The 72,089-nt window shown below is 35.5% G+C and overlaps 1 protein-coding gene across 2 annotated transcripts; it reads right to left on the bottom strand.

The window, feature by feature from the left end:
• Nucleotides 1–18,011: 18,011 nt before the first annotated feature.
• Enoph (enolase-phosphatase E1) lies at nt 18,012–53,999 on the bottom strand. Of its 2 annotated transcripts, none has more exons than XM_089091736.1 (7): nt 53,861–53,999; nt 50,427–50,579; nt 47,549–47,650; nt 43,918–44,108; nt 30,132–30,264; nt 24,741–24,864; nt 18,012–20,214 (listed from the first exon to the last, which is right to left on the bottom strand). In XM_089091736.1, the coding sequence occupies exons 2-7, from the start codon at nt 50,487–50,489 to the stop codon at nt 20,075–20,077; spliced, it is 753 nt and encodes a 250-aa protein (XP_088947862.1). In that variant the 5' UTR covers nt 50,490–50,579; nt 53,861–53,999; the 3' UTR covers nt 18,012–20,074. The 2 variants fall into 2 exon arrangements, 1 of the variants encoding a protein (XP_088947862.1); XR_016141972.1 differs by having other exon boundaries at nt 20,075–20,214; nt 24,741–24,854.
• Nucleotides 54,000–72,089: the final 18,090 nt, after the last annotated feature.

The raw sequence follows: 72,089 nt of genomic DNA on the forward strand, positions 1-72,089 counted from the left end.
AAAAAAAGCCGAAATAACATCGTTTTCGATATCGATATTTACCGTTCGATATCGATACCCAATATCTCCCAGCACTAGCACTAGACATGGTGGTAAAACTAGGCAAAGGAGCTAAAAGTAGTTTGAAACATATAGCCAAAGCTGGAGCGAAGCAAATGCCGTCTCTGTAATCTATCACGAGCAAAATGCCGATAATGAGCCGAGGGTATCCCACTTAGAAAAAAATTGTGCTCACCAGATAGTGAGTTCGTGTCGTGTTGGAAATGGACCACGCGTGATGCTCCGATTGGTGGAGAACGGGTGACCCTTCGTAACAAATGAAATCCGTCTATGGTCTTGAAATAATGGTTATTTAACAGAATGATGAATATTTTCTTGGCATATCTCACAAATACAGCGACCATAAGTCACGAAAAATATCGAAAGGCCGAGTCAGATCTTCTAAAGCAGTATACTTTAAGTTTTAAACCCAGATATAATCTAAATATAGGAAAAATTTCTTGCGGATTACCAGAAAGCTAAACAAAAATAATATCTAATTTACTGATTTCTTTTTCTTCTTTTTTTGACTAAAACGTTTATGATAAGCTGCCCAGGCATGCACGTAGAGGATAGGCTCTTTGGGCCCGTGTTAACAAGGGCGCCAATGATCGACCAAATTGACAAGTTCATTTTAAAAAAGAGTGAAAAACACGGAATGAGGGCCCCAGAAAAAGATCTTGGGGGCTCGGGTTCTCTGATTCTCCGATGGTATCTACAAATTTACTACTAAGTACAATATAGTTGCACGAAATCCATGAAGCATAATAGAAAGGCCACTGAGAAGGCTAAGAACGTCTTGTAAACATGGGGACCTTGCGATCAAACCTTCCTTCAGCATCGAGTCTTATAAATAAAATCTTCTCGCTCGGAGAAGTTACGTCATTTTTCCTCTGAGTATAGAAAGGCGCAATAGAACCTTTACTTTGGATAAACACCTTGATTCTGTTTGAATGTAAAGATTAAAACCATCATCGAAAATGGGAGGTAAAATGTCTTTTAAAAACTAGGGATTTGTCTTTTCGTTTTTTTCGAATTAACACCAAAAAGGGCTATTTTCAATTTAAATACCAAAAGAAAGTATTTTAAAAATCTATGGGGGGGGGGGGCAAATAACCCCCACTCCTTGATTGGCGGCACTGCCGTAGAACTTTCGTGCAAAATGTAATACCATGGACACAAGGCCGTATCCAGGGGGGGGGTACCCGGTTTGAACCCCCCCCCCCCCGAAATTTTTGACCGAGTCGAAAATTATTAAAACCTAGGTAAAAATCAGTATAATTAGTCGAAAACTGAGTCAAAAATTAGTACCCCCCCCCCAAAAAAAAAATCCTGGATCCACCCTTGCATGGACATCTCTGTCTAAAAAGCTAAATACCATAATAACTGCGGTCGTTATTTGACCGTTTCACGTATTTTGTCTCTTTTATGTTGCTTAAATGTCAACATCAATGCGGTTTAAAACTGCTACTTAAAATTACTTTAATCGTTCAGTTTTTGCTAATGTTTAATTGTTATCTATTAATTATTTTCATCAATTGCTACTACTCAGAGCCGTATCCACAATTTTTGTTTGGGGATGGAGTTTACCAAAACACTTCTGTTCGAGGGAAGGGGTACCTGAAGAATGAAGAAAAAGGGGTAAACTTCCTGTAGACTTTGTCTAATGGCTTCAAATAATTTTTTTTTTACCTGCTTTTTTAGGACCAATTTACAAGTCGAAGAATTTTAATTTTTTTAATTGGAAATGCGTTTTTTACCGCATTTTAAGACTAACTCCAAAGGTAGAACAAAATTTCACGAGGTTTAAACCCCGTGACCCCCCCCCCCTCCCGGGTATGGCCCTGCTACTACTACTAGTAACAACTCATCACGGCACCAAGGGACCTGAGGACAGTTAGCTGTTCAAGACAGGGGAATAAAATTAGGAGAGATTAAACTCAGTATCATCATGCTAAATGAGATCGATGTCTCCGGTATACGAAGCATATATGGCTTTAATTGGCTTTTAAATACAGATTATTATTATTATTATTATGAAATGAAAATCTAGTAGATACGCTAAAAAGCGAAAACTTGGCATTTGAATAACAGAAGCATTTTTAGCACCGCAGTGTTCAGAAAAATTATTCAACAACATATACAAAATTGCCCTTAAAGGAGTACCCATTTTTTCAGGCAGGATGGGGGGGGGGGGACTCATTTAGTGCCCCATTGCCACTGTAAGTAAGGTCAGACTCGCAGAAGTTATTAATTTGTACATTATATTCTGGATTTTCAGGTCGTTCCTACTAATTCGGGTTCGGAGAGGCAGCAAGTTATATCAAAATCAAAATTTCATCAATTGGTATCTCTTTTACACAGCCACATATGCAGGGGGCCTCGGTCCCCCGAAATCCTAATTTATTGAAATTTCTCTGTACTTCTATTTTAAATTATCGTTTTTTTTGCTTTAAAGTATTTGCAATAAGTATAAAGCAATAAGTATAAAGTATAAAGCAATTTGCTTTAAAGTAATTGATTATAATTTTTATTATTTTAATAATTTATTTTTATGAAAGTATGTTTCATCACTGTTCAATTTCTAATCTAATTTAACCGCAATTCAAAAATATTTGTGTTCCCCATTCATGAAATTAATTATTCAATCCAAACACATCCATTGAAAATTTAGACAACAATTTAATGTTTTTAACTATCAACTGATAAGCCAAGGCATTAATTAATCGGGTAGGTACCAGAAGCTCCCCGCCCAGACATGGGCCTCATTTTACCCATCCTGTCATAAGCAGCGCAACAGTGCGGTGGGCTATATGTGTCATTCTTTTTTTCACCAGGCCAGTTCTTATGTAACAAATTATTATAGCAACTTTGGAGGAGGCTCTTTCGATTGAAAGTTCTAGTGGCTTTTTAAGAGTCAAAAGTGATTGGATGCTATTTATTAATATAAATCGTTGAACCCACAAAACAAAAATCAATTTAATAAAAAATCACAAGTGACATTTCAATAAATCTCATATATTAAAAGTTTAGCACAACAATTTGAATCTTACAGAGTCAAAATCCATTCAAAATTACGAGCAAATGAATAGCGTGATACCCGGGGCTATTAGAATAGAGCTGGCTCAATTATGAGATTGAACATCCTGTGCTGGACATGGGGGATGGGGGAAATCGAGGGCGGATATGTACTGCAACATTAGTTGTGAATATCAGAGGCAACGCTGTAGTGTTGCCTATAGTAAAGGCCATACGGCTCCAATATTTTATTATTTATTTATTATTTTTTTTTCCATAGGAACTTCATACGGAATGGGTCGTCATAGAAACTTCAAAGGGGGCTCGTTCGATTAGAAATCGAGAGTTCTAGTGCCCCTTTTAATAGTAAAAATAAATGAAGGGCAACTAGCCCCCCCATGCCCATCCTTCCCCCCAACACAGCCAATCAAAATTTCGAGATAGCCATTTTGTTCGGCGTAATTGATGTCCAAACATAAAGTATGTTTTTAAGGAGGACACTCCCCCAAAACATTCAGAGCAAGGGTTTTAAGCTATGCCCAGGGTGCACATAAGGTTCTTATAGGAGGTTTTGTTGTAGAAACTTCAAAACAGGATCATTTGATTAGAAATTAAAGGGCTAGGGCCCTTTTTAAAATTAGAAATGGATTGTAGTATAACTAGCCCCCCCCCCCCCACGCCCATCATTTCCCCAAACACATCCAATCAAATTTTTCAGATAGCCATTTTGTTCAGCGCAGTTGATTTCCAGATAGAAAATGTATTTTTGAGGAGGACACTCCCCCACAACCCTCAGGGCAAGGGTTGTAAGTTATGCCCTGGGGGCATATAAGGTTTTTTATAGAAGGCGTTGTTGTAGAAACTTCAAAACAGGCTAATTCGATTCGAAATTAAAGGGCTAGTGCCCTTTTTAGTAGTTGAAAGTGATCGGAGGGCAACTAGACCCCGCCCCATCCTTCCCCCACGCACAGCCAATCAAAATTTTCAGATAGCCATTTTGTTCAGCGCAGTTGATTTCCCAATAGAAAATATGCTTTTGAGGAGGACACTCCCCTACAACCCTCAGGGCAAGGGTTTTAAGTTATACCCTGGGGTTATATAAGGTTTTTATAGAAGACGTTATCGTAGAAACTTCAAAACAGGCTCATTCGATTGCAAATTAAAGGGCTAGTGCCCTTTTCAATAGTCGAAAATGATTGGAGGGCAACTAGCCCCCCCACGCCCATCATTCCCCCAAACACATCCAATCAAAATGTTGAGATAGCCCGTTTGTTCAGCGTAGTTGATTTCCAAATAGAAATTATTTTTTTGAGGAGGATACTCCCCCACAACCCTCAGGGCAAGGGTTTTAAGATATGCCCTGGGGGCATATAAGGTTTATATAGAAGGCGTTGTCGTAGAAACTTCAAAACAGACTCGTTCGATTGGAAATTAAAGGGCTAGTGCCCTTTTTAATAGTCGACAGTGATTGGAGTGTAACTAGCCCCCTCCCCCACGCCCATCATTACCCCAAATACATCCATTCAAAATTTTGAGAGAGTCCGTTTGTTCAGCGTAACGTATTTCCATATATAACATATATTTTTGAGAATGTAAATCACCCGCAACCTTCAGGAAAAAGATTTTATTTTATGCCCTGGGGGTATGTAAGGTTTTTTATAGAAAGTGTTGTCTTGGAAACTTCAGAACAGTCTCATTCGATTGGAAATTTAAGGGCTAGTGCCCTTTTTAATAGTCGAAAATGATTGGAGGGCAACTAGACCCCCCACGCCCATCCTTCCCCCAAACACATCCAATCCAAATTTTCAGCTAGCCATTTTGTTCAGCGCAGTTGATTTCCAGATAGAAAATTTATTTTTGAGGAGGACACTCCTCCCACCCCACAGGGCAAGAGTTTTAAGTTATGCCCTGGGAGCATATAAGATTTTTATAGAAGACGTTATCGTAGAAACTTCAAAACAGGCTCATTCGATTGCAAATTAAAGGGCTAGTGCCCTTTTCAATAGTCGAAAATGATTGGAGGGCAACTAGCCCCCCCACGCCCATCCGTCCCCCAAACACATCCAATCAAAATTTTGAGATAGCCCTTTTGTTCAGCGTAGTTGATTTCCAGATACAAAATATCTTTTTGAGGAGGACACTCCCCCACAGCTATCAGGGTAAGGGTTTTAAGTTATGCCCTGGGGGCATATAAGGTTTTTTTTATAGAAGGCGTTGTCGTAGAAACTTCAAAACAGGCTCATTCAATTAGAAATTAAAGGGCTAGTGCCCTTTTCAATAGTCGAAAGTGATTGGAGTGTAACTAGCCCCCCTCCCCCCACGCCCATCATTTCCCGAAACACATCACATCAAACTTTTCAGATAGCCATTTTGTTCTTCGTAGTTGATTTCCAGTTAGAAAATTTATTTTTGAGGAGGACACTCCCCCACAACCCTCAGAGCAAGGGGTTTAAGTTATGCCCTGGGGGCATATAAGGTTTTTTATAGAAGGCGTTGTTGTAGAAACTTCAAAACAGGCTCATTCGATTGGAAATTAAAGGGCTAGTGCCCCTTTTTAATAGTCGAAAATGATTGGAGGGCAACTGCCCCCCCCCACGCCCATCATTCCCCCAAAGACATCCAATCAAAATTTTCAGATAGCCATTTTGTTCAGCGTAGTTGATTTACGCTGAACAGTTGAACAGTAACGCTGAACAGTAGTTGATTTACAGGCTCATTCGATTGGGAATTAAAGAGCTAAAGCCCTTTTTAATAGTCAAAAGTGATTGGAGTGTAACTAGCCCCCCCCCATGCCCATCATTTCCCCAAACACATCCAATGAAAATTTTCAGAAAGCCATTTTGTTCAGCGTAGTTGATTTCCAAATAGAAAATATATTTTTGAGGAGGACACTCCCCCACAACCCTCAGGGAAAGGGTTTTAAGTTACGTCCTTGGGACATATAAGATTTTGATAGAAGGTGCTGTTATAGAAACTTCAAAACAGGCTCTTTCGCTTGGAAATTAAAGGGCTACTGCCCTTTTTATTAGTCTAAATTGTTTGGAGTGCAACTAGCCCCCCCCCCCCCCCGACGCCCATCATTTCCCCAAACACATCCAAACAAAATTTTGAGAAAGCTATTTTGTTCAGCGTAGTTGATTTCCAGATAGAAAACATATTTTTGAGGAGGACACTCCCCCACAACCTTCAGGGCAAGGGTTTTAAGATATGACCTGGGGGCATATAAGGTTTTTATAGAAGGCGTTGTCGTAGAAACTTCAAAAAAGGCTCATTCGATTGGAAATTTAAAGGGATAGTGCCCTTTTTAATAGTCGAAAGTGATTGGAGGGACCCTAGGCCCCCCCCCACGCCCATCATTCCCCCAATCACATCCAATCAAAATTTTGAGATAGCCATTTCGTTCAGCATAGATGATTTCTAGATAGATAATATATTTTTAAGGTGGACACTCTCCCATGATACCCCGAGCAAGGGTTGAAAGTTATGCCCTGGGGGCATATAATTCTTTTATAGACGTCGTAATCGTATACACTACAATAAAAGCTCATTCGCATGGAAAATCATAGGGATAGTGCCCCTTTTAATAATCAACCGTGATTGGAGGGCAACTAGACCCCCTCTCACGTCCACCTTTCCACCCAACACATTTTGAGACAGCCATTTTATTAAACGTAGTTTTAAGTTCTGGAAATTAGGTCTTTGAGGATGACAACTCCCCCACAGCCCTCAGGGCAAGAGTTGTAATTTAAGCATTCTCCGAATCCATCCCATTATTTCTTATGGATGGGACGCTCGTATAAAATTTGGAGAGGTCTCATTTGACTGACAATTGAAAGTTCTTGTTCACTTTTTAAGAGTCAAGAGAGATAGGAGGATGACTATCCCCCCCCCCCTCCTCCACGTCCTAAATGTATCAGGTAAAAATTTTGAGATAGACATTTTGTTTAAATAGTTAAAAGTGCTGATAACAAAAAACTCCGGTATCGACACAGCCCACCAGGGCCCGGGGCTAGGCGTTGCAAGTTATGTAGGCGTTGCCCAGGGGCATAACTTATTAAAGGGGGTTTTTAACTTATGGGAAGGGGTTTTGTATGGGAAGAACACATAGGAAATCTATTATAATTATCCAATTATAAGGTTAAAATACATACTCTGAGATAGATGTAAAAATTGCTTTGGCACACAAACTCCTATTAAGGTCAATTCCAAACAGTCGTGATCCCTTTGTGTCAGCAAGTGAAATGGTCTAAACCCCCTTATTGGAGATATTTTTCAATCCATTCATTGTTGTCAATCGCTGTCCACAAGTTATGCAAGCTGTCTATTGTTCATGTTATCAAAGAGGTAATCGTAAAGACTTTGAAAAAAGCCTCATTCGATTTAAATTGAAAGTTCTAGATGTGTTTTTTAAAGTCAAGAATAATCGGACAGTAAGCGCCCCCCCCTCATGCCATAAAAACTTGAAACTTTTTGTGATCAAAAACGAACAAAAATTAATTAAAAAAAAAACTGTCCGAAAAATATGTTTTTCAAAGAAAAGTGAAGGCCATTTTAAACTTAATATCAGTATACAAAAATACATTTTAAAATTCAAACTAAACACGACCAGAAATTACTATTAAAGAAAAAATGAAACCCAAAACGAACAGAAATTAAATAAACAATCATAGCAAAAAACATACAACAAGTAATAATATAAATGAATAAATAGATCTTAAAGCGAGTAATGCTTAGATTGAATATGAAAATCAAGCTTAAAACGAAAACAAATATTTTGCTGTTAAAGTATAAATGAAACTTAAAACGAACAGAAATTACATAACAATCAATGCGAACAAACATACAATACATATTAATGTAAATGAATAAATAAATCTTAAATCGAGTTAGACTTAAATTGAATATGCAAATCAAGTTTGAATCGAATAAAAATAACTACAAACAAAAGTTTGGGTATCGCCTCACTACAGAAGCCTTAAACCTACTGCGTCATTGGCGCTTTACTGAAAATGTATTATATTATAAATGTTTTCTTTTGTACTTAATATTGAAAATAAATATTAAAATTACAGTAAAATTTTGAAATGATGAGCTTTTAGCAATTAATATCATTATCCATCAAATATTCAGTTTAACTTATTAGTTCTTTTCAAGATTAGTCAAGACAAATATAGTTTCACTACAAACAAAATTTGGATACTGCCCCATTCTTTAACTGTAAAAACCTAAAGCCTTCTGCGTCATTGGTGCTTCCCTGAAAACGAATTACTCGTATATTTAAAATTTATTATTTTCCAGTTCTTACAGCATTGAAAATGAAAATAAAAATTACAGTGAAAAAAAATCTTGAACTGATGGATCTTTCAATAATTAATATTATTATATATCTAATATTCAATTTGATTTTGTTTATACTTTCCAAGACTGTTCAAGACTCATATAATTTTGCCATTTTTTTTATCTCTGCCATTTATACTAACTAATCGTGTTAGTTTGTTATGAAAACTTTCTATGGCTTCTAGGCATTTCTATTTGAGCGGAAAACTGCACCTCAAACTTTGTGGAACATGCATTTTCTTGCATGAAACGCCAAAATATAATAAAATGTCAAGTTTCGGAGTGTTCCACTACTCGCAAGCAAGTGTCATTGGTATTTTTGAATCTGCATGGTCAATTTAGGGGGTGGAGGGTAGGCTAATTCTCGTAGCAGCCCCATTCCGTCGTGGTATGATTCACACTTTCAACACCTGGCGTCCGGACTATCATATAATCTACCAAGCATACAACTATCCCAAATCAGTATCAATAAATAAATGAAACCCAAAACGAACAAATATTAAAATAAATATTAGAGTCAAACTCAAAACGGACCATAAATTAATGTGAGTAGGGTTCAAAACCCCTATTCTTTCTAAAAGCCAGAATATAATTCGTACTTTACTGAAAAAAAATTCAAATGAGATTACTGAAAAAAAAATGTGCATTGTCAGTTTAATATACATATGCTCATATTTATTCCTTAAAATCTTAATTAATGAAATAAATGTTTTCAGTAAAGCGCCAATGACGCAGTAGGTTTTAGGCTTCTGCAGTGAGGCGATACCCAAACTCTTGTTTGTAGTTATTTTTATTCGATTCAAACTTGATTTGCATATTCAATTTAAGTTTCACTCGTTTTAAGATTTATTTATTCATTTACTTTAATATATATTGTATGTTTGTTCGCATTTATTGTTATTTAATTTCTGTTTGTTTTAAGTTTCATTTATACTTTAATAGCAAAATGTTTGTTTTCGTTTTAAGCTTGATTTTCGTATTCAATCTAAGCATTACTCGCTTTAAGATCTATTTATTCATTTCTATTATTACTTTTTGTGTGTTTTTTGCTATAATTGTTTATTTAATTTCTGTTCGATCTTGGTTTCATTTCTTCTTTAACAGTAATTTCTGGTCGTTTTGAGTTTGAATTTTAACAGATATTTGTATCTACTGATCTTAAGTTTAAAATGGCCTTTACTTTTCTTTGAAAAACTTTACTTTACTTTACTTTTCTTTGAAGTTTTTTTTTAATTAATGGCTGAAAAAAGCCGAGTGTATACGACATTCACCTTGGCCCAACCGAAAGCTTGTTTATGCTATACTACTGTGGTCTGCAGCAGCTCATTGCTAACAATTTTAGTAAAAGCCAAGCAGCAGTACTTATGTTTATTACTATTACTAACAACTCACCGCAGCACCAAGCCGCCTGAGGCCAACACAGCTACGCACGCTCCTTCTCCATCCCAGTCTATTCAAATCCTCCCTCTTTACACCCTCAAGAAGTTCCCATTTCTTTTAAATCTTTCTTTATGATATCTTCCCACCCCAACCGCGGACGACCTGTCTTCTTTTTAGCCCTAGACTACTTATATTTATGATTGTTTAATGTATGTTTATAATATATTGCGTTATGTTTTTAAATTCACCAAGTAGCGTTTTTGCTACATAGTTAATTTTCTTCACTACCACTTGAATAGCACCCCCTCTGCCCCCCCCCCCCCAATAAAAAAAACCGTAGCTACGCCCCTGGTATTAAGAACGCAAAGCGCATTAATTTGAAACTTTTAGGGCATGTTAAGTGCCAAAAGAGCGGATCTGCAACAATACCGGGAAGGGTTAAGGGTATTAAGTTTAAACTTTCAGAGAATATTAGTGGGAATGTTAAACTAAGTCAAAAGGCAAAACTTGCTAAATGCATTACATTAAAACTTTCAGGGCATGTTGAACGAAACTAAAAGACTCGAAGTACATCTTTCAACAGGGCGCGTTTGCAAAATCTCAGGAAAGGCCAAGGGGGTTAAGTTGAAACTTTCAGGACAAATTAAGGAATATTGAATTAAACAAAAAGACACTATGTACACGTAGGTGGCTGAAAAAGTGTATCTTCGATGTCTCAAGAAGGGCTAAAGGCATTAAGTTGAAATTTTCTAGGTATGTTGAGGGAGATATTGAACCAAGTCAAATTATTCGTGTTGATCCAGGTTGTCAGAAGGGCGTTTTCGCAAAATCTCAGAAACAACTGAGTGCATTAAGGTAATATTTCAGGGCATCTTGAGGGTGATGTTGAAATAAATTAAAAGACACTATTTGCACCCAGGATGTCAAAAGAGCCTATCTGCAACAAATCAGGAACTACTTTGGGTATAAAATTGAAACTTTCAAGGCCTATTGAACGAAATCAAAAGCCAATGTATGCACCCAATCTGTCAAAATGGCGTATCTGAAATATACCAGGAATGGCTAAGGGTTTCAAATTGAAATTTAGAGGTAATGTTGAACTAAATCAAAAAACACTATTTGTATCCAGTTCGTCAAAAGAGCCCATCTGCAATATCTCGGGAATAGCTAATGGTTTTTAGTTGAAATTTTCAAGGAATGTTGAGGCATGTTGAACTAAACCAAAAGACATTATATGCATCCAGATTGTAAAAATGGCATATCTACAATGTATCAGGAATGGCTAAGAGCATTAAGTTGACAGTTTCAGGGCATGTTGAGGGTGATATTGACTAAAATCAAAAGATTTATTACAAAATGGCGTAGCTGCAATATTACAGGAAAAGCTAAGGGCATTAAGTTGAAACTTGTAGGGTATGTTGAACTACATCATAAGACACTCTGCATTCAGGTTGTCAAAATGGCGCATCTGCAACATTTCAGGCACGTCTAAGGGTGTAAATTAATCTTACTGGACCCAACTGACGTTTTGAGAAAATATTGGGGGAATCAAGTACATAGTAAATTTTGTCTTGGGGGACCAAGCGGAGCTTATCAAAGACACAAAATCTCTGAAGAAAAATTTGGTAGTATTGATTTTAGTGCGAATTATTTTTTTTAATGTTATTTAAAAAATGCAGCTATTTACTTTTTCTTGAAATTCTTCTTTTTAGAAGTTTTTTTTTTTAATTGGTATATAGAAAAAACAATGGTTAAAACATGTGCAAGAGTTTTTGGCATGTCACAGATTTGCCAGTAATTGTTGCCGTCTGGGTTATTATGCAAGCATTATTTCCATTATGTCCGTGCTTATTTCTATATGTCAATTTGATAAGTGCGTTTTGATTATAATTGATTATGATTATTACAACTGTAATCAAGATTGCACACTTAAAAATTGTTCACTTCAGATGGCCGGCGTCACACAAGGTAGAGGATGGCCAAATGAATTTTATATATTTGTAAACAGAATACAATGCCAATTTACATAAAGCATTAATTGTTAGCAAAATTATATTTTTTAATGTTTCAGTTACTATTCGCCTGAGCCGCACATTATTTACAGTTCCTTACCACGAACCGATTGATACTGTTTTCAGCTTAATTTCAAACGTTTTTTCGCGCCATCCTTGTTTATCACCATGATTGTTTTTTGTCCTAAAAAAAAAAAAAAAAAAAAAAAAACAGAAAAATAAATTAAATAGATATCGTCAGCGGTTCCTAAATTGTGAATGGGAAAACTGCCCCTCCCGTATATTTTGAAGAACATCTTTTTCGTATCCTCATAAAAAAACTGAAAAAAATCCTTACCCATATTTCATGAAACAAATAAAAAAATACCCCCTATATTTTGAGGAACATCTTTTTTGTATCTTTATTTCAAAAAGAAGTACCTACCCTCTCTACATTTTTATGAATTGGCGCTCTTGGGTACCCTCCGATACAGTAAAAGACCCTGATTCCAAATACTATTTTTTACCAATATAGCTCTTTTGTAAAGTTATTTGATAAGGGGGGGGGAAGGGTCGAAAATTAAATTTCTCGAATTCAGTCATTGGTATTAAAAACTTTCCAGGGTTACGAACGTGAGAGAAATCCTTTTATTTCGACATGATTTTGATGTAGATGATAGGCCCTAGTAACAAAACTGTATGTAAAAAGATTGACCCTTTTCAATAGTCAGCTATTAGGGTGGAAGCCAGTGTATTTTTTTTTAGCGGGGATGTCCCTAAGGGGCTAAAACCTCTTAAAGTGAATTTTTAGGCCCTGGTTTTCAAATCTTTCAAACAGTTCGTGGTAACGAACCGTAAGTAAGGAGCGACCCAGCTCAATAGTAACTGAAACTCTTAAAAACAGAATTTTTATACCAATAGATACATCAAAAGGATCAGATTTTGATGCTGATTTCAAATATATAAGTTTCATCAAGTTTAGTCTACCCATCAAAAGTTAAGTGCCTGAGAAAATTTGGCTGATTTTCGAAAAAAGGGGCAAAGACCCCCTAAAAGTTATAGAACCTTAATGAAAATCACACGATCGTATTCAGTGTATCAGAGAACCCCACTGTAGAGGTTTCAAGCTCCTATCTACAAAAATGTGGAATTTTGCATTTTTTGCCAGAAGAAAGATCACGGATGCGTATCGACCCAGTAGGTATCGACCCAGTAGTCCTAGAATATCGTGGGAGGGCTCATTAGAACGGAAATTAAAAGTTTTAGTGCCCTCTTTAAGTGAAAAAATGGAGGGCAACAAGACCCCCTCCCACGCTCATTTTCTCCCCAAAGTCACCCGATCAAAATTTTGAGATAGCCAATTTTGTTCAGCATGGTCGAAAATAAGCATGGGCACTGTTCTGTTTTTCTGAAGAAAGAGGAAAAAAATAGACAGGGCTTGAATGAAACAGAACAGGTCAACAAAAAAACAGAAGACCTGTTTCTGTTCAGTTTTTTGGTAAAATCAGAAAACAGCTGTTTTTGTTCAAAAAACAGCTGTTTAAATAGCTGTTTTTTGAACACCTAAAGCTTAAAGAAGAAAAAAATTGTAAATCATACGTTTTGGTTTATTATCGGTACTATTGCAGCAGTTTTTCGCCAAAAAAAACCAGTGTTTCAATAAAGGGGCGAAAAATTGTTTATGCAAACAACATTGCCATCCTTTTTTTATAGTTATTTTCTTCCATTTTCCCGTTCCTTTTTTCCGAAAATGCGCTTTTATGTTTATACAGAATCTCGTCGAATTTCCCAGAAATGTATACTAATTATTTGTCTGGAGTCTCCCCTCCAGACCATGCTTTCTCCTTCCCCCATCCTGATGTTTGGAAGCCATCTGAAATATTGTACGAAAGAAGAAAAATGCACGGGAAAATGACACTTCTTACCACCAAGTCACAAATTTCCGTTGCCTCGAAGGCTTAAAACATCTTTTTAAGATTAATTATTTCCTAGCCAATTTGTGTGTGAGACAAAATTCATGGTTTAAGGGTACTTTGTATATTTTTACAGTGCTTTGCGCTAGAAAATAATGTTCTAGGCCCTCCACTGAATTCATTCTTAAGTAAATATGTAAAATGAAATTTCTCAAATTCTGAATTTCAAAGAAACTTAGACCCTTTGCTACACAATACTTTCTTTAAGCATTCTCTTCTTTTAATAGGTTTTAAAAGGGATGCAATATAAAAACAATTGCACTTTTTGATGACTTATTTCGAAAATTTCTTTCGCTTTGCGGCAGAAAATACTTTCTCCAACCCATACACTTGCTTCATTATAGAAAGTGTTACAAACTTTATTATCAAACTTTTGTTTTAAGAATACGAGTGGGCATGCTTTTGATTATTTAGGCACGTTTTCATGGTCCTAAAAACTACGGTTTCCTAAAAACTTAGACAATTTGCGGCACAGTATTATAATATACAGTATTATAAGGTTATTTTCATTTATTATTTTTGAAGTGTATTGTGAATTAACTACGGCCCAGTAGGGCTTTTAGTGTTAAATTATCATATCATATCATATTAATTTTTACGGGAATTTACTTGTCTATAATAGGTATTTAAGAGACAGATACAAGAAATACTAAACTGCTTAGTGGCATTTTTTTTTAATTTATTGCGCTGTATGGCAAAAATTACCGTGTTCACCGGAAGATGTGTTATTCTACAGAATGAGAAAAGTGCATCAGCAGTTTATAAGACTTTGGCCATCTAGGCCAGAATCATCTACTTAGGCCACTGTTTCAACTCTAGGCTTTTCCCTGAAAGGATTTCCATTGATTATATTTAGAGATGGTAGAAAAAGTATATTTGGCATCTTGAAAAAGTATATGTTGTTATATTGATGCAATAAAACGTGCCAGCAAAAATATACATTTCTACTGGACAAGACTTCAATACATTTACATTCCTCTCTGACTAAACGTTTAAAAAAATTTGCAATTAATAATCGGTATTTATCATGTATAGGCTAGTATGGTAATCATAGCAAGTCACTGTTGTCTAGCAGCATAAATTCCATGAAAACCGTTGAATTAAAGGTTTCCCGGTTAAAGGTGCAGATTACTTTCCATGTAATGTGGGACACAAAGGCCCTACCAGTAGATCCAGAATATATAGTAATAAGTGATTTTTTTACTCCTGCTTCACCTAGACAGTATCTATGCAACTTTTCTGCTCAATTGACTGAATAATATACACTAAAAAATAAGTTGCTTTAGTGAAACAAAACTGCACCTTTACTGTTCTCCCATTTACACACCTACCTACTCTCATCTGACTCCTAAACTTCAAAACTTCAAACTTCATCTGACGCCCTTTCCTAAACTTCAAATAAATCCAGCTCCGTTTAATCAAAAAAAAAAAAAAAAATCACACTTTCTAATGATGCAAGTTTCATTAAAACTTAATATCTCTATCTCCGGCACAAAACAGGGGAAGTTAAATGGTTTTTCTAATATTTCCTGTATAGTAGGTGTCGGATTTTACTTTCTGTAATTTATTCAGATCTCTTATCCAAGCTCTACAAGCTACGAGAAGAACTCCCAATCAATTCTAAATAGTTTGGCCACATAAACCAACAAAGTTTTGAATTGGACAAGATTCCGTGAATTTACTTGATAAAAAAAACACCATTGGAAATGAAGCAGGCTTTTTAATATGGAGGCATAGAAAGTTAGTTTCTTTTTTTCTCTTTCGAAAAAGGGACAAGCCGGTAAGGTTTCCTTAATAGGCGTGTGCAAAGGCTTGAAAACTACGTTGTCTTATCCAAGCTCTACAAGCAATGGCAAGATCACCCAATCAATTCTAAATAATTTGGTTATGCAAACTAAAAAAAATTATAATAGAAGAGACAAGGTATCGAACCCCCTTAACCATGTTACCAATCATTTTTTTTTAATTTATTGTTTTAGTCCTTTCTTTAAAATATTTTTGGTCCTTTTGTCTCAGTTGATCAAAATATTATTATTGTGTTTGATCTTTGTTCCCGCAGTTCCTTAAACTGTTCACTCTCGGATCCGCTTAGCATCTAGAGAACCTGTTCAAGCATTTAAGATTTTCATTTAGGGTACATATATTAAGTGGATTCGAACTAGTTCATTACTAAAAAGAGTGGAATTGATCATCTCGTCTTTTGCCCTCTTTCTGAAAATTATCCATTAGCAACTAAGCATGGGCACCCATAAGCTGAATTCCAGGGGGGGGGCTTGCCTGGTCCAGTTGGCAATTTTAATGCTATATAATAGAAATCTCAAAACAAAAATATAAAAAATAAGGCAGCATAATTCAGCCAGGAGGGGGCTGGTGCCCCCTCTTGCCCCCCTTATAGGCGCCCATGCAACTAAGGTCATGTAGCTCCCTCCCACTTCGTTCATTCTGAAGTGAGTAACCTAGCATCTAGGTTCAGAAAAACATAAACAACGGTAAAGATAGCCTGAGCAGAAAATACATACTGCTTTCTATATCTGAATGAAAATGTACGTTAAAGCTAAAAGATGGCGTGATATCCGCATCGGATATCCAAAATTTTGACTCCATATGCTCTTTTTCTATCCTACGCGACCAATTTGAGCGCAAAGTCCTTAAATTCTGTTCTCTAATTCTTCCTCCCGATCACTGCTCTTATACGACACGGTTGCGATGATTCAGGAGGCATTATGAAAATGTTTTTTTTTTTTTTAAAGTTAGACTTGCCACACATCCCCTAAACAGGCTCTATCGATTGTTCCAATTTATTTTCTAGTATCCTATTTGCATTTCAAACTTTTTAGTAGTTTAAATTTCTTTTAATTGTGTCATATCCTCTTTTCTCCCTTGTACCAAAAATTATAAATGGAGCTTTTGATATCAAGTTCTTTTTTCTGTCTATTTCTGTCTAAACTAACCGGTCTCTATATATGGAGAAAAAAGATGTCAGTGCCGGTCGGTTTTCCATTTAGCGAGCCAATGTGCTTCATATTCTAGAGTAAGCTTGCCGATTATGGGATGGGAGACACTTTTATAAGTTGTAATCACCTCTCTCAAGAGCATGAAAGTGCAACAAAGGGCAGTCTCGATAATAGTAATGCCTCTACCACTCGATGACAGAGAAACACTACATGGTTTAAAACCGAGATCTGAGAAACAAACGGAGCTAAATAATGAAACAGTCCTTCATAGTCTGCCACCAGATATTCCTAAAAACCACCACTCGGTTGCTCAAGTTAAAATAGTGTTGATTTTGTAACAGTACCCAAATTTGGTTTGTTATAGATTCTGCTGAATAAATAGTACTACTTCTAATTCTTCTTTTTAAGAGAACTTTCAACATATTCCGCTTTGTTATTGAAAGTAACGAGTCGACTTCAGATTTATTAAAGCTTACCGAAATCTTTGAATTCCAATATAACTACATTCTTCTCGAAAACCACAAAAAAAACAACTTCCGAATGTGGGTCAATGCGGTCCTCGCAGCGCAGGTGTCGATCTACTGATGCACTGCACTCGGCCGGGAGTGCTACACGTGGTTAGTGAAAAATCGTCCAACATTTCCTATGTTTTCCCCATGATTCCTCTAAACAACCCATTCAAAACTGGTCGCAGTTTTAGCTTTTCTTACAGGGAAATGCCACTAATCCTCGCCCAAACCAAACAATAGCTACCACCAAGACTCGACCACACGCCTCTTCGCTTACAAAAGTTGAAAAATATGCGTATAGTTTTTTGAATAAATGAAACATAATGACAATTAAACACAAATCAACTTTACCTCAACATATTAATAACTTCTATTTTTTGTAATAATAAATTTTACCAAATGACTCGTTTATATTTATTATTACGTTATATTTTATTGATTTATATCATAGTTAATACAATTAATTAACTCAACAAATTTAATTTATTGATTAGTTATACACAAAATAAACAGAGTAGAACAGCAGGTCTGAAAATTATAATCCAGAGATGAAAATGCGACATATATTTACTATCTCAAAATATGGACAAAGTTTGATAATCAAGTATAGTCAATCTTGGATCATATTCACAAGATACAGTCAATATTGACAAGTAAGGCCCGTATCCAGGGATGATCAGGGGTTTTGCCACCCCCCCCCCCTCGTAAGGTTTGTCCGACTCGTAAAAACGCACAAAATGAATATAAACACATTTTTGATACGTTTTTAAACTTTTTTAGTACCCCCCCCCCACTCCCCCGAAAAAAAATCCTAGATACGGCCCTGCTGGCAGGATATAGTCATTGGATCATAAATGGAACCAGATCATTCGATAGGATATACCATCCCACGCTCCTTTTCCTGCATCAATAGTCAACAACATAGTGGGTGGATTAATGTTTCAAAAGAAGTTAGAGGGGGTCAGATTCCAACATGAAATTGTTACAATTTGACAATTTACAAAGTAAAAAGGAATAAATCTTTTGAAATAAATGATTTTTGCTAAAAGAAACTACCCACACAGATTCTGCTTGGCCAGGCTGTTTCTCAGCCCAGACCTTTCTTGTCTCCGTTTCGTTAATTTAGCTCCAGATGTGAAATAAACTTTTGTCCCCTACAATCTTCCTCTCGCGCGATTGATCTGATTTACATTTGCTGTGTTTTTTAATATTTCATACTGATATAGGAAAGTTTCTTTTGTATATATTTTTTTTTTATCTCCACTGTAAACCCCTTTAGTGGGTCGATTTTTCTCTTATCAGTGATTGCTTTTGATTTGGATTATTTTTTTCTTTCCTTTATCCTTTTCTTTTGTGTTACTCTACTATTTACACATATTGTACAGTGGGTTACAAATAAACTATCAAAAAAAGATTACTAATACAACCCGATATATCCCTATTTTTATTACCTGTGTAGGCTTGTCCATGTTTTTCAATTGTTTGCTTCTTTTCCTTCCTTTTTACACTCAATGATCCATTGATTTTTTTTTTAACTAATCTGATAAAATGTCGGTTTTACAAAAAATTCAATGGGTGAATGATTCATTTTGTCTATTTAACGCATCCTTTTTCCCTATTTAATTTTATTGTTGTTGTTAAGCTTTTCTTGATGTTTCTGTCCGTTATTTTGTTTTTCTTTACACTGAAATACAAATTTGGCTCATATGGGCTTGTAACTGTGATTTTTTGAAATAATTATCTGATCCTGTTTCTTAAAATTAAGGAGGGGATCACCAAAACGTGGAATCACCTAACAGTTCAAACTGACAAATTATATGTTTAATGTTTTAGCCTTAGCAAAAATGTAAAAAAGTTTATTTACCTTAAATCCATATAACTTTGGTTCGAGTCCATTCATCATTTTCGACCCCCCTTTTTCTTTATAGAGAATAATAACATAGTTTCAGAATAATAATAGCAAGTGTTCTTTGAGATCTAAAATTAAAGTACCTCTTCCTAAAGTCGTAACCCAAAGTCATTTAAAATTGGCACAGCAGCTTCCTAATTCGGCATCACAATTCAATAAATATTAAAGGGCTTTATATTATCTCCCTGTATATAAGAAGCTAGGGAATTCTTTATGCCCTATGGAAGAGGTACCAATTTCATGATTTTTTGGCTCTAGCAAGTTTTTCTTTTCCAATAGGTGGGATTTCTGGGTTATATACAAAAAATCAAGAGGAGAGGGGTTCGGGCGCGTGCCTCCGCCAGAAATAAAAAAAATTTCCCATCATTTCTAAAATCATATTTATATAATTAATTTATTTTTGCGGTTTAAAATCCTATGCCTTGAATTTTTTTTTTTTTTTTTTTTTTTTTGGCACGTGGGCTTGAGAAGCTGGATCTCAATTTTAAAGTGGAGAAGTGTGATATTTTAGCAGGCTTGAATTATTTAATTAGTCACTAAGAAAAATGACGGACTTCTAGAAAACCATAAATTTGTTAAATTCTAGAATGGAGGAGCTCTAGCTTTTCGATAACACCACAACAACCTTTCAGAAAATTCCTCAATTTAACAAGAACTTTGCAGAGGACGATGCATGTAAGTTATGTAAGACAATGCATTACTATGACATTGGGCGAAAATTATGGAAATTGTAGTATGTATTTGGAATTAAGTGTTTTATTTACCTTCGAATTAACTAATTAGAACTTAACTATGTTGGGATTATTTAAATTGGTCAGAAGTCCCCCCCCTCCCTCCTGGAGAATTCGGGCTTAAACCCGCACTAGAACCTAGTACCAAAATAATTCTTAAACCACACTATCCATTGTCTTTGCTACGAAAAGTTAACAGTTTCCACGAGGGTTCTTTATTAGAGGTAGCTAAATTAAGCTGGGTTGGTTACTAGCAACTCTTCAAACGAATGGATGATGTTGTGTCTCTCTTCGTCTTCTTTGCTTACTGGTTTATTACCTGGACGCGAAACTAGTCGAACCTGGAACCCAGCAGAAGATGCAGCGTCTGCTTCTGAAAAGAAAATACTAGCTCAGAACGAAAGGCATATATATTTCGCAATCTCGAGAAATGATGAAAACGACTAGTTTCCCTTCAAAATCTTTGCAGTTCGACACGGCAGGGATTACTCAACCCCTTCCCAACACGTAATCCTAGTGATAATACACCCGACGGCAGTTTGATGAAATGATCACCAGATACTGTATGGCTCAATCGAAGGATATCAAAAGTCCTTAATAGTAGACTTTTCTTTTGAGCAATCGTCATTTTATTTTATCGCTATAATATATAAAAAATAGAAAAATGTCAGATATCCCTAATAGTAGAACTACTTTTTTGAGTAATCGTCATTTTTTATCGGCATAATACATAATAGATACGTGCTTCTTTAGGCAAGACATTATATGAGTAACATTAAAAGTATCTTTTAGAAGCCAAGCAAGACCAGGGCCATCAAAACCCGTGTACGAATCGGAGTCATCCCTTTAATAGGCCCAAAGTCCAGCCACTTATTCCCATCGAATCACCCCCTCGCACTGAAACAACAGGACCAAGGTATTTTGACATCGTTTTATGGCAAACATTTCTGTGATATTCAAAGTAACCCGACCACTTGTACAGAGAGGGCAATCATTTTCCTTTCAGGTGAGTAGTCCTTTCACATTAAGACAAAGGTTTAGCCCGTCGTCACCAGAGAGGAAATAGATAAGCTTTCTTACACAACGCTAGCATAAGCCTTCAGAACAGAAATGCATGTTATTCAACTTAAAAGGCACAGAAGACAGAACTACTAAATAAAATGAAAATAAGAAGCAAGAATGTCCATGCCAGTCATTATTTAAATGCCCAACATGTTTATTTTAACAAATGTACAGAACAGGATATTTCAAAGACTGCTACTAATTCATCCTTTTTTACATATTCTATCTCTGTCGTTAATACCCCAAAATCAACACTGCAGCCAAAGTCATTACATTACTAGACTACAGCTGCGGAAAGAGCTAGAGATAGGAGTTGATTTAGATGTCCCTAGGGTAGAATGTACATTATTGGTCATTTTTATAGCCAATGTCTACTAAGGAAATAACAACGCGCTATTTCTTTGATCTTTGTCTTTCCAGGTATGTTTGCCTAAGAATAGAACAGAAAGAAAAAGTTTTTGAACTATTTTTGAACCGGACTTTCCTTGGCAAAGGTTGGATCTTTAAAATAATAAATATATCGCAGCACAAAGCCACGTGAGCGCAAAGATTTTTTTTTATTTCTTGGCTATATTTACTTCAAGGGTTGCCACTTGTTGAGTGCCTTGTGACAAAAGATGTGAGCCGTGGTTTGAACCGTAGCTACAGCCCTGTCACAAAGCGTAAGTTATTAGGGAAAGTCTACCAAAAAGGAAAAGCCACATGGAAATTGCTTAAAGTACTACTTATGAACGTCTATATTATTCTAAAAATTCTTTGAACAATCCAACGAGATTTTTCTATACTTGAATTTCTTTTCTATGCTTGTTCTCAGTACGTTCAGTAGAATAGACTTTTTTCTTTTACCTGGGAACGTTTACATTTTGGGCAACGGATGCGTCTTTTTTTTATCAGGGAAACTTAATAAAAAAAGGGAGTATTCGACAAGAGTAATTCAACAGGGGATTTATGGAGAGAATATACAATACGAGCTATATGGGTACTCTACTTTACAACTGTTGCTAAAATTAAACACATAAACGTGGACAAAATGCATATAATTATGACTATATAGGTATTCTATTATTCTCAATTCGTCTAAGAATTATCAATTCTTCTATAATACTTGCGTATTATAGCACCCGACTGTTGTAATTGATCTGAGTAAAACCGGTTTCTCTGTTTGCATTCGGAGATAATTAGCTTAGTCTCAGTGAGATAAACTACTATATAGGCACAATTTAGTTAAACATTTAATATATAGAGTTGGTTAGGTATTTAATATAATGCGTTCTGTGCGGCCAGATTTCCATAATTCTCTGTTGCAGTTTCCATAATTTTGTAAATAAAGTTTTATATTTTCATAATATTTTGGTATATTTCATTAGGATTAACCTAACTTCACTTCTTTGATGTGGTCGCTATCACAGGTAAGTACCTTAATTATTATAAGATGTTCACGATAAATAGGGGGAAAACTAGTGGATCTCGGTCCTCAGCCCCCCCCCCCTTGAGTGCATACTTGATATGGATATGCAGGACCGTATCCTGTTTTTTTTTGGGGGGGGGGGTTTATAAAAAATGCATCAAAAATTTGTTTATATTTATTTTGTTACGTTTTACGAGTCGGATAAACATTTCGAGGGGGGATTCAAACACCCTAACCCCCCTCCCTGAATACGGCCCTGTGGAGATGTTACAAAGTTAAAGCGAAATAAACGTAAAGTCAAAATCTCAGTTTTTTTTAGCTTGAACATGAGCACAAAGACCCTCTTTCCGGTATAGATGCATAACACTACACTACCCTCTTATGCGTAAAGAGCACAAGGTTTTCATCTTCTTTTTTTTAGGTTGGCCATCGTAGAAATAGGGAAGTTAATGAATTTATTTTTCAGTTGAATAACCAATCTCATTTTGAAGCGATGTAGACACGTATCAAAAGGCTACCAAGTCTTAATCTCATCGACTGCATTCAAAATGCATGGAAGTTAGTCTACTTTCCTTGACAATGTAACGGACGCTATGTTGGAAGGCTTATCCCACCCCCTCTTAAATAAAAAAGATAATCGTTGAAAAACAGAAAGAGCTCTGGAAATGGAATTTTGTTCAGATTTTCCCGCATTTTCCCCTCCCTCTCCCTAAATAGGACTAAGCAGCCCTCTACAGTGTTGGATCACTGGAGCAGGCTTATTCTCGAATGAACTGTTTGTCAGGAAGTAGCCAGAGGATTGGGGTTTCAAAAGCCAAAAAATTACACATGTTATTCGGACAAACAGAACTTAGAAAAGCGCTTTGTTTAGGGTGTGCATTCATTTGAAACTGTCTTCTTAAGGGGAATATCCCGTCGAAGTCGCCTGGTAATTCCTGAATGCTGCCGTTTAACAGGTGCACTACATAGTGTTGGCCACAGTTTATAGAATTATCAGTATGATCATACCCTATCTCACCCATTATAAAAACCCGGACCAAGGTGCGAGTGCTCCGGAGAACGTTTTTGCAGATATAAACATAAGCGGCATTAGATCTTTTCATGGGTAGACAAGTCAGATTTCTCTTGGACATGAAACAAGTGGAAACCCGCTATTACGAATAATGCATTTTGTAGCCATTTCTCATTGATTGACGGAAACAGACTAACCCGCTATTGTAGAAATAAGTGGGAGGAGCTTTTTGTTCGTACCGAGAATGAAGACCAGAAATGATCTGCGATAAACTTACTGGATAATTCTATAAACTGTGGTGTTGGCCGATAATTTGATTAAGCGATATACCGATATTTTTACTTTTGATAATCGATATATCGATTTTGATATTTCTGATCAGTTTTTTGCTCAAATTAACTTTAGGTTTTGCCAAAATTCAAAAACAAAATTGTAATTAGAGAGTATTTTGCACAATTTTCTCCGAATTTTGAATAAATACAAACACACTTCCATAACATGAATGAATATCACAAAAACCCTAATTTGGAATTACTTTGGATCAATATAACGAAAAATGCATATAATTATGACTATATAGGTAATCTATTATTCTCAATTCCTCTAAGAATTATATAAGGTTTTTTTCTGCGACAATCTAGAATCCCAACCTCAATTACAGGGTTCATCAGAGAAAACCATTAGTTCGTGTTACTAATATAATCGTGATCCTCATTCTTACCCTTGTGACACACATATCGGATATGATACTGCTAGAACTGTCATTTTTACACTCAAATATCCTATTGCATATGGAGCTGATAATGACAGTGATCAACAGATATGACGACTGTATAAAAAAAGGTTCGCCATGCATGAGTGATGATGAGCACTGGAACCATTCTGGCTTTATTTTTTAGGAACAGTATTAGAAATAACAGGTTCTGAGGTCTTTGTATGCATGTAGGTAAAGAAACTTCTTGACTACTACAGTCCTTGCGTCGGCTTGACACTATATTGCTACAGCTGATTTCGAATTCTAGGTCCCGTATTACCGATCCAAGATCAAACCCACTCTGCCACCACAGGAATTCTGAAGATTTTCTAATCCATGATTAAACTTTGAATTTTGCCTCTTTTTTAACAATCTCAGTCAAGAATCTTACTCCTAACCAAGATTCTAATAGGAAATATGGGAATACCAAGGGGACTGGATTGGGCAATCAAGACTGTCATAGAAAACACAATTTTTCAATCTGGATTTTAAACCGAGAATCCAGATTATCAAGGAAGAAGGTTTATATTAGATATACTTTCTCTACAAAAAAAGGAGCATGGACATCACCTAAAATAGTGTTATCCAAAAATAGTGTCTTCCAAAGTCTTTGGCTCTTACTAATGACGGAAAAAACAAGACATGGAGAAAAAACAAACCTACCGGCAGGAATGTCAGTTAAGAAAAGGACCCTTTCAGGTAATGTGCCAATGGCTTGTGCGATCTGTTGATAGCTCTGGACCTCCGTTTTCATACCAATAGACGTGTCGAAATGACCTGAAAAATACTACACTTTTTTAGGATTTAATTAAGCAAACACAGAAAAGAATTTATAACTATTGCTGCTACTTTGGATACTACATGTATCACTTTCTGGTCAGTTACATTTTAGCTGTTTAATTTCCCTGAATACTTCTCTCAACGCACAAAGAATTAAAAAAAATGGCATGCCACAGGTGCTACCATCCTTCAGCTGTTCATAGAATCAAATTTGTTCAATTAAGATACTTTTTTTTTACCAAAAACTGTAAAGTAATTAAATCCAGGCTTGTTTCTCAACGGAAGCACATGGGGACATTATTTGGTTTCTCATTACGTGAGAGAAAGGGCAAATGGCAAACAAAGATACATTTAGGCTAAAACAGAGGTCTTCAGTTCTTTTACAGGCCTGTGTCTCCTTAGAATCTTAAATCACTATTTCATTCTCGGTTTAAATAGACTACAAGTTTGTTTTGCAGACATACAAATTTATTTAGGTAATTTCATAGACATTGCTTCCTAAAATCCACCCCAGAATCCCTCTCTCGTCTTCGTCTTAAATCTTTTATCGCACCTCCTGATGTGGTTTTACCTCCCATTTCTTGTAACCACAGTTCAAAACAAACGAGCTTCATCGAGTGATAAAACGCATTTAATGCCAATGCTAGTAAACCTGGTGTTAAGTTTGGAATAATGGCTATAAAGAAATGAATATCAAAATTCACATGCATTTCCGGAAAAAAAAATTCAGAAAATAAACACATTTGAGAATTATGAGTGAATATACGCGGTCATAGTTCAAATACGCGCATTTTCAGAAAGTTTAGATTTTCATAGATTCAATACATAAATTTTTACGCCCCATTTCTCGACAGAATTTCCAACCAAAGGGAGGATATAATTTGTTAATTCGCAGCATTTAACATTTTAAAATATGATTATATTTTACAGATTTTACGGAGTATCAAGGAATTTTGCCGAGGCAGAAGAAGGGTGTTTCAAACCGACAAAGCTGCGATTTCAGGCTATACAACTCCTAAATTTTTCGAGCGGACGCGTGCTTTGAGCTGCTCTTCAGGAATTTCCCCAACTTTACACTGCGTTACATCGTATTCAATTTTGGAAGGTTAAGCCCATTCTTTTGAGAAACATTTAACTACAGTCCAAACCCAAATAAACATTGCAAAAATTCCCCAAAAAAGTGTAAAAAGCAGACGCATTCTTCTGATTAAATAGTCCTTTTCGGTTAATCATTGAAAGCCAATTAATTATATTTATTTAATTATTTATTATTTACTTAATAATTAAGATAATTTCTTAAACCACATTGGCCTGACATCACATAAAGAAAGAAAAACGAGCAAAAATGGGGTTTTTATAGGCCAAATGACGATACTGAAAAAACAAAGCGAATATTTCGAGAGGACAAACGCCTCTCTTCTTCAGCGCGAAACGAAACGATGTATCAATAAAAGCCAAAAATTAAAAGAATTAAAACCAACTACCTAACAACCATAAAAGCGAGTTATTCGCCAATATCCGCGATTTGCACAAAATCCAAAAAAACATGAACTGCCATCGACGGATACTAGCGAGCAACTGATAAATGAAAGGAATCAATTCATTCACTCGAAAAAATAAAACGAACCTGCAATTAAATAAGTTGGAAAACTATGTCATTTGATTTCGGATTTTAATTAAGGCATTTCTTGCAGACACCCTTTGAGACCTAAGGGGTTGTTCATGTGTGTGATTAGATGACTGGGAAAGTGGTTCAAGGTTTATTTCAGGGATTACTAACGTATCAGCTTCTCTTTTGAGAAAACCGAAATATGACTCGTTTATTCTTAAATCACCGGAATCTCTGTTTAAAGCTAGACCTAAATGTTGGTATTTATAAATTTCAACAGCTTCTCTGTAGTGCTGGACAATACCTTTATCATGCGAAATAAGACTAGCTTGACTAAACAAAATAGTATGGTCTGGTTTTTCAAAAATGTGCTCTGCAAGGGCAGAGTCAAAATTTTCTCGTTTTTTCCGCTTTTTAAGTGTATTATTAATTGAACTAGAATGCTGGGTTAATCTATCTGTTAGTCGCTGATTTGTTCTTCCGATATACCAAAGACCACACGAACAAGGAATTCTGTAGACATCGGAGTTTTCACCTATCGGTATAGGGTCTTTACCTTGATAAATTTGGGACCTGATAGTTTTTCTGAGTCTATAATAAGTGTAAATGTTATTTTTCCTTAGATTTTTTGAAATGTGGTCTGAAATTCCTTTAATGTATGGGAGGCCAAGATAAACTGAATTTTCTCTTTGATTTGTGTTTTCTGTGCAACTATCTGATAATCTTTTAATGCGTTTTGTAATTACAGAATTTATTAAACTAATTGGATAACCATTCCCAAATAAAATATCTCTAAGGTGGTTGAGTTCTAAATCCAAGAAACGTGTTGAACAAACTTTCAAAGCTCTATCAACTAGAGAAGTGACAACTCCTCTTTTCACAGCAGGAGAATGATTGGAGGAATAACTTAAGTAACGGTCATTATGTGTGGGTTTTCTTTATACACTAAACTCGAAACATGAATCATTTCGGTGCACCAAAACATCTAAGAAAGGAAGACGCCTCTCTATCTCTGATTCCTGAGTAAATTTCAGTTTTGGATCCAAGGAGTTGAGCAAGTGAAGAAAAGAACCCAGAGACTCGTCACCATGCTCCCATAAAAAAAAAATGTCATCTTTAAAACGAACCCAAAATTCAGGTTTACAAGAACTTTGCAAAATAGCCCTTTCTTCTAGGTCTTCCATGAAAATATCAGACTGTATTGGAGAAAGGGGGGCACCCGTGGAGAGCCCATATTTCTGTCTATTAGAAATGCCTCTGTAATGGAAATAAAAAGAAGTTTTGTTACAAAGGGCTGTAAGCAAAAGAAGTGTCTGATTCGAAAGAGTAGAATTTTCTGATATAGATGGGTTAGAATTAAGTTTTTGCTCCAAAAACAGTTTTTAGGGGGTTACCTATATTTACACGAATACGTCAAGGTTTTGCCCCACCCCTAAATTTTTGCGAATTGCCACAACTAGCCTAGAACTAGCCACCCAGTAGAACTAGCCTAGTTCTGTTAGTCAGCAGACGCTTAATACACTTATTAAGGAGGCTGGGAGTGGGATCATAGAAGATGGGGGATTGTAAACCGTATTTAGTGTTTTCGACTATGATGATAATGACGATAAGCTTTGAAGCTTTCAAGCATTTCCTCTTTAGGAATGGCACACAAAGGGCCAATTTGGGTGCCATATAGCACTTTATGATGGTGTTAAACATAAAAACGACTTGGACATAAACATTAGCTTTCAAATGAGCCCTTAAATGGCTCTATATGATACTCCAGTACCCCACTTGAGGCGGAGAAAAAAACATCAGCACTTCCCTTGCAAAAGGTATTTTCCTTTTTGGCTGCACTTCTGCCGTTTAGGGTTTTTGACCGCGACAACTCCAAGGGTAGGCTACACTTGTCGTTTTCATCTGGCACCACTTTGAGGGGCTTCAGACACTTTCTCGAATTTTTTATAAATTAATTTTTGCAACAACAACATACTATTAAAATTAATCGGATTAATATTAAACCGAATCAGCTACAAATGGCAATTTTTTGTCACTAGACATTTTCTTTTGAACAAGCGAACAGTTTCCATTATGGCACGATTCGCACATAGGTCTCTGGAGAATGCTGGTGACGGGTAATCCTTTTAATTTAGGTAGTGGTCATTAACAGCCGATTAATAGTAGATTTGAAATGAGACAATTTAGTGTAAGTAGAGTCTGCTCATATTAGAATTACGGGTTGTAGTTGAGTGGGTCAAAACGTGATTGGGGTTTTAACAGGAGCAGACAAGCATGCAGGATTTTTTCTTCCTGTCAAGGAGGGGCAATCTTATTTGATAATTTAAATAAGAAGCATCTAGAAATTCGGGGATATTTAAGATTTCAGTGGTCCAGGCCCAAAGGACCCCTCCTGTGTACTGACTAGGAATATATGACTACACAAGGAAAAAATTATCTTTGGCGAAAACGCCTCAATCTCATATTTGAAATTGGCAGGATATGGACACGTGTACGCAACGTGTCCATATGGACACAACGCGTCCAAAAGGTAAAGAAGTTTCATTAAAACGGGAAAAGGTCCAGGTGGGCATCTCTGGTCTCAGCAAACCAACAACAGCCGAAATGAAACACTAACTTAATTTTTGCTCTCAATCCACGTCTTCATTTCGCTTTTTCAAGCAGGTGGTATAGTTATGTCAAAACATGGCACACCTACGCAAAGAAATGCTGGTTCATCCCTGCTAAGGGCTATGCCAATCAGTCACTGGTGCCCAATTAAATAACGAAAATGAAGTATGTAAAAGCGAATTTTACCCCTTTCCGTGTATTGTCGTTTGTAAGTTGCTCAATTGTGTCAGAAAAAAACGGAGGGACATTATTTCAGATTTAAATAAACTAAAATAAAAACAATTCATTTTTTGGGACATTGCAGACTAAAACGGAAATGATTTTTTTTCACTCAGATGTCTTAAGGCCAGGGGCGTCCCGAGGGGGGGGGGTGGTGCCCCCTCAAAATTTTGTGTCATTCGGTAAAATTTTCACCGAAGGCGAAAATTTCGGCAGAAATTTTTAAAAATAGGCCAAAATTTAGCGAGATTCTTGATTTATGCTGAAAATTCAGCATAAATCAGGTAGCGACTCGGTAAAATTTACGAAGATCGCCCCCCCCCCCCAATAAAATGAGCCTCAGGACACCCCTGCTTAAGGCACACAATTTATTGAATACAAATGAGCTAAGTCACCAATGAGAGTCTACTCTTTCCAATATCTTGCTCTTCTCCCAGAGGCATCTTGGATTTCCGCGGATTGGCATGAGCCACGACAATTCTTAGATCCCCAAAACTATATGAAAATATTGTTTCTGAATTTAAATGCTCAATTTATTGTACACATTTCTTAGCTATGGACGAGAGGGTTCCCGCCTCATCCCATTATGGCTATATCTACTAATCAGTGGTAATCAAGAATTGAACTTCTTGCACATTGTTCCCCAAGCGGATATATAAGGCAAAGAACTATTAGGACAAGTTTAGTTTTTTTTTCAATAATAATAATATCACAAGGAAACTTACTATATTAATATGCAACATCTCCATATTATTTGAACGGGATATTGTTATATAATTAACATCAGTAATTTAAAGTCACCAAAATAAAGACTCACAGCTCAAACATTCCCTCACCTTTAGCATGTCCCCTTCAGTAGAGTACTCAAATAGGAGTTTCTGTGCCCCAACACTGCCAGAAGAATAAACATAAATTTTCCTTTTTTCTTCCAATAGCCGGTCTAGAACAGGCTTCACATCCGGATAAACACTGAAATAAATTGATTATTTAAAAAAATGAGAAAAATAATAAATTACAAATTTTATTAGCAGGTCCCCCAACAAGCATTACTGTTGTCAGTAACTGTGCTTAGTGCGACAATATTTATTGTTTGAATCCAAAAAAAAAGTTAATCCAAAATGTTATTCCCATAGAATATAGTATACAAATAGTTAAGCTTACATAACACGTAACAGGGATAGAGGAGGACCTTTGGGCTGAGTCTAAGAATCTAGGAATATTTTAAGATTCCCCCTATTATTTCCTATGAATTTGATAGATGATATCCCATAGTCTTTGGGAGCTTCCCCGCAATTTTTACCAATCTATACAGGTTTTGCTTTTTTTTTACGGATTTAATTCCCTCTCACCAAAGAGGTCCAAAACATGTCTCTTAAATAATACATTATTAGTCCTAAACTTCTTTGCATTGCGGACGTACAGACAATAACAGTCTAAATTGAAGTCCCAAGCAAACAGATACTAACGCCACCAAACCATTATTTTCTGTTGGGAGAAAATTTATTGACAAAAAAAAAAAAAACAGAAAAAATAGAAAACCCGAAATAGAAATTTTCTAACTAGTCTTACGGCTTATGCAGCCATCTTAAAACTGCAAAACAAAACAAGAAAAATAGAATTCTCCAAAATAATATTGAAGAAAGAAAAAGAAAAAAAAAATCACCACTTGAAGTCCTGTTTTAGAATCCCACTTGCAACCCACGAAAATTCGGCTTGTTAAAAACTACATTGTGCTCTAGAGCGAATTTATATTTTCGTTATTTAAATTTTTCAGTAAAGTTTAATATTGATTTGCAATTATAGGCGGAGTAATAGCGCCACCTTAGTAAAGAGCGAAATGGCTTATTATTTTTCAACCGGGGCACTCGTATAGACGGAGTTTTCGTAGAAATTTTCGATTCGATTGGAAATTTGAAGTTCCAGCACCCTTTTCAAAAGTCAAAACAGACTATAGGGCAACCATACCCTTCTCATGACATTTCAGCCCCCCCCCCCTTCGAAGAAATCTGATCCAAATTTGAGTTACAGACTTTGTTCAAAATAGTCAAAAGGTCGGGAATGAAAAGACACTGTAGTAATCTTGGTTATTATGGCCATTTTCTTTCTTTTTTGTTCTTGTTCTTGATGATGCGATGAATAAAAACCATACTGTTCGAAATATAAATTGTTTTTCGTAAAGCGAAAATGAGACTCTACTCCTGTTTACGGCAATTTCTGTTCGTTTAAGGTTTGAATTGATTTGTATTCGGTTTGGATTTCATTTATCCATTTATAGTGATTTCTGTTCACCATAATTTTGAATTATTATTTGACTTTATTTCCGCTCATCTTTAGTTTAATGTAGCTCTTTACTTTGGAAAACTTTTTTTTTGGAAAAGATATTTTTTAAAACTAATAGCTTCAAATGCCCCCCTTTAAAAAAAGCTTGGTCTAGTCAGGTTCAATTTCTTTTTTTAACTACCCCCTATTTATTAGGTTTGATGCACAACCTCCTACACACATTTCCATAGTAATTCCAGTGAGCTAAATGACAGCGTCTATTGATATCTGTTGACTTACAACACCACAGGTCAAGCCAGATTACTTTATTTTGTGTTGATTTTCCTAGAATCTTTGCCTAATACAATTTCAGGTATCCGGGATCGGGTGGAATATCCACAAATTGAGAATTTAGCTAAGACCCAAAAATACCGAACATATGAAACCCATTTTTCATTCTAGTGTCCAGCCAAAAAGACTACCATAAACACTTCTCTGAAACCAAGTTTGCTGGTAAAATTTGCAAATAGTTTAGCAAATATGCATATTTACACAATGCATTATTCTTTAAGCAAAGACGCACATTCAAACGATACATTATTCTTTTTATAGATTATTAAAGACATATATTTCGAACTAAACGTTGTCAAAATGGGCTTATGCACCCTAAAAGAATCTAATTAATAGTTAATTACAAAAAGACATCAAGTCTTTAGGGGGTTTCTTGGTAGAATTCTCGCTCTTTACACTAAATTTGTCACTTTTTGTCACAATCTTTTAAAAAAGACTGCTCGAACACAAGGGCCGTTGAATCCGAACGAGAAGTAGTTGTAAAGAACCTTAAAACTTTAGCCTAAAGAGAAAGAGATAGCCCTCCCACATATATGGAATAATTTCTGTTCGTTTTAAGTTTTAATGTTGCTCCTTACTATCGATCAAAAAAAAAAATTCTAAAATTTAATTTCTGAGAGTTTTTCACATCATTCCAAGCAACCCCCTTCCATCCCCCATGTAAAATTAGTTCTAAAGCCGACCATTCCACAGAAAATTCTCCTCCTCGAAAATCCCCCCACCTGCAGAAAATTCCCCCGAAAAAAAAAACTCCGTACATTTCCCGATAACAAACACTAGGCCTATATGTGAACAATTGGCAAATTGCGTAAATTACAGCCCTTTCCCCAAGGGCCGTGGGGAAACTTGTAATCCCCAAAGGCATAACTATTGGACCTTTGAACTATGCTGAACCAAATGGGTATCTAAAAAGTTTGATCGGATGTCTTTGGAGGAAAAGGGGAGCAGGAGTATTTGCCCTCCAATATTTTTGGTCACTTAAAAAGTACACTAGAAATTTTATTTCCGTTTGAATGCGCCCCCTCCCAATCCTCTAAGACCTTTGGTTTGATACGATCACTAATTAAAAAAACATGCATCCGTGATCTTTCTTATGGCCCCCAAAAAAATCCCCATTTTTATATATAGGAACGTGAAACCTTTAAAGTAGAGTTCTCTGATATGTGAAATCTGGTGGTGTGATTTTCACAAAATCGTTTGACTTTTTGGGGGAATTCTCCCCCCCCCATTTTGAAAATCAGGCAAGTTTTCTCAGGCTCATTGTTTTTATGGGTAACATTGAACTAAATGAATTTTATATATTTGAATGAGCATAAAAAAATTCTTTTGATGTATAATTTGTTATGAAAATTTAGTTTTTTAGATTTTCGGTCACTACTGGGCCGAGTCGCTCCTTACTTGCAGTATGTTGCCACGAACTATTTGAGGATGCTATCCAGCCCTTTGTATAAGTCAGCGCCAAAAAGAACACTAAAAATTCGTGTTACTCTAGAAACAATTCCTAGACTGAAAGTTTGCTTACAATACAATCGTATTGAATAAAAAAGACCGTTTTTACTTCGAAAGAAAAGCCACTTCTGCGAAGTCGTTTAGATTGTAAGGATATTACTAGGATGTGCTCAGGTTGAAGAGACTAGGTGAAGTAGATGGCGTTTATAAATAAGTTGTAAGACTTGAGCAAAAGCATAATATATATTATTTTCTAGAAAGTAGGAAAAATATTTATTCTTTTCTAGAGCCGGTTGTTTTAGTTCTTTGAAATCGCAGCTTCTCTGCAGCTGTCTGGATTGTAACGACATTACTAGGAAAAGTATAATGCAGTATATGCTGAGGCTATAGAAACTTAATGAAATAGATGCCGTTTGCGGATAAGTTATAATTTTCAGCAAAACCTAATATTTATTCTTTTCTAGAACTAGATGTTTTAACTTCTCTGCAGTCGTTTAAATTGTAACAATTTCACTTGGAAAAACACACTGCAGTATACACTTAGACAGAAAAAAGTTTGGGAAATAGATGGCGTTTACGAATAAGCTGTCAGACTTCACATCAAAAGTCTATCATATATTCTTTTCTAGAACTAGCTGTTAAAGTTCCCTGATTTTAATTATTGACGAAAAGAAAAGTCTAAGATCTTTTTCTAGATTTTTAACAATACTCTTAATTTTGATTTCAAGGAGGCACACTTGTGCCTCTATAAAGAGGCGACCCACCACAATGTTAAGCGATTTCAGGTCCTAGAGGTCGCAGAGAGACGAGATTTTGTAGCCCAACTCAAACTAAGAAACTTGCAAAATTTCATCCTCCTCTGACTTTATCTTCATGGGGTAAACTGGGCCGGAAGTTTGGACCCTCCCACCACAGCCCCCCTTTAACGTTGTCCGATTGGGCTGAAAATTAGAGGTTAAGCTTTCCTAGGGCCCGGGAGCTTATCCTCGAAATTTCAGCTCAATCCGATCACTCCTTCCCTGTTTTCAAAAAACCAAATATAGCCACTTAAAATTCATCATTTCTTTTTTCTTTAGCCACGCCTACAGGCCACAGTTGGCAACGGATCTGGTTGAATGAAGACTCATTCAAAGCAGAATTCAACCTGTCAGGGCCTTTTGATATTTTCAGACCGAAAATAATATCCCCCGAATTTACATTTACGAAAAACCTCGTTTTCCTATATTAGCCCATGTTAATTTTTTCCACCACAACCCCCGTTTAACGTTGTCTGATCGGGCTGAAATTTAGAGGACAAGCTTTCCTGGGGCCTGGGAGCTTATCCTCGAAATTTCAGCTCAATCTGATCACTCCTTCCCTGTTTTCCAAAAACCAAATATCAAGTTTTGCTTGCGTCAAAAAGATTCATCACATTACTAAAAAACAATTTTAATTATGTCTCTTTAGTGTAGCGGTGAGACTCCTTGCTGTCAGGGCGGAAGACCCGAGTTTGATTCACCTTTAGATAAAATATTTTATATACTGAATTTAAATTTAAAAAAAAAACTCAGTCTCTTTTTTAAATTATTTGATAAAATTATGTTTTCTGAAGAGTTAAAGAGGCTGAGTTACAAGGTCGACCCTTAAAACACCCTGTCGAGAAAGAAAAGAATAATACACAATCATCTAACAGTTAGTCAAGCAATAATAAGTAATAAACTGTACAAAAACGTGCAGAAATTATTTGAAAAAAACTACGTTTTCTAAAGAGTTAAAGAGGCTGAGTTACAAGGTCGAACCTTAAAACGTACAGGGATTAGGAGGCACAGTTGGGGGCTGCCACCCCAAACCCCCCGCTTTCGCAGCCTTTAAATAAAAAAAAGTTTTTTAAACTGAAAGTAAGGAGCGACATTAAATCTTAAAACGAACAGAAATTATTCCGTATATGAAAGAGGCTGTGCCCTCCTCAACGCCTCGCTCTTTACGCTAAAGTTTTTATTGTTTAAAAAAAGAGTTGTGAGAAAGTCAAACTTTAGCGTAAAGAGCGAGGCGTTGAGGAGGGCACAGCCTCTTTCATATACGGAATAATTTCTGTTCGTTTTAAGATTTAATGTCGCTCCTTACTTTCAGTTTAAAAAACTTTTTTTTATTTAAAGGCTGCGAAAGCGGGGTTTGGGGGCGGCAGCCCCCCAACTGTGCCTCCTAATCCCTGTACGTTTTAAGGTTCGACCTTGTAACTCAGCCTCTTTAACTCTTTAGAAAACGTAGTTTTTTTCAAATAATACCAATAAAAGACACGAATAGAACATCATCATTTTCAATATCCTAACATATGCTATAATTATTGCTATTGTTTTTCGAAGATTAAATTTTAAAGGCTATATAGTAAAATCGTTGCAACATCAGGGTGTTTTTTCACAGTTAAAAAAAGTCTGGAAGAATAGGAAGATAAGTCTGCAAACCAAGATTAGAATATTAGAAGTTACAGTGATGACAGTGGTCAAATATGGCTCTGAAGGATGGACGCTCCGAAAATCGGATGAAGATTTGCTAGATGTTGTCCAGAGAAATTGCTTAAGGATTGTTCTGGGTACCCGGCTGACTGACCGTATTTCAAACAATAGGCTATACGAAAAATTTAGTTCTATACCGCTCTCTAGAGCTATAATGAAAGTAAGGCTGAGGTGGCTAGGGCACGTTGTACGGATGAAGGATGACATATTGCCGAAGATTGTTCTTTTCGGCCAACCATCTAGGGCTAAAGGGAAAGCAGTTCGTCCCCGTCTGAGGTGGGAGGACGTCATAAAGAAAGATTTAAAGGAAATGAGAACTTCGTGGGCGGGTGTAAAAAGGGAGGCTTTGAATAGATTGAGGTGGAGGAGGATCGTGTGTAGCTGTGTTGGCCTCAGGCGGCTTGGTGCTGCGGTGAGTTGTTAGTAGTAGTAGTAAAATTAATATAGAATAACTAAATCAACTAGCTCTGGAGAAAAAAAGAATATCCTGCGTGAGCCGAGCCACACTATAGTCACAACGATCGATGAAAAAGCACAGATTTACGAATGGTCCGGATTTTTTTTTTTTTTTTATTATTTCAATAGAAATGAAAAATTGAAATAGTCACATTTGAATACCACACCCATAGTAAAATCCAGAGGTAACAGTAAAGTCAATAATTTCTTAGACCTCACTGCTTTTCCATTTACGAGAATATGGGTTTTAATTTCAACAAAGCAGTGAACAAAAAATAAAAACAAAGCAACACTTTAATTAAAAAATATTCTGAATATTTCGGCCCCCACGTCCGGGAGCCTTTCTCAACGGGAAAAAACAAAAAGAACGAAAAAAAATTATTTAAAAAAAATAACACACACAAAAAAAACACGACAACTAAACACACGAAAAAAAAATTTAAAAAAACAAGAAGAACTCACATTACAAACAAACTTCCAGCACTGATGTTACTACATAAGAATAAAACCAAAGCGAATGTATATAGTGATACCATGAGTCACTCTCCTCTCAACATTCAGTGGAAAAATGGGAATCTATTAAAACTGAAGACTATATATACTTAAATAAACAAAAAAGGCTCACCAAACCCCAGGTCCATCAGCCCTAACTAAAACTCACAGGTTAATCAACAATAATATTTTGTATATTTTGCAACAATTTATAATTTGTTTGATGTTTTTTTTTTGTTTTTTTTTAAGTGATACTCCGTCTTTTGTACCTTTTTCTGACGGGTAATAAATAAATAGTGATAATAATGATAATAATAAATTCATGAATTATCAATTAAATGAATTTTTTGTTTCCTAGTTTAGCTGCAGTCCGTTGACTTCATCCAGCTTTGACCTCATTCTGACTTTTGTTCGCAAGGTCATCCCTTGTTCCAGGACAATTATGTAAATCACTACTGGTTGAATATTTTACCTGCTCCTTAATTAAACTATTATAAGTTCAGTTTATCCTAAATTCCCCTTCATCTTTATTAATACTAATACCCCCATAGATAATCTTTTTTATTTCTATAATGTCTCTGAAACTTTGCAAAAGTTCTACAGACGTATCTACAATTTTTGTCTGATCAAACAAAATACCTTGATGATGAAAATTAAATAAGTGTTCTCCTACAGCTGATTCAAACGTTTCTGATTTTTGATTATGTTTTAGCGAGCAATCTTTGGCAATTTTGTGTTGCTGTAGCCCATTTTCTAAATTCTGCTCTCCCACAACGGAAATGACTGGATTAAATAAGCCAAACACTAAGTTCAGGAATAACCAATTCAAAAATTTCGAGGACTTGGCAATAAAAACAGATTTTGAAATCTTTTAATGCATTTAGGTGCCACAACAGGAGTTTAGAAACCTTAGATTTCCAGCGAGAACCAAATTGAACAAATTCGAATAGATGGGACCAAGCAGAGCTTAATATTGACATACACACTTCAATTATAAACTTGACAGCCTCCCAAATGACCCGAAATGGCCCCCAGCTTAATTTCCAAACAGCTTTTCTTTTTTTTTTAAAAAAAAGGTAAACACTACCTAAAGATACTTTCTCTTAAATTGATTTTGATCTTTCTATTTTTCTTTGAAATCAATATGGATACATATCCCTATAATTAGGCTACCGAACTCGGAGGCGTCGAACGAAATCAAAATGGGAAGATGCGGACGAAACACATGAGGAGAAAAGGACAAGACAAGAGAAAGAGAGCAAAACCCCGAGGCACACTGCCAGTAATTCAAGCAGCCAAAGAGACAAAAAGCGGAAGGAGGAAGCCGTTGCTTGTTACCAAAAAATTGAGACAATTTTTAACACATAATTTCTCCCCCCCCCCCTATGGCAATTTTGATAAAAGATAATTTTTATTTTGGTAATTTTACAGTAAACTATCATTTTTCATTCAAAAGATACATTATAATTTTGAAAATATGACTTTATATGATAGTAATTAAAAAAAAATTTCCAAAAATGAAGTTTTTCAAAGAAAATTCAAGAGCATATTAAACCTAAGAAATGCGACAAATAAAGTCCCACTAATAATTCAAACTTAAAACTACCAGAAATTACCATTAAATGAAACCCAAAACGAACAGAAATAAAATAAAATAAACATATTAAAAATAAAGATAAAATGACTGATGTAAATGGATAAAGAAATCCTAAAACGAGTAAAAATTAAATTGAATACTGAAGTCCATCTTTAAACGAACCTTAATTACTACATACAGGAGTTAGGCTACTGCCCTCTTCCTCTCCCCTTATCGTAAAAGTTTCAAAGCCTATTGCATCACTTACATTTTATTAAAAATTACGTGTATTTCGAAAATTGTGCTTTAATTTTTTAAAACATCGATGAGAAATAAAAAACAAATCACTATAGTAATCAAGGTTATTGAAAAGAACTATTGAAAATAGAGTGAATATTTTATACATATAATGATATTAATTCCTGGAAACCTCAGCGAATTAGGATTTTATGTTCGTTTTAAGTTTGACTTGCGTTTGACCTATATTAAGTTTGACGTTTTAAGCATTCAATTTAATTTGTACTCATTTTAGGATTTCTTTATCCATCTGCGTCAGCAATTGTTATCTTTGTTTAATATGATTATTTATTTTAATTTCTGTTCGTTTTGGGTTTCGTTTGATGGTAATTTCTAGTCGTTTTAAGGTTGAATTATTATGGGACTTTATTTATTGCATGTCTAGTTTAATATGACTCTAAAAAAATAGCGACGAAGACCACACTGCCTTTCCATAACAAACAACAAAAGCACGAAGAACAATAGGGGAATCTTTTTGCAAGACAGTGAAGGTAATTTGAATGAATATTTCGGCCCTATGTCCAAAAAGACTGGATTAGCACAATAAGAACGTGTTTTAAAAATTTTTTTTCATCTCATTGAATCGCATTGTTTTACCTTACTCTATATCAGTCCTGGTTGAACTTCACTGAGGTAAGGATGCTAGGACTGTTTTGAAAAAAAACTTAATTTTTGGTTTTATTGGTCGCATGTTGTTGTGAGTCTTTTTTCTTTTATATATTTTTGTCTTGCTGATGACGGCCCTTGGACATAGGGCTGAAATATTCATTCAATTTATCTCCACTGTCTTGCAAAAAGATTTCCCTATTGTTCTTCGTGCTTTTGTTGTTTCTTAATACCCTTCCCTATTTGTTCTTGATACATTAATAACAAGATAAACAAGCTGGATGCATGTTGTGTCTTTTAATTCGTTACATCCCCTCAACATGCCCCGAAAGTTTTGAACTAATACTCGTCGCTGTTCCCGAGATCAATATGGATACACCCAGATACACCTTTTAAGCAACTTGGATGCACCTGGGGTCCGTTGATTTAGAGCAACATCCCTCTCACAATTCTCTGAAAGTTTTAGCTTAATACCCTTAACTGTCCCTGAAATAAAGCGCACATAATTTTAACTAGCTGGATGTACATAGCATCTCTTGATCTAGTTCAGCATCCCCTGAAAGTTTCAACTAAATACTATCAGCTGATCCTGAGACATGGCGGATACGTCTTTCGACAATTGGTATGCACATAGTTGTACTTCGATTAGGTTGAACATACCGCCTCAGCATTCTCTTAAAGTTCCAACTTAGTTCCCTTAACTATTCATGAGATGTTCCAGACAACTCATTTTGACAACCAGGATGCATATGTTGTCTTTTGATTTAGTTCAATATCCCAATCGACATTTCCTAAATTTTCAACTTAACGATCTTAGCCATTCCTGAGATTTTGTGGCTACTTCCATTAACAACTGGACAACTGGGATGCACATAATGTCTTCAAGTTCAATATCGAACGTTCTCTGAATGTTTCAACTTGATACTCTTCCCCATGAACGTATCCAGGACTTTTTTTTGGGAGTGGGGGGGGGGGGGTGGGTACGAAAAATAAAAAAATGCATAGAAAATTTGTTTACATTCATTTTTGTAACGCTTTTACGAGTTAGAGAAACATTTCGCGGGGGGGGGGATCAATCCCCCTTAAAACCCCCTGGATACGGCATTGCTCTTCCCTAACTGTTCTTGAAATATTGAAGATATGCCATTTTGTGTAGTTTGATTTCGTTTAACATCCCCCTTAGCATTCAATGACAGTTCCAACGTAATACCTCCTGAGATTCATACAGATACGCCGAAATACACCTTTTTTACAACTTGGATGCACCTAGCGTCTTTTGATTTAATGCTACACCCCCCCCCCCCCCAAAAAAAAAACACTGAGTTTCCAACTTAATATTCTTAGCCATTCGTGGTATATTGCAAATAAGCCCTTTTGACAACCTGGATGCAGTTTGCCATTTTGTTCAATAGTTTGATTTGGTTCAATAATTTTAGTTGTAGCAGTAGAAGTAGCAGCATTATTTGCAGTCAGAATCACAATCGCTTTAATAGTCGCAATGCTATTAGTAGTAGTAGTAGTCATCAAATGTCGCATTTGCAGTCGTGAATGGTAGCAGTCCAAGTCGAAAGTAGTCGCAGTCGCAGTTGCAAGTAATCACAGTCGCAAGTAGTTACAATCGCAATCGCAAATGACCTTAGTCGAGTCGCGATCACAAGTAGTTGCAGTCTATAGCAATCGCAGTCGCAAGTAGTCATAATCGCAAGTAGTCGCAGTCGCAAATAGTTACAGAAGCAAATTCACCGGAGTCAAAGCTATAGGCACAAGTAGTCGCAGTCAGAAGCAGTTGCAATCGCAATTACAGTCACAAGTGGTCGTAGTAGCTGTCACAAATAGTGCCTGTCAGAAGTAGTCACAGTCCCAGTCGCAATTAGTCTTAGTTGAAATCATAATAGTTATACTAGCAGTCGCAAGTAGTCAAAGTCTTAGTCGCAGTTGCTGTCGTAGTAGTAGTGGCCCTTAGAGTTTCAAGGCAATATCCTTGGTCGTTCCTAAGATATTCCAAATATGCCCTTCAGATAACCTGAACGCAGGAGCGTCCCGAGGCTCATTTCATTGGGGGGGGGGATCTTCGTAAATTTTACCGAAACGTTACCTGATTTATGCCGAATTTTTTGCAGAAATCAGGAATTTCGCTAAATTTCGGCCGATTTTGCAAAATTTTTGCTGAAATTCTCGTCTTCGGCGAAAATTTCACCGAATGCCATAAAAGTTGGTGGGGGGGCTGACTTATCAATGATAAATCAATTATGTAAAGAATACGAAAATTGCATTATCTATAACCCTTTCTCCCCAGTCTGTGGGAGACATGGCATCCCCTGTGGTATAGCTATTAGGCCTTTTGAATATTTTGAATACATTGGATAATTCAAAATTTCGATCAGAGTTGAGGGGGCATCTAGAAAGGACAAAAGGGGTCCTTTGCTGTCTAAGCACTTTCCATTATCTTCCTCAATATGCACCAAAAATACATATTGCGATATCGGTGATACATCCTTTTGCAATCAGTTGATTTTGTTCAGCATCTCTTGAACGTAGTCGCAATAAGTCAAAGTCACATTCGAAAATAGTTCGCATTCAAAAATAGTCTTAGTCAAAGTCACAAGTAATCACAGTTGCAAGAAGTCGCAGTTGCAATAGTGTCCTTGAAAGTTTGACTTTTACACCCTTAGCCTATTTGAACCCAGCCAGGAACAAACAATGCCCCTTTTCCAAATAATGAATCGTGCATGTAAACAACAGGAATGTTGCATAATTTATAATCCTTGCCCCCGGGTCTGTGGGGAGCATGACATCCCCGGATCCTAGTTATTAAACCTTATGGCTATTTTGAACAAAATGTTTTTTTTTCAAAATTTTGATCTGAGTTGAGACAAGGAGGCGACTGAAAATGACAAGGGAGAATTTTTGCCCTCCGATCACTCTTCGGAATTCTCCCTCAACATATCCTGAAAGTTTCAGCCTAACGCCCTCAACTGTTCTTTAGATATTGCTGATACGCCTTTTTAACAGCCAGCATGCACATAATACATTATGAATTTCTTCGACACCCCTCTCAACATTTCCTGGAAGTTTCACTTTAATACCCTAAACCTTTTTGGAGACCCAGGGCCAAACATGCACCCTCCCCCCCATAAAAACTATACCGAAACAATAGGCAACTTACAACCCTTTCCCTGGGTGCATGTGTGTTAGGGGGAGGGGGTATGTCAAACCCCAGGGGCATAGTTATTTGACGTTTGGATTATTTTGTATAAAAAGGCTATCTCAAATTTTGATCGGATGTCTTTGGGGGAGGGGGGGAGGGGGGTCAGTTAAAAAGGACGTGGGAGTGGGCTGGTTACCCTCCAGTCATTTTTGACTATTAAAAAGGGCATTAGAACTTTCAATTTTCAATCAAATGAGCCTCCTCTGAAGCTTATATGACCATCCTCCCATATGGAGTAGCTCTGGTAAAAAAAAGAAAGAAAACACATTGAAGACTTACGGCTTTTTACTATAGGCAACGCTTGAGCGTTGCTTCTGATGGTAATTTGACAATTCCTATAATAAAACTAAAACCCTTCTTGGAGGCGTCGAACAAAAACAGAATGAGAAGGAACAAAACGGAAGACTAAGAGGAAAAGGAAATGACAGTGAAGGATTTGTGCACATTATAACCAATTCGATTCATTTTCATCACTAAAATTGATGGCAATTCTGATAAGAATACTGTCTTGAAATTTTACTTTGGTTGTGTATTTTGCGTTTTACGGGCATGGCTCCAGTAATTGCCTAAGTAGTAATTGAATTATTTCTATTAAAGACGGGTTTCAAAATTGAGAATTTTCTTCAGAAAAGGCCTTTCAATATTTCATATAACTTGGATTAGGTACTATCCCCTGCAAAAGGAGGAGGGGATAAAGACGCAGCTTTCAAGGAAAGTATGAGATAACATCTTTTTTTTAAAGTGAGAGTTGAAAATTCTCCTCTAGGGTTTTAATATATTTCGGAACTTTGCATTTTTGAACCCTTCCTGTACCTTCGAAAATCTACTACTATTCCATTCTTTTACTTACGACTTATCAATCTGAAGTCCATTTACCATTTTTCACCTTTTATATTGTGAACTTGCAATCTCTTCGACCCGTCTCCTTTGTTTCTCCTTGTCACCCAAAACACATCTTTCGGTTTGTATTTTGCCCAACCATTTCTGATGCCTTTTTAATTTACATACCAATTTGAATTCTAGTACAATAAATTTATTGGTAAACATTATGATTTTATAAATTAACTGACTATAGTGTAGCTTTAGCTCTGAGATACCACGTGTTTTTACGTCGGACATAATTGTGCCTCTATGATTGGACCTCAAGTTTCGTGTTATCGATTGTTCATAACAAACAACTCTTTCGGCAAACATTTTAGATTCAGAAAACTAAATGGAAACTGCAGATGTGCAATAACACACCAAAATTGTTGTTAAACAATAGTTATTCAGAAAAATATACAGATATATAAAGTCACAAAAGAAGGTTTACGGATCCATCGATGTTATGACGAAGCGCTGCCGCTTCTCGGAGCAAATTTTAACCCTGCAATTCAACTTCAAAGCATATTACCATAACACCCTTACCCTATCCTTTACACTAATCCCAGACTTACTGTCCTTTCAGCACACCTTCCTTGTAACCAGCAATCCAAACGTATCCTTGCAGAGTTTTCAGAGCTTTTACTTTCCTATCTAGGTCCATCATCTTATATATATTATTCAACACGCACTGCAAAGTTTCTTCAAAATGATTCTCTGGGATTTCAACAATACCTTCCATTCCAGCACTAAGATCATCTTTTGCCTAAAATAATAAACAAGAGATTTACCTTCTGGCAGAACATTTTCATAGAGGAATTTGACAATACTAGCTGCTGATCAAGTAATGAGCATAAAGTTGATTTGCTTGAAATGCTTTTACCGTTTTAGCCACTGCTTAATTAATTAGTAGTGACTTCTGTTTGTCAATTAAGACAAGCACGTAGCCACGTTTCTGTTTTCGATGAGGTCCAACTTCCTTTCAGAGGAGTTCAACTATGGATACAATCTATTGGTAACTATTATGTAACCAAAAGTGTAGGCTAGTACAAATTCGGGAGATATAAGCATAAATAATGATATTCTTAAACTTATTTTCTACATTTTGGAGAGCCTTGCGAGGGCCTGAAACACGCTTGAAATATCTACTGCAACAATTTGCAAAAAATCCACGCCCACCTTTCAGCCTCAATGAGAGGAATCAGCACAACTCCAAATTGGTAGCGGTATGATGATCTCCTGGATGACTCTGTAGTACGGGCAGAGCTACGGTGTGAGGTAAGATTTGACTGTCTTTGGAGCCATTGTAGCTACCAGGAGTTTAGAAAACGTTCAAAAAGGAGTTAAGAGAGTGATCAAAGGCAGTAGGATATCATTTATGACATTTTGGTTGAAGAAAAATTATAAACTAGATTTACGTTGCTAAGGCAACGCGAAGTGCTGCATTAATTTTTGGTAATCTTTACAGACAAAAGCATTACGGAAACAACATTTTGATTTTGTTTCTTTACTATTGATTTAATTCACAGGTGTCAGCCCTTCATCAAACACTGGTTGGTTCAAGAAGAATTTTTTCTCACAAAAAAGTAAAATAAAACAAAAACAAAAATGAGCATACGTTCCTTGAAGATACTCCCCAAAATGCGCTGTGTTCTAAAAGCCAACTTTATTCCCTATTTCCCGACACCATTCAATGTTGTTAGTTGTTAAATACGCAATGTGCATCAGTCGATCCTTCATTATTTTGCTTCAAAACATAAAACCTAGCACAATCTACGCCGTTATTTCTGAAACTACGGCATGTACAAGCTATAGTACTCAGCCTCAAAACATAAAGCCTATTGATTGTTTCCTATATAATTGATGATAAAACAATTTGATTCTATATCACCGAGTGATTGCCGCATTAATGCTCAACGAATTGCAAAACTGCGGCGTTGCATTGCATAATTTTTTATTTATATTTATTACATAACCATTTACATGAAGACAAGCTTCCTATCTCAAATTTACATCAAACGAACAAAAGGTAGATTAGTATGTAAGCCCACGTCCCTAAGGATAACCAGGCTTTACGATTCTTGCTTGCAAGTCACCATTTGCGACAGACAGAATTTCCCAAACAATGAAAAAGTGAAGTCTGCTAGCGCCACCACTGCATAGTTCAGCGGTCAAAAATTTCTTGATTAATCTCTTTTTCCTGCAGGTACACTTTTAACAAATTTCAAGTACATGCAGCCACTTTAGTGCGGAAGGTAGGTGGGACTCGGGAGTCGTAGACGCCTCTCTGAAAATCCATCCACTCTGCTCCCTTCACCAAAATTACTTGCCCTATAGGTTGGAAGTTCAATCAAGCGAATTACAGGTTATAGAAGAGTAATGCAAATCCAAAAATTATCATCCTCATATTCTGTTAAATTGATAATACTTGCCCTATAAATTCCAAACCGATCAGTGAAACAGAACCCACCTACCTTTCTGCTGAAAAGTCTGTGACAGGACGTGGTCCCAAGCGAGAATTATGCGCAGCTTTCAAAAATATAATATAATATAATTCAATCCGGCCAGAGAACCACACTTTCGATAAGAACCAAGGAAGATAGACTCTTACCGATTTCTTACGTTGAGCTGAAATATGTAGCATAAGAAAAAATAGAACAAAACACAAGTGTTGCTGCTGCAACACGATCACTTAATGATATGCAGATACGACTGTCAATTAGGTATTTACCAAATTCATGGATGATGAACCCATACAAAAGATCGGGTTTAGCAATAGTTGGCCCATACTAATATTACCAATTGTGGTCAGCATTAGCCCATGCAATAAACCACACAGTAGATGACATTACTTCACAAAATAAAAAGTAAACAATAGCATTGATGATGGTAACCCTCAAAAGGTCTAGAGCCTGTTCATGGCAGCATTTAACATAATCAGCTTCTATAGGCAGGTCAAGAGCCCCTTTACAGCTGATACTAAAGTACCGAAAAGATCAATAATTCAATATGATTGCGTTAAGAGGTAAAAAAAACTAGACTGAATCCGGTGAATTGCTAGGTCTAGCAATTCACCAGACTTGGCAGACTTATCAACTGGACTATTAAGTCCCTTTCATTGCTCTTAACTTTGTTCATTTTAAATGGGTTGTAAAGGGGGCGATATTATTTGTTGTATATATATACATATATACGAGTATATATATATATATATATATATATATATATATATATATATATATATATATATATATATATATATATATATATATATATATAATTGAATGTATGTCTGTCTGTCCGTGTGTTGTGTATATTATTTGTTGTATATATATATATATATATATATATATATATATATATATATATATATATATATATAAATATATGTATATATATATATATATATATATATATATATATATATATATATATATATATATATATATATATATATATATATATATATATATATATATATGTATATGTATATATATATATATATATATATATATATATATATATATATATATATATATATATATATATATATATATATATATATATATATATATATATATATATATATATATATATATATATATATATATATATATATATATATATATATATATATATATATATAAAATTGAATGTATGTCTGTCTGTCCGTGTCCTGTATGCATTACTACACTGTTCATCTGACTAAAATTTCAATCCGATATATTCGTTCATTTCACAAATACAAGAAGAAAAACTCAGCTGTTTAGTTTGATTTGTTTTCTGTCAATTAAATTAAGTATTTTAATTACTTGCTATTCAAAGTTATAGCTACCCTCCTCACAATCATAGACCTCGCTTCCTCATACAGTAGATTTGTAACTCACCGAAGATTTATTTTAAGATATTCATGTTGTCAATTCCTTCATTTTTACGATATTTAAAATCTTTCCTTGAAAGAATTTAGAAACACGTTTGAAATCTCTACCTAGCTACTACTCAAAATAATATTGGTAATGTATTAATATGCATTTACTATATTATGATCTATTGTTTTCTGTATAATAATTAACATGTTAATAAGGAGTTTCAAATAATTTAAAATGTGTTTCTTAAAGGGTCACGTACTCCTTAACATTACAGAGAAGAAATGGGCAATATCTAATTCCATAAATATCACTAATAGCATAAAAAACTTCACTTTACCTGGTTTCTTAAAAAATTGATGCACTCTCTTACATTTTCTGAGTTCCAGTTGTTACGAAGGAATTTTTCGAGTTCGCTTCTGGCAAATGGGAACAGAACATCCTGAAACACGAAAGTAAAATGAACATTAAAAACAACAAACATCAATAGAAGAAAAAAAGAAACATAAGAAACGTAATCAAACTAAAAACACACAACAGAAAATAATCACTGGACAAAAAAACACAATAAAGAAGAAACTTTAGAATAAAGAAAGTTTAGGTAAAGACCCAATAGAATTCTTAAAAGATTCTGAAAAGCGACGCAGTTCAACAACCTTTGCAGAGGCAGATGCGGACACACCCAATACAGAGCCAACCAGTGTGATCTAAGAAACTTCTACAGCTAAACTCGTCCAGAATGGAAAGTTATCCTAGAGCAACAAACTAAAAAACGCTTGGAACTGTTGCTTTTAAGGGGTGCCAGTTATAAGGTTGGTGGGGGACTATGCTGCTAACTTATACAGCAAACCTTAGCGGCCCTTTGATGTTTAATTCTGTAGCATTTACCAATTTCCAAATGTGTTTTATAAAGTATCAAATGAATTTCCTGAAACCTGCTATATGAGAGGTGCTAGAAAACAGTGGCTAGACCCATCTGGCCATCGTGTCATGTTGCTTTTCTGAGATTTTTTTTTCTAATTGTGTTATATTTCAGCCAAAACTAAAAAAATAAAAAATAACATTTCACATACTATTTAGGTTGCTTATTTTCCATTACGTACCTTGGTCAACTTAACTTTCTTAGGAGGGGGGAGGGACAAAAAGATACAAAACTAAGTTTATTTTAAGACTTCTACAGGTAATTATGATGTATAGTATAGAGAGGGGCTCCAAAAATAAGCATGATCAGACCATTATAACACATCATAATAGCATGACTGCAATTGTTTCTGAATACAGTAAACATGAATATGTATCCACTATTGCAAATCATATTTCTAAGGTAAATAAAATGCGCAACTATTCCTTTCTGAGAAATTTGGGGCCTTTGCAACATCATTTTTTATAATGTTATTAGAAGAAAAGTTTGATTATTGGACTGTCAAATTTGTCTGACTTTTAGGAAAAGCCCGAACTTTGAGTACCAAAACAACTCCTGATTTTTTAGCAGTTTTCTTCTTTAACCTGTTGCTAATTGACCAAGCCTTAGAACCTTGAGATTCTAGAACATGGCTTACCCTATTCCTGGTTCTGCAGCCATTGTGGGAAAAGGCCTATAGAAGTTTTGGAAAATTTATTGTCATATTTCTGCTACTGTTTAAAGAATGTGCTTATTTACATACTGATAAAGATTGATCTATCGTATATTGAAAATACTCATCAACCAGCTTTTGTCATCTTCCGGCAAGCTACATAATTCCTTGTTCATAGAAGGGCCAGTCTTTGTCAGTAAAGAACCAAACAAAGTGCTGGTTTTGGCATCATCTGAATTGATTGTCATGCCAATCAAGGAGTCTTAAAGAGAGCAAGGCAAGTGAAAGTCTGATGGCACAGGGTCAGCTCAGTATAGTGGGTGTGAAAGCACATCCCACCCATCTTAAAGACTTCCTTTTAACAGATAAATCAAGCCGAAACTGTGAATCTCTACATTGCTCAGTTGTATCCCAAATGAAGACATATACTTCTAGGAACAAAAGTTAACTTAACCAGGAAAAACTACAATGAAGTGAAACTCACAATAAATGAAATTAGAACAGATGAGTGCAACTTTGCCATCCTATCAAGTCCCAAAAGAAAAGAGTGTCATCTACACTTCAGCAAAAAGTAAACAGATAGCTTAAAATAAAATCTTTATTCAGGAAAATGATTTCCTATACATCTCAAATGAATAGAATTAGGAAACACATAAATGAAAATAAGCTGCATATTAGACTACTACTTCATTGACTACTTCATTGTTTTTATCATTATACAAAAAAAAAAAAAAAAAAACAAAGGAGAAAAATTGTTCAAAATATATTTTTTATTTCAAAACAAAATAATTATACTTAATTTTTTTCAACTAGAGAAGTTAGGTCTCGGCAGTTTTGCAGAAAATGGGTCCTATCAAAAAGGAAAACTTAATTTTCTTTGCCCCCTACCATTTCAAAAAAAAAAGATGGCATACACAGACAATTCATTGTACTGTGCATATCACTGTATATAAATATAATACAGTAGGATCATTCCCTATCTCAACCATTATACATAGCCGGACCGAGATGCACGTGTTCCGGAGAACATTTAAACAAGTATAAACATAAGCGACATAAGATTTTTCACGGGTTGACAAGTCAGATTTCTCTTGTACGCGAAACTTGGCTTCACCTTTGCAGCGCTAAATTTTAAAGAATCTTATCTTAAATTAATTTATTCAAATATATATAAAAATCGGTAATTAGCAGTGCAATGTTATTATTAGATGTTTTTAGAAATTACATGTAGATTTCGAAGTTTCGAGTTGATTTCAAAGGCATTTTGAGAAAGTTTTGCGAAAATACGTGTTCTATACACTGGGCCGCTGATGGCAGATTAAATGGAAGGAGCTGTTTGTACACGCCGAGAATGTAGTAGCCAAAAATCACCAAGTCATAATCTTACTGTATGTTATTTCAATACAGTGGTGCACATATACCAGAAAATCAAGGACATCCAGTCTTAGATGCAAAGAGGCCCATTGAATACACTGCTTAAAAATAATAGATAAAAGCAGATGGGGGTTTTGTAGAGGATAGACATTTAAACAAGGGATTGAAAATTCATCACACAATTTGGTCATGTCTATAGGCTATGAGTGGTGTTCTGATAACAAAAACTGGGAGTAGCCTAACAAAAGCAATGTCTGCAAAAAACTTTACCTTAACAAAAGATATTGAAGTTGTAGTTCCTTCAATATCAACTAGCAAGACATCAAAGTCCATTTGTCCTAACAAGGATGATAAAAAAATCAGGGACTATCAGACTAACACAAATGATAACTTTGTGTTTGGTTAACAATGACTCGATCTCAACTGAAAGACAAAAACCAACTAAAAGAAGAGAATTACTCTTCTAAGAAAGAAAATAATTGCTTCAAATTCAGTCCTATTTACAAAAATTATATCCAGGGACAAGGCCGTACCCGTTGGGGGGGGGGGGTTGAACCCCCCCCCTTGATTTTTGTCTGACTCGTAAAAACGTAACAAAAATGGACATAAAAAAATTTATATCCGTTTTTTGAGTAACCCCCCCCCCTCCCCCCGAAAAAAATCTTTGAGTAAAACCCCCTCCGAAAAAAAATCCTGTGTACAGCCTGGTCCAGGGACTAGGAATAAAAAAGAAATGTGTAAAGTGTTATCACGTTCAGACTGACAAAATTTCGATGAAAAAAAGTAGCTAAAGAATCTACAGTACCTTGACAAATTGGCTTTATTTGTTATTATGCACCAGCTCTTTATGGGGAAACAAAAAAAAAAAAAAAAAAAAAAAATCACGAAATCGTGCCAAATTTTGCATATGGCTGAACCATCAACAACATAGAATTCGAGTAACAATATATAATTAACAAAAATTGAAAAAAAAATGAAAACAAGAAAATTGAATAAAAAGAGGAGAAAAAAGCTAAACATGCCTAACTAAAGATTTACTCGAATTACAAACTATTTATGTTAAATAAAATGACAGGGTATTGAATTGTCAATTATAGTGCAAAGAAGAAGGGAAAGCATTATTAGATAAAATAAAAGCCTATAGAATTTTATGCTAAGAGATGATAATTTGGTTTGGTAAATGAACATTGGAACTTGAATATTGAATCGAAAAATATGCTTCAATTATAGTTCTACTTTTAAAAAAGGGGAACAATTGTTGTGTCATCATGTAAAGTACTTTGCGATCCTTTTTATAGTTCCTTATTTTATTTGCAATCGTAGTGATTAGCATGGAAAATAATGGAAATAAACGGAAACAAATTGTGGGGTGTATGGGATCCGCGGTAAAGCTCTCGATCTTATACAGAGTTTCCATAGTAGTCGGTGCCAGTTTGTAGAGATGAATTGCTTAAAATCTGGACTGCGCCCAGTCACTTGTGGTGTCTCACAAGGATCAGTTATTGGCCCGATTCTCTTCCTTTTGTTTATTAATAATACACCTAATTGTATCCATAGTTGTTGTTTTAATGTTAGTGATATGACTAAAACTCTCCAAAATGAAACTGTGTCATTATTTACGGATGACACTGTGGCTATCAGTATAGCAAAGACGGAAGAACTACTCCTGACATCGATAAAAGATAACGTGGATAGGTTACATTCCTGGTTGAGGGTAAATAGGCTTAAGATTAATCTTGGTAAGTCAAATTTTCCCATTTGTTCCCGATCTCCTGCTTTATTCTTGGATTCATGAAATTGTAAGGCATTGTGGAATTTTAAACCGTGCTTTATCAATTAAGTACCTGGGGGTTTATGACGATGAGATTTTTATCATTCAAGTGGCATGCACAGTCTGTGAGTAAAATTTTGTCTCGTAACCTAGGTATAATGAGAAAACTTAAGCATTTTTTCCCTACATATGTCCTATACCTCCTTTATTTTTCCCCTGTCCATCCATATATTCTGTATTGTACTAGTTTTTGGCTTGGTACATTCGCTTCTGTTGCCTGGCCTGTACGAGTTCTTCAAAATAACGCTGTTTGTTTCTTGGTTGGCTTGCAAGCCTCGGATTCAGTACGGAACGTCTACAAGCAAACAAGGATAGTCCCAGCTTCTGGACTACGAGAGTTATATACACTTTGGTTTATTTTAAGGCTACAACATGGTAAAAATCTTTCATGTTTTGACAGTTCAGTTAAATTGAGATCCAAGATCCACAATTATGACACTCTATCTTCTGGAGAGATTAATACTCCATTGATTGTTTTAACCCGATCGACGTTTTCTGTGCTTCATAGGGGGATTAGAAGTTAGGATCATCTAGATCAGAGTATTAAAAATAATAGTGATATTTCCTTATTTTAGAGTGCAATTAAGGAAATCCTTCTAGTATTGCGACAAGCCTATGGCTTTCTCCTGTATTGAATAAAATAATAAATAAAGTAAGTATGAACTTTAGTTATATTTTTTTTTTGGGGGGGGGGGGGGAGGGGTGAAAGTAAATAACTGAATAGCTGATTATGGCCCCTTGGGGTATGATCTTAATAGTAAAGTTGAATTTATTTTTTTGTAACGTTTATGGTGCCGATTAAGATGTGCGATGTGTATTAGTTGTTTCATAATTTATTTAGTCCTGTATTATTTTTTAATGTATTTTTGCCACCCCTTTTGGACAAGTTTTTCTACTTCTCGGGGTGGCTGTTAATACTGATGTTGTATTTGGTTTAACTAATATATATCTCTCTCATAACATGCCTGATTTTGTTTAAAAAAAAAAAAATATAGGTCAATCAACACCTAACCAAAAAGCCTAACGCTACTATAGCCTAACGCGTAATTTGTCTTGATTTAAAATGCACACAATTAAAACTCACTTTTTTCAATTAGATAATTATTAGTCAATTGAAATGCGTTAATTACCTATTTTGCTATTCAATCATAATTAAATAAAAAATAAACTAATAGCCCTAAGTTAGAAAAGCCTATGGTCTAGGCTGAATTAATGTTACAGGCAAACCTATACAAAGAATCTTCACTTTTCGATAAGTGAAACATAATAAACTAAAGATATATTTGATGAAATAGTTTAGGTTTAAATTTTACCTCAGCTTGAATCAAGTTTTCCATTTTTTTAAGGCCTTTGGTTGTTAGTCTAATTAGGTCTAGGATGCTATATTGCACTGACTATTAAGAATAAACTGTGAAGAGAAGACACAAACTACTACCACCTCAGGGCTGCATATAATGATCAATTTATCGTTTTAACTCAACCTCTAAGGACCTATGCCTCTCAAGGCTTGATGAGCAGCCTATCCTAAGCCAGGAAAGGAGAAGGCATCGGTGATAGGATAATCCCCTATTCCTTCGAAAGATGTTATGATCTATGTAACAACAAAAAGTCTGGACCTAATTATTGTATGCTGTTTATGCGTTTTATTTGTGATTATTCTATTGCTTTTGTGTGGCAACAAGCACTGAGTGCTTACTGTAATGGGTGAAAATAAATAAACAATTTGATTTCTCTACAAACAGCTGTTGACGATCCCCAGAAAGATGGTCACTCCCTCAATTCCGAAGACACAACTCAGCTGCATAGAGGGTGTAATTAGGACCCTTCAGGTGTACAATTTTAAAATTGTAGCTTTATCTGAAGCTAAACTTACTGGTTTTGGTTCAATCCTGGTAGATGAATATGAAGTTTTCCACTTGGATAAAGAGAAAAGACAGGAAGGCAGAGTTGCCCAATCTATCAAGAAATCAGCAAAGAAAGTGATACTGAAGTTTGTACTTAAGAATGCAATCACCCCTGGAAAAAAAAACAAATAAACACATATCCATGATCTTTCTTCTGGCAAAAAATAGAAATTCCATAATTTTCCAATAGGAGCTTGAAACCTCTACAGTAGGGTTCTCTGATATGCTGACTCTGACGGTATGATTTTAAGATTCTATGATGGACTTAGATTCTATGACTTGTTGGGGGTGTTCTCCCTTTTTTCAAAAATCAGGCAATTTTTTTAGGCTTGTTACCTTTGATGGAAAAGACTAAACTTAATGAAACTTATATATTTGAAATCAGCATAAAAACTTGATTCTTCTGATATATCCATTGGTATCAAAATTCCGTTTTTTAAAGTTTTAGTATTTTTTAGAGGTTTGCAATGTAGCGTACATCATTTATATTGTTTATATAGCATTAAATGTTATTTTAATACTGTCAGACCATCTCTTTAACAGTCAGACAAAACTAAAATGAAACAATTAAATTATAACTTTTTAATACATAACATATTTCAATTATCTTAAATTGCCCTTGTTAGCAATAGGACAAATCCTAAATCCACCAGCTTCAGCGATGATAGTTAGTCCTCTGTGGCATCCCAAATGGTGCACAATGGTTTGTTGAGCCACACCTGTCCACTGATGACTTGAAGTCATCCAAACTGATTGAGGTCGCTGTTTTTTTTTTTTTTTTACAGAGGGAGTTCCATAAGCTGGCAACTCTATTTGAAAAGAACTTGTTCCTTAGTCTTGTATTTGATTGTTTCCAGAAAAGCTTATGAGGGTGACCATAGGTTCTCTTTGAAGAGCCTGGTTGAAAAGGCCAGGAATGGTATCCTAAACCTTTACAAGCTTGTATGCTATTATCAAATTGCCTTGTTTCCATTGTCTTGATTCAGTCTCCCAAGTGAAAACATCTTTTTTGGATTTCTTGAACTTTAAAGCGTGCTCTCAACCAGTATTAATTCATTTGCTTTGAACTTGACCTAGTTTTTTGATGTTCATTAATTCACTGCTTGAACTTGAATTTAATTAAGTGACTTATTTTGGAATAAATAACAGTGGACTTTTGGTGAATTGACCTGAACTTAACCTTAACCTAGTTTCTTGATATTCATTAATTCACTGCTTGAGCTTGAATATAATTTAGTGACTTAGTTTGGAATAAGAATTAAGTTTGAAATAAATTACAGTAAATTAAATTGCGCGAAGGAGGATGCTATGTGAAATGAAAAGAATTTTGGCGCGATCCGCTATGACAGATTATGATCGTCTATGAACTGTTATTTTTGAATATAAGATCACCTAGGAGAACACCTTCCGTAAGCAGAGATTTTATCTGGTAATAGTTTTACTCAGGCGAAGGCGGGGTAGTGGTTTGGGGTAGCCCCCTTCCATTTCCTTAGCGTATAGTACCAAGTCAATATTTATATGTTATCATTATTAATTGATAAATGACTGCCTTGACTTCTGAAAAGTTGTACAAGACAGGGTGCAAAGTTTGCAAAGAGAGCCTCAGTCTCGCAACCAGAGGAACAGTTATTTGCAACACATCTGCTGGGGGTTGTGGTCGCCTCTGCCATAACCGCTGTGAAATTCTTCAGAGTATTGAGAAAGACAGTATTATAATATATCAGTGCTCTGACTGCTGCGAGAAATTTGCTGATAAACCTGCTTCCCCGCAGATCCCGCCTCCTTCAGGAGTCTTGTTTATTCACCAGTTTTAAGTTTTTTCCGGCACTGTCTACAGTCAGGAATTTCGTCCGCCTCCTGTATATCTTCGTGTGCAAACTTCTATTCTAATGATCATCTTGATCAAGCTAGAAGCCTCTAGTAAACCCCACGCATAAACTCCTTGCACGTCGCAGCCCCTCTGCTAAGCAAAGCCTGTCACAGGATATTTTAGACATCCTTATTTCTGAGGATGCTACCCCTCGCTTGCCAAATCTGAAATTCGTTATGACTGCAAGTGATGCGATACCTGCGATAGATACGGATCAAAATGCTCACTTTAGCCGTGCCATTCAAACCTGGGACCGGCATCTTTTTCGCATAATTGATAAACTTGATTACGTCACAAGTATGTGTGCTTCTAACCAAGGTATCGAAGAGATACAGCGCATCGGTGTTTCGAAATCATATCGTGTATACTTCCGTTCGGCGATAGCCAAGTCTCATTATTTGCGTCATGGGATTCACATTGGCTACAAACATTTCCGGCTTACTGATTATAAGTTTTACGGCGAATGTGCTACAAATGCGGGTCGCTAGAGCATATATCATTGGTTGTCTCAAGTGTCTTGGTAGTGGACACTCTCATTCTCGGAACAACCCTTGCCAGAATGAACATTGTTGCTTCCATTGTGGATCTCGTGAGCATACTGGATTTAGCTTTCACTGCAAACGGTTAACCGAAAAAGTTGCAAAGAATAAAAATGATTAGTGCAAAGATTATATCTCTGAATCTGAATGGATTTGGTGATAAACAACATGTATTGCAGTCTATGCTGCGCGATCTGGATATTTTGTGTCTTCAAGAGCATCACCTTCTGGACCACTCTACTAGTCTTCTTTCGAGCCTGTCGCACCAGTTTAAGTGTTTTATATCTCCAGCTACACCTACAGGTGGACGCCCATCAGGAGGCGTTTGCATTTTTATTAGAGAGAATATTACAGTTTAAGTGTTTGCCGTTAATCGTTATTTTTTTGGTGTTAGAATACCAGGGAGTATTTTTTTTTACTGCTATTTACCAACAAAATATAATAATATTGATTCGGATTTTTATTTCAATTTTGCATGTTTAGAATTATCGCGATTTGTGGCGAAAGTTCCATCAGATCTCCAGTGGCTTATTTGCGGGGATTTTAACTGCAACATTGCTATCTCTGATGTCCGCTCCTCCCCTCTTTTATCTTTGTTTTCGGTTTTCACTATAGCTTCAAAAGATGCGGATTTTACGTATGTCCATAATTCTGGTTCTTGCTCTAATCTAGACCATGTGCTTGTTTCAAATGCAGCGTTATTACCACAGCCAGCCTGTTCATGTTGGATTGGATCTGCCTATTAGTGACCATTTTTACCTTTCTTTTCATTTAAATATTCAAATTCCATCTTTTAAAATTATCCATCGTTCTAGTCAAATGGTAAATAAAATGATCTGGGATCGGGAAAAAATGTGCAAATATCATGAAGAATCAGATGCACTTTGAGCTAAAATAATTGTAAATTATTCTAAGGATGTTGGTCAAATTGATATTGATCTATTTTACCTTGAAATTGTTCATAGTTTAAAAGTCGGGGCTAATAAAGCATTTAAGACTGATTCTTTCTGTCGTGGATCTCGTGTTTTAGGTTGGAACCTTAACCCGATTTTAAAGCAAAGCCAAAAGAATGCATCTCACGCCTGTTACCTTTGTAATTGCGCGGGAAAACCGCGATCTGGACCATTTTATGATGGAATGAAATTAACTAAACGCGTTTTTCGGGCTGAGTTGCGTTTGCATAATGAAATTATAAAAGATGAAATTGGTTCAAGGATTACTAGTGATAAGAATGAGCTTTGGAGTTTGGTTAATTCTAGACGTTGTAATAATAATTGTTCACCAGATTCTAATAGTTCTCTGAAACTAGATGATTGGCTAACTCATTATAATCATGTTTTTTCATACGATGACGTGGCAGTTGAATCACGGCGTGACTCTTTATTATCGGATGAAATTTTAAAGGTCCACTCAAATAGTAAAATATCTGTTTCTGTTGAAGATGTAACGGTAGCAATTAAAGCTCTAAAATATAAAACGGGCATCTCCCAAAGCAATCCTTTTCCTCGCTACTCTTTTTACTACTATTCTTTCTTCTGGAGTTCTTCCAACTAGCTTTTCTCGTGCTAACACTTCACCCCTTTGAAAAATAGGAGGGAATACGAATCGATGTTCTGATTACAGGCCGATTACTGTTTCGTGCCAGATTAGCGAAGTTTTTGAGTTAGTTTTATTAAAGTATCTGGAGTCTTGTAAACAAGGCCTGAATCAAATTGGGTTCCGCAAGGGTCTAAGCATGGATGTTGCTCATACCCTCCTTTCAAGAATAATATCCTTTTGTAAGCAATGGGATAGAGTGTATACACTTGCATTAGATTTTGCGGCGGAGTATGATTCAATTATCCATTCTTGGGGTATGACTGCGCTTCTGAAGAATAATGTCCCACTACCAGTAGTTTTGGTTTTAAAAAAGTGGTATGGCTCCTCTCGTATTCGTATTAAGTGGAAGAATCAGTTTAGTGATTATAATGTTAAGTTATGTAGGGGGCTGAGACAAGGAAGCATTATTTCTCCTTTGATTTTCAATATTACTGTTTCGGGGCTATTTGATCAAATTCAGTTGACTTTTATTTATGGTAAAGGTTATGTTTTGTCGTGGATTGCTTACGCAAATGATTTACTCCTTTTGAGTCGATCGCTTCAGTCACTTCAACAAAATGTAGATTTTTTAGCAAAGGTTTTTAGTGAGCATGGACTTCGTTTTCGCCCTGAAAAGTGTCAGTTTTTAATTTTTGGTCCTAAGGCTAATGATCTCGTTAATTCATAAATTTTTGTTCGTATTTATGATAGTATTTTAAAACCTTTGGAATCTTTTTTATATCTTGGTGTGCCTTATGGACCAACTTCAGCTCTATGCCGTGCTTCTATTTCTAAAGCAGTTAAAAGTAGAATAGCGTCTAGTTTTGGGGCAGTAATTTGTCTTCGCGATCTTTTTTCTCGGAAATCACTGGCTCGGGTATATAATAAAGTCGCTTTGCCTCAAATTTTAGTTTTTTCATCGCTTCTCCCGTTTTTTAGAATTAGTAATATTGCGCATGTAAAAACCACATTTTTTAATTTTGCCAAGTTCCTTTGCCGCTTTTCTAAATCTGAATCAAATACTTTTTTAATGAATACATATAAAATAAAAAACCCTGCTGATGTTTTGGAGAAAAAGCAAAATATATTTTTATCCAAATTAAAAGTTTTTTCTCATAATTTATATAGAGCTGCGCACGAAGCTTAATTTATTTTATTTTATTTAATTTTTGAATGAAGTGTTAATTTGTGAAGTGTTAATTTTATTTGTTAATTTATTATCTATTGAATGATGTGTTAATTTGTATGGTAATTTTGATTGAAGGCCTTTGCGTACTTGTTGTTAAATAGTTTAAAATAATTTTATGGCCTGTTGATTAGCGGTTATTATTTTTATTTATTGTTTTTTACTCTTCGTATTCGGAGGAAATAAAAAGTTTGAATTGAATTGATCTGTCACAGATGGTATTCTGAGCTTATGGAGACAGGATGGATAGGGGGCATCATAGAGGTCTTTACTACATTTTGTTGCCCTCCTCTGGGCTGATTTCATGGCTGCTTGGTCAGTCTTGTTGATTAGGTATGTAACCCACATTCCAAACTTTAGCCTTGGTTGAACTAGAACCTTGTATAGTTTTGTCATAACAATTGAAGATCTGCTAGTGAACATTCTTTTGATTAGGCCAATATCTGATTAGCCTTTGCAATAGTTGCTTGTGCATGAATATGAAAATTCACCAGGACATAAAGATCTCTCTCCTCATTGCAGCTGGAAATAACTTTGTGGGATCCATCATTACAATTCATATGGTACTGAGTGTATAGGTTATCTTCTCAAGTTGAAGAGTCTTGCTTTTTGCTGCATTGAATTCAAGCTTCCAAATATTAGTTCAGTGAGTGAATGCATCAAGGTCCAGTTGTGTTGACTCAATATTTTCCACTGTGTCTGAGCAGCCAATAAGTTTCAAGTCATCAGCATAGAGGCTTACTTTGTTATTCATGATTTTTGCACATAATTTATATTTGTATTAAATGGTCAGATTCAATACTGTGCACTGAGCACACCAAATCCAACAGTGGCCATTTTGGAGAAAAATGTCTTCTGTCCTAGCCAAATATTTTAACTGTCTGTTTCCTATCTGTTAGGAATTGCATCACCAACTCAACCAAATCCTCATTTACCCCAATAGTTTGGAGCTTAATTTGAATGTTTTTATGGCAGACTTTGTCAAATCCAGTAGTATGATGTCAATGAGGAGCCCCTTGTCCAGAAGATTGGTGACATAATTGTAAGAATCAATCATATTTGTTTCAACCAACTGGCCATAACTAAAGCCATATTGACATGATGAGGATAGTATATTGGTTGTAGGATGTTTCAAGATTGCAGTATTAACAATTGCTTCAAGTAGCTTCCCAACTGCAGAGGTGATATTTGTGTGAAATGCACAAATCCACAGGATACACTTTTCATCATTGGATTTCTGAACAGGAGAGTGAGTGGGCCTAATGGTTAAACATACAATTCTTTTAGAAGCCTTGAGTGTACACCCTCAGGTCCCACTGATTTGTTTGGGTTTAACTTTTTTAGGTGTGTCTCTACATCTACCCTATTGTCTGTAATTGAGGGCATAGGGATTATGATGGTATAGGTGGAGGGGGGTTGGAAAAGGCGCATTATTGGGTGGAGTAAATACATATGTAAGCTGCCTTTTTACAGCCTTAACAATTTTATAGGATCATCTACTATATAGTCATTCTCTTTAAGTTCCATAACCAAGCATACATTAGGAAAGGGCATAAATATAAGGAATCAAACTGTATTGTTACCAATGGCATTAATTTGGTTTTCTTAACATGAGTCCTTTAGAAGTAATTGTGCACTAGAACTTTACTTGGTGCTATTTAATATTTTTTCCTGCTGTCTACTTGTTAGCTAACATTTTTTATTAGGGTAGTCAAAACACAATTGTTAGCAAACCATTTGCAGAAATGTACCAACTACTCATAAATGTGAGCTTGGAAATAAAACCTGACAGTTTTATTCCATACTGGTGTAGTAGGTTTGACCTTCAATATATACATATTTAAACAGAAACTTAAAAGCTTTAGGATTGCTTATAGGTCTAAGAGGTCTTCAAGGCAGCAACATATTGGTGAATACATTGGTTAAGTCAGAATAGCCAAACAAGTTTTAGCTCTAATTTGTTGGATAAAGTTTTGTCTCTATCTAGTTTGTCTAAGTTGTGTCACAAAATATTAGTAAATGTGGATTCCCTATTAATATTATAAGAATAAAATCTACTCAATCTGCTTTGTTGTATTATCTTCTTATTCTATTTGTGGTGACGCTTTCTAATTAAGTCAATTTGGAATTTAGTAAAATATTAAGACACAAATAAAAAAGTTTAGAAATACCACTTTTTATTAAGATAGGGAACATAGCCTGACAGGTGAATGCTTAATAGGAAATTGAGAAATTACCACTTCCTAGCTATATGCGTCAGTGGGGCCCGATAAGGTGTGGTTGAGGAAATGTATAAAAGATACATTTTATGGGAAGGGGCAGCGTGATACTAATCTTATGCCGGACTGACCTCTGGTCCGTTGATTTAGGAATACCTTGGAATACTGTCGAATTATTGTAAGTGTCTAAGTATCCTATTGCATTATATATTATTGTAGATTTCTGATACTTGTGGTCTCTCTGGGACAACTAGTCCCAGCAGAATATATATCTGTTATCAATCCCTGTACTAGTGTATGTTAACTGAATAAAAGTATTGTATTACAGCCTACCTCTCTACAATATACATTTAGTCCCCCGAATATACCCTGCTGTACTCCTCATTAGTCAGGTCATAGCCTAAGGCACGCTACCAAAGTTTAATTATCTTAGTGCCATAATTATCTCCCCTACAAAAGGAGAATGAAGGCATCTATCACAACTTCATCCTACAACCATAAAATCACTTTACTACAGCTGGTGGTGGTTGCAAAAACTGGGTCGAGAGGAATAAATAAAATTAAATTTTTGAAATAAAATGGCTATACCAGAGGAAAAAATGGCTTCCCTATCAACGGTACTTGAAATTGCAAAAATTATACCAGAATACACGGGATTTTCAGATGTAGATGAGTTTATCGAAAAATTGAAAATTTTCGACAAACTAACTGAGTCGTTTGACGATAAGATCAGAGAGCAATGCGTGGCAGCTAGATTAAAGGGAAGCACCATTAAACACTCCGAGGCAATTAAGGAAAAAGAGCCAAAAGACATTAGCACTCTAATTTAATCTTTTAAAACAAGGTTCATAGAAACGAGTATCTCCGAGAGGCTAAGAACAGAGGTAGTGACATTAAATACATCATCTAGCATCAGGGAATATGCAGAAAAAATTTGTCGATCTGTATGCTTACAGTCAGAGAAGGGCGGAAATGAAGAGACAGTACAGAAAGTACAATTACATACTTTTACGCAAGGGTTACCAAAAAAGCCATTAAGATTAATATTATCAAAAAAATCAAATAATCGAGAGCAGGCTATAATTCTAGCAAAAACAGAAGTAAACATTGACGAGGTCATGACTAAGTTCGATCAGATGTCAATCAATAGCAAAGGTACCCTAGAAAGTATACAATGTTAAAGGGGAAAAAGACGGATGAGAATTGGGGAGCCAAATATTTAGACAAAAAGGTGCGACCGAGGCCGAGGTTCGCCGTCTAGGGAAGTAGCTGACAGATTCTACGGCCTTTAGTCGTTAGTAGCTAATAATTATTTAAAATATGGGCACCCACCCCCACCAAACAGATAGTTGGAGGACCAACAATGACAGATCAAGAATATTTAGAAGCAACCAGCAAACCAAGAAACAATTTAAGAGAAAGTTTAATTGCTATTATTGTAGCAAACCACTATGCAGCAGATTGCTGGCATAGAATACGCAAAGAAGGCCAGACGCACAAGACAAGACATCAGTTCAAAACGCGGGGGGGCAAAGATTTAGGAAGGCAGGGAAGAAATAATGCTTGGCAAACGCCGAATAATATTCCTGAATTTAGGCCTAGAAATCAAACGGTTAATAACACCCAGGGTCAAAATAGCGACGGTGAAGAAGACTGGGACAACCCCAGAAATTTTTGGTCAAACAGTGGGCATTTAAACAGAGGAACCATGCTGTAAGGGCCGACAGAGCTGAATCATTACAAAGACCCCTTTATAGTTTAGAGTGCTGTGATACAGATGCAAATAATAATAATCTACCGATTTTGCGTTGTTTTAAAATTGAGTGTTTCCAAAATTTACCGTATTTACTTGATACGGGTGCGTCTAAATCATTAATTCGAAAGGGAGTTTTTAAGAAGTTTCCTCCTAGTGTCACAAATTTCGTAAGCAGATGCCAGAACACCCTGACATCAGTGACAGGTCACAAGCTGATAAATTTGGGGGAATGTCCATTAAAATTTAGCACAGGGGATAAAGGAATAACAGTAACGGTGATAATATGTAATTAGCTACCATTTCCTTGTATTCTAGGATTATATGCTATAAGAAAATATGGGATCGTATGGGGACCCCCAACTGACACAATAACCTTAAAGCATGCAAACAAAACTGATAGGCATATTTGTGTAACAACACATAAAGAGTGAGTCGATTCGGATTATAACTTAAAATAAACGTAGAAATCACAATAAAAGGGGAACAACACCTCAAATGCTAGCGACATTAAATACAAAAGAAGGAAAGGTTAAAACAATCGATGCCATGATAGGGGGATACACCCTCGAAGAATACTCCACGATTTTCGTGGAAAATCAAGTTATTAAAATTGAAAATGGTATCACATATTTAAAATTATCAAATCTAGGTAATAACAAAGTAAAGCTAAACCAGATAACGCTACGATCGGTAGAAAAAAAATCCAACTCAGAAACAAAATCTCTTAACGGCCCAGAATGAAGTATAAATTTTACTAACCACTACCAAGTATCGGTCGAAACAGCAACCGCAAGACAAGTGTAGGATGACAAAAAATAACTTTTTGCAATAATATAATTTGAAGAATTTACTAGAAAATATAAAGAACCGGGTGGGAAATATTCTTTGGGACTTTAAGTGGACATTCCCGAAACACAGAAAGCGGATTGCGGTTTAACTCTCTTAATCACGCACAAAATACAAACACAGGGTCCTCCAATTAAAAAATCACCATATAAAACACCTTATCATTTATAACCATGGCTGGACGACCAAATAAAGGAAATAGAAGAACAAGGTATCATTGACGAGTGTTAGCGATTGGTGTTTTCCACTAGTAATAGTCAGAAAAAAAAGACAATTCCTGGAGATTATGCATAGATTTTAGAGCGCTAAATGCAGTCACGGTAAAAGAGGTTATGAAATTACCACGAATAGATACGATATTAGATTCACTGGGAGGTTCAAATTACTGCACTAGTTTTGACCTGATAGCAGGATATTGGCAAATAGCCTTAGACCCAGATATAAAGCACAAGCTAACATTAATCTTAGATGATGAAAGAACGTTTAGATTTGAACGTATGGCTTCTGGGTTATCATGTAGTCCAGATTGTTTTAGTCGACTAATGAATTTGGTGTTAAAAGATAAAGAACAAGAAAGGAAAAAATATACCTTGTCTTACTGGTTTAAGAGATAATAAACCAGAGGTTCAGTCCAAGGAAAAAGAAAAATTGGAAGAAACCCAAGAATTGTCTAAATTTCATACGCTAGACTCGCCTACGGTCTTAACACAAAAATGGCTTTTGGGACAAAAGCCATCTACCAGACACGGGCTAACAGATTGTGCAACCAATAATTCTTCTACAGAAACAGATATAACTAAACCTAGGCCATCGTTATGAAAAACCTCCTTAAGAGAAAGATTATAGAGAAAAGGGAAAAAACCAGAAGGACCGCAGCAAGTTCCTTCTTCAGCGGCACAAGTGGCTAAATCACTGATGAAAAAGGCCAAACGTCAAGAGGAACGAAGGCTAAAGATATTTGACGAAACAACAAAACCACGCTCAAATTCGGAACCTTGTAAACCACATTATAGAGACCACGGAAAACCCTGTCAATATTATAAACAAGAGAAACAAAAATTTGGAATCCAAAATTCAGTTCAGGAAACTGAAAGACGGTGAACTAGTGATGCTCCCAGTCGTGTAGTATTTAAATATAGTAGCCTAATGATAACCGGAGAAAAAGAAAACGATTAAAGAGCCTCTAAAGAAATATCTACATTTTTTAATCGGTATTTTAATAACGTCAAAGATTATTTCATAATATATCTCATCAGTAAAAATTATTAACATAGAAATTAAACTCTCAAAAATTATAGCCTAGAGACTCGTAAGTTCTCAGATAAAAAGAAACTCAGATCTAAGTGACATCACAGCTTCCTTCACAAATTTTGTTTCTGGGACAAAATAAAACTTCGTCAATAGTGTTTGGATAAGACTTGTCAAAAATTACGTTTCATAAGAGGAATGAATTATTGTCTCGTAACTTTTAATGGGTGCAGTGAAACTAACTGAATTATACATATTCAGAAAAATAATTAAAAGGCAATTCTTTTGATATGTATATTGAAAAAAATAAATTTTTTGGGGGGTTGTTGAAAAAAACGAAGAAGGGTAGACTACTGAAATGGGGTCATTGGAAGCTGGCAAATTTGGAGTGAGCTCAATCACGGCTGGTTTCTCGTTGTTAAGTACATGCAAAGCATCCACTGGCCTTTGACCCTCTGAGGTAGCACCTCCAGTCGAATTTGAAAAAAAAATATTTTGTCGGGAATTAAAAATAATAATAGGAAAGGCAGCAAGAGTTTACATTAAGTCGACTACATGTAAAAGCTATCTGTAATCTCATTATAATTAGTTATAGTATAATATAATAATTTTTTTTTATCAATTACAATAGGTAAAATGAAAAAAAATTAAAGACAATAATTAAGCACTATATAGATTAAAGCAAAACTTAGAATAAGCTTAGAAAGCAAAACAGTGCTAGGTAAAAAGAACCAAAATAAATATAAAAGTAAGCTATAATCTAAAACTTACCCAGCAGATAAAAGCCAATGACAAAATCCATTAACAATAAACCAAAAATAAACCCAATCGTCACAAGTCAACCACAGTAGTTCAAGGTTATATATTTAACTCTAGCAATGTATTGGATCTGAGAAAACGAACTGGCACGAGAGATCCCTAGTTTAAAAAACTAGTTGTCGCCTATGCCAACCCAAACACCCAACTCCCAATCCGTTGAAACCTAACACAAACTAAACGTATCCACCTTTTCTTTGAAAATAAAATATAACATTACACGACAAAAAAATACGCAGTAATGAACATAAATTCATTCATATAATATTTTCAGATTGAAACTAATCAATAAACCACAGATAGTGAGCTTAGCATTCAAAGTTACTTAGCCTTGCCAAGGGAATTATTGTCTCTTTTTCTTTGGAAAATAAAATAAGATCATAATAAAAGCTAGAATAAAATCTGCAACCAGCATGTCGTAAAAATTGCATTTTTATGAAGAAATGAGGGCTAGAAAATGTGGCGCAAAACTTAACTACAACAATAGCCACCCCTCCCTTAAAAATATGGAGATAACAAAATTGACCAAATGGCAAACAGCATAAAAACTTGTAAAAGTTATTGAATAAAACAGGAAACATATAAATATAGGCTTAGAAAAGACCTATTGTACTGAAAAAGTAGAAAAAGACTTGAAGAAAAAAACCTTAGGCTTCACTGAAGTAAATAATCAAAAAAGAAGGAAAAGAAATTGAATGGAGTCAGTTAAACTCTGTTATATGTGCATATTGAACTGACCAAATGAGACAAGTACAAAATATTTGTAACAAATAAGTAGCATTAACACTATGGAGCCACCGTGACAGTGGTGTAACTCTGGCCAAAATCAAACAGAAATAATGGAGATATGCTCCAAGTAGAGAGAGGGAAAATTATGCTCTTTTATATGGGAGTCATTTTCGAAAAAATGACTAGCATGGCATGAACAATTAAAAGAAGGCATATTAATAGCCTAAAGGGCCTAAGTGGAAGTTGAAACGTATGACAAGACCACTAAGCGTTGGGAAGTAAAAGTGAAAATAGTCATGATCACTTGTGTGTCAAAAAATAAATTACCATGAGCCATGAAGGCAAGGTATATTTTCTGCAGAAGGGCCACTTTGTTTGATAACAGAATAGCCCAAGAAAAAAACTGTGGCCACAGATCAAAAAGTGTGGCTATACTATAACACATTAATTGCTGTGTGCAGGCTCATAACAGTTCTTTCAGCATTAGTAGTCAGATAAGAGAACCTGGATATGTTCTATGGTGCTACCAAAAAAAACTTGTGGTAAGCAAACTTTCAGAGTGCAGGCACGAGTCCATTGATAATGGCATAACAGGTAAAAAGGTGAACAGCTAAATTTTGAGCTTATCAGATCTAAGCTGTAAATGGAGCCATGTCCCCAAAGAGACATTAAAGCGTAAAAATAGAGATTTCAGGCGAAAATGTTCTAAAACTGTCTCAAGCACCTGAAATTCGAAAAGAATTAAAAAGCTCACAAGTTTGAATAAACAAACAGACATAGAACAAGCTAAAAACAGTTAATGACACAAGTTGGTTCAAAATAGAACCAAAGTTGTAACACAAAGATAAGAAAAAGAAGCGAAAAATAAATCTATTTAGTCGTATATGGAAAATCTATATATTGGTAACAAATGTTATTGAGAAAATATATACAGTTATAAAGGTATTTTGAAAACCTTTAATAAATATTGAATTGTTATCATATAAAATTGTAACTATAGAAATTTTAATAGCAAAGTCATGTTATATGAACTATTGCCAAGCCCTTATATAGAGGCTAATCACAGTTCTCAGTTATAATGTATAAATCTATTGGTTAGAGTTGAATTTTTTTTAAATATTTTAATTGCAGTTAAGACTTATCAGATAAAAGTCTTGACAGACTTATTTAAAAGTCATACAAAGAACAAATATTGCAGTGACTAAATAAATTGTAAGTGTACATAATTACTGTTTGTTCTTAACAGTTAAGGTATGTATCAACATAACTTCTGTTAATATATATATATATATATATATATATATATATATATATATATATATATATATATATATATATATATAACCTAATTTTTGTTTCTTTATTTTGCTTTTTGTATCATTCAAGAAGTATTCTACATTAATATTTTATAAGCAACTAACAAAACACTAATTGGAATTAATTCTGATGCTAGTCTATACTGTGTTTTATTTTTTTAAATTGGTACTTTAAGTTTAACCAGTAGTTGAATGTTCTATCTAAGTTTTGTGACCTCACAATGCTCATATAAGTTTATTACATAATGCTTGTGTATATACTATGTTCTTTTATTTTTAGAAATAACTTTAAGTTTTAACTAGTAGTTTAATGTCATATATAAATTTTGATTTCGAGTCAATGTATAAATATTTTTATTGTGAAATAATCTGTTAAGTGATTAATAATTCTATATTAAATTTGAAGAGGGCAATGAAAAAATCGCCAGCAAGAAACATAATGTTTCTATTTAAGTGGCATATTAGGTTTAGAGTAAAAAGAGAGAAAAGTAATTAAAAGTAATTAGCCTTCATTAAAAAAAGAGAATGCAGTGATATATACAAAATTGAGTGTTTCTATTTACTATATGTAACACTTTATGCTTTGTGTGTATTCTAATGTGAATATTTATTTTAGATACAGCCTTAGTTTTTTTTTTTGGAAATCAAATTTTTCATAACATCCTTTTGGATCCATTTTTTCAATCAGTTTTTGATGCATTTTTTGGAAAGTAGCAAATTTCAAAGCCAGTACAATTGTATCCTAGTACTAACAGCTCATACCATCAGAAACCAAACCAAAACTGGTCAACTAATATTTTGGAAACTATCTGCAGTATTACAGAACATTGCTACCAGTTCATCCTAAAGTGAGATAAAAACTTAAATTAGGCCTAGAAAATATAAAAAAATATGCTCTGTAGCCTAAATGGCTTTATATTATTGAAATATGTGAAAATGCTTTGTGTTGGAAAAATATGTGAAAATTTAGAAAACAAAATTGTTGTGTATAATTTATCCATGGCATTCTAACCCCGGGAAATATGCAGTACATCAACCAAATCACCAACATAAATTTAATTATTAATGGGAATTAAATTCAAATTCAAATAACTAATAAACGGTTCTAATATAACTTTAAATCGAATGTAAGCAAAAACTCTAATATAATGCTTAAGCCAATGGGGGTCAAAATAGAAATAGTTTTATTTTTTGATCAAAAAATAGACTTAAGTGTCCAATTTGAACCAGGGACTTATATTTTCCATAATTTTCTTATAAAAAAAAACTATAGTTTACGGCCAAAAACCCTTGTTAGCTAAGATTTTACGGAAATACTTTATTTGTCGATCCATAACTGGACTTAATTTTCACATCCGAGCCAATGAAGTTTATTTTCATAATTTTATAACAGAAAAATAGAGTTTACGGAAAAAAACACTTTAAAATCATATTTTTAATTTCTGTAATAAATTTTCTATAAACAAACATACATTCATGTCTTTTTTTATACCTTTACGTTTATTTTAAATAATTTTATTAAAAAACATATAGTTTAATGTGAAAAAAAAAATTTATATAATAGTTTAATAACATGATTTTATTTTTCGATCCAAAAATATACTTAATTTTCAGATTTTAACCAGAGATTTTTATTTTCCATAATTTTCTTACAAAAAACTAGAGTTTACGATCAAAAAAACATTTTTAGCTCAGATTTTATAGAAATAGTTTTATTTTTCGATCCAAAAATAGACTAGAGTTTCATATTTGAACCAGACAATTGTATTTTCCATAATTTTCTTACAAAAAACTAGAGTTTACGGTCAAAAACCCTTATTAACTCAGAATTTACATAAATGGTTTATTTTTCGATCAAAAACTAGACTAGAGTTTCAGATTTAAACCAGAGAATTGTATTTTCCATACTTTTCTCACAAAAAACTATAGGTTACTGACAGAAACACTAATTAGATCAGTTTCCTAGAGCTGGCTCTTGTTCCACACCACCCCAGGGTTCAAGGCTCTCGGTGCATCTATTTTATAGAGGGTTCTGCAGTACGTGTCATCCTCTATTCTAGATGGTATCTGCTCAAGAAGAGGCTATCTGCTCAAAGTATCTAGACGGTCGGTGCTCAAGCAGGCTGGGAATGTGTCCACTCGTCCTACTCCGTCCGCGGCGGGGGTATAAGCTAGTCATAAAGAAATAACACGAGTCTCTTTTTTATGAGTAAGTAACAACGGCACTATACCCTGCGGCCCATTGTGTGCGGGGTGAGCGTGAGGATGAAACGCATCGTATCCCTGTCGCTAACAATCGTCTCGTCTGAGAGTGCGTAGTGTGCGGGTCCTATTCTGTGTGTTCGTATGCAGTGACCGCGTCACGATCTTTTGCAGCAGATGGGGGTCGTGGTGAGTGTTAGTCGGCTCCTTCGAGGGGTCCCGGGCGTCTTTTTCTCTTCTGTGGCCTCTAAACTGTACGAGCTGTCTTGTGTAGATTAATATGGACATCGAATTTGGTATCGTATAGTGAAAATATTTTTATAAAATGTTTGAGAATCTCTAGTGTGTTAGGGGGGGACGATTCAGTTTTGTCTTCGTATAATTACACTGTTAGATAGTATTCAGCTTATTTTGTTCGCTTTGATGGTGTGCTGCATCTTCTATAGCTGATGATAATCTGCAGGTTTGTTTTTATATTTTTATCGTATGCGGTTTTACGTCAAATTCCAATGTGTCCTTTCTCAAAGGCTGGAGCTGCAACCACCGAAACATACTCGGATGGTCGGTTTGATGGACTGGGATATCGTCTTTTTTTAAGTTTTTTTCGCTTTCTCTCTGGACGCAGGAAGGTCCCATCCTGCCCATCGCCAAAGACCCCTGGTTAGAAGCCATAATCAAATCTCAAGTGGTCCCCACCTTTGAAGTCGCGGGTTGCAACCAAGAGCGTTGATTTCACTCCCCGCCGGTTGAGTTGTCTTGGACGAAGATTTGTCTTGTCTTCCTTTGCCTGATGGTTTATGCTGCGCCCGCCGCAACTTTGTTCTAAATGGCATTCAGAGTTTGGTCGTCCGGCGTCAATGGTAGTCGGGTCGGCCACGAGGAAATAATTTGCTCTGTGGTCCTCTCCCTTTAAACTCCGTATGACAACTTTGGCTTCTGATATTATCAGTTGGAGGCCGTGGTACTCGATGACCACTTGAATGTCTCAGAATAGGAGAGTGGTGAAGAAGCCGTCTCTAGCTCCTGCAAGAAGAATTGTAGTCTTGGTAAGGCTAACCCAAGTCTGTGTCATCACCGCTGTCATCAAGCATTCATCGACTACCGGCTCAGCAGGATATATCCTCGGGCTTATAGCGGTTCGATGGATGGCCTTCACTTGCTCCCAGGTGGGAACGGTGTCGGAGAAGCCCAGCTTCCTTATGGCTTTCCCCAGACTTTCTGGGGTGATGGAATCAGTAATGTCCGCGCCGAGTCCCCTTTTCTCTGCAATCGTCTTCAAAACTTCTGCGGCACGGACGTACTTCACTTGCTTCACATAAACGTGCTTTACCGACTTGATCATACCTGGGTCGGTAATATCGGGGTTGGTTGGTCTTACCATGTTTCGAGTTATTGTTGTCAGTCCCGGTGAAGAGCACACTGGATGAGCTTTGAGCACCTTGTTCACCGCCTCATTGACCATCCTCTTACGTATGACATCGTCGATCTGAGGAGCGGCCTTTAATTAAAGGACGTCATTCTCCTTAATGTTTGGGTCGACTGAGAGTGCTGTTGCTCGTTCTGTTGTTCCTTGTATGCACAGTCGAGCTTTTGCAACCATTTCGAAATGCTTGTGGTGGTAGTGGTTCTTGGCTGTCTTGGCTGAATGACATAGGTAGTCATTCATCATCTACTTCTCCTTCGTCGTCATTTCTTAATCACGGTCGCGTTTTGGTTTAAAAAAAATTCTTAACGTTATTTTATTTGGTCCTTTTTATATTTTATCGATACCCTCGGGAAATAAATTATACAGAAGGCGTCGGGCTGGCTGGGACCCGTTTTAAATCTTAGTCCCACGGTCGGTCAGGAGAAAATTTTATTGACGTGTATCTACCATAGTTAATCGTGAGAGGC

This window comes from Artemia sp. Qi Xiang Cuo, chromosome 7 (assembly GCF_049724085.1).
Source record: "Artemia sp. Qi Xiang Cuo chromosome 7, ASM4972408v1, whole genome shotgun sequence".
NCBI lineage: Eukaryota > Metazoa > Arthropoda > Branchiopoda > Anostraca > Artemiidae > Artemia > Artemia sp. Qi Xiang Cuo.

Excerpts from the sequence above, each read along its gene's own strand:
- Enoph (XM_089091736.1), bottom strand. The coding sequence starts at position 50,489 with ATGGACTTTGATGTCTTGCTAGTTGATATTGAAGGAACTACAACTTCA. Across the intron at positions 47,651-50,426 it reads CTTCAATATCTTTTGTTAAG|GATGTTCTGTTCCCATTTGC; the intron begins GTAAAGTTTTTT and ends TTCGTGTTTCAG. Across the intron at positions 44,109-47,548 it reads TCAATTTTTTAAGAAACCAG|GCAAAAGATGATCTTAGTGC; the intron begins GTAAAGTGAAGT and ends TTATTATTTTAG.